We start from the raw sequence: 70,242 nt of genomic DNA, 5'->3' as shown, positions 1-70,242 counted from the left end.
CAATTTGCAGTAACTGGACAGTATTGGCTCAACACCTTCCAGAAAACACCTCTGCCAAACATGGACCCTCCTCACATGTGGAGTCTCTCTGCATCCCAGAAGCATCCGTGCGCTGAATTTGGCTTCCCATGTGGAGGCCAAGTTCTGAGGTCCTAGATTCAAGAGCCAGTGGAATAGCGTGTCAGTTAAAGTAGGGGTCAGAGCCTCCTCTTGGGAACAAGGCACTTTTGACACTGCATGGTCCTCTGGAATTCTACCTCACAGTCATCTCCTCCAGGTCACCTTCCTCCAGGCACCTCAGCTCTGGGAGAGGAGAAAGGCCAGGTGCAAAGCTCATGGCTCAGACACTTCTTTGGTACAGCTTTGTTGGAAAGGATTCCTGTTGATATTTGATCCCTTACTGATCTTCATTGTTAATAAATGTAGTTATAGTCAGGACACTGAGATTTTATGACATACACATTTGTACCTAGTGGGTAGATTTCCCAGAGCTCTCTGGGCCCATCTAAGAAGTGTCAACCAAGCCTGGTTGTCAAGACCAGCGCCCACTGCTGAGAAGTGTTTTCTCGCAATGGTTAGAAGATGCTTTGCACATTTTCCCCCTCGCATTGATGCCATTCTGTCTGACCGATAAGATCAAACAGGCTTCATCGTGGGCATGCTTTATACTGAGGTTTCTGTGCCCCATCTCTTAGGACAATGTCAGTCACAGGTTGGATACTCCTCTTGATGTAAATAAAGCACTTGTGGGGACTGGAACCCTTGTCACTTAGTCTCCTCTAATCCGATCCCTACACACCCTACACACCCCTGCTTCTAGCTCAGCAGACTGCCGCAGCTATTTGTGCATCTCCTTATTTGAGTGCAGCCCTAACAGCAGAATGGTCATTACCCTTTGGCCCTGCCCACCTTCTGGTCTAGAGTTAAAGAAGTGGGTGTGTCATTTGAATGTATTTGACTTCCATAGCTTCATAAGGAATGGCACTATTAGGAAGTATGACTTTGTTGGAGTAGGTATGACCTTGTTGGAGGAAAAGTGTCACTTTTGTGGACAGGCTTTGAGGTTTCCTATGCTTAGGATACTGCCCAGTGTCTCAGTCAACTTCCTGTTGCCTGCAAGATGTAGAACTGTCAGCTCCTATTCCAGTACCATTTTTACCTGCAAGCTTCCATGCTCCCTGTTATGATGATAATGAACTGAACCTCTGAAACTATAAGCGAGCCACCCCAATTGGATGTTTTCTTTATAAGAGTTGCCAGAATAAAAAAACTCTAACTAAGACTGTGTGTGTTGGAGTCACGTAGAATGAGCTTGACACCCTTGTTCTTTGTACGTCTTCCCTGCCGGTCACTCTGCATCAGGGTTCCTCTTTCCAGGGCAGAATAACACTATGACCATTAAATGAAATGGCAAAAGTAAAGTGGATGCTTTAGAATAGGGGGACACACCCCTTCCTGGGAGCCTCACACTAACCAAAGGTACCATCTGCCCAGACACTTCTAAATTCTCCTAATTCAAGTCCTCTGAGAGCTTCCCACTTTGTATTTCTTTAAATGAAAGGGTGTTTTTTGGGTATGGATACGAGCCAGCTGTTCGAGGAAAGAGCATTTAGACCTATGGGTCATCTGAGCTAACTAGACTCAATGTGACTACAGTTATCATGGTTCTCAGGGGTTTTCCCCTAGTCCCTCAATTCCAAGTCCAGTGTCACCAACTCATCGGCCACTCTGTCTCCCCACTGGAATGCCTAAGTGGTATCTAACTTCGCATGCCCAAAGTGTAACTTGGGTTTTCCATCCAATTCTGCTCTTCCCGCATTGGGCAGTGGTGCTTCTGTCTACTCAAGAGCTGAATGAAAATGCTGGCAGTCATGCTAGACTTTCCTCAGCTTTGGGAATCTGATCCGTCTATAAGACATCTCAGTTCTGTATAAAGTATCCCTGTCCCCTTCTACACTAGTCCAATCTGACATCGTCCCTCCTCCTAGCTGGGCAGAAGTCCCCTTTCTCCATAAACAGGCCTCCTATGAACTAAAAGAAAATAAATATCAACAAAGGTGTTGGAAAGATGTCCCAGCAGTTAAGAGCCCTGGTTGCTCTTCCATAAGACACAGGTTCAATTCTCAGCACCTACATGGCAGTTTATAATCCTCTCTTACTCCAGTTCCAGAGAGTCTGATGCCTTCTTCTGGCTTTCATGGGCATTGCATTGATGTGGTACACAATACACACTCAGGCCAAACTCTCTTCATATGCATAAAATAAAATAAAATATTTTTAAAAAGTGTAAGTCAGATCATAGTGTGTCTCCTTCACAAAGCATGTTTTTAAACATTTAGGCTAAAATCTTTCCGTGATCTAAATGCCTCCTCGCTGTCTAGAGCCCGCCTATCTCTCCAGCTTCATCTTCCCCTGGCGTTGGTGCTCCATATCTGTAAAGGGCAGAATAACAATGTAAGAATCTCTAACTTTCCGTTAGTTCCAGGGGCATAAAGTGGTCACCATCAGCAGGAGGCAGAGCAAGTCATCCAGGCAGCCTGCTCTCTTGTGCACTAGTCCAATACCCAACTCCAGATGGTGTTTGAGCCAAGAAAGACAAGCACAGCCTCCCCGAGGGGACCAGCGTTGCTGAAAGAGTTAAAAGACTTTTTCTCCAAACACTGGCCCTCCCTCTCCTGTGTCTGCCTTATGAGCTTAATGAGAAATCCAGGCACTTCACAAGGGACTGTACAAATAACTTCTGGGGCATCGCTAACTCCTTCGGCAGCAAGAGACCTGAGGCTGCCAGCGCTTCAGCGGAGATAAGTACGTGGAAAGAAGGTGGTTTTTTACAGCACTGGGCAGACAGAATTTTGTGGGGCTCGGTGTGAGCTCCTCCCGTACAGCAGAACTGAAAAAGCCCGCTTAGGCTCCTCAGCCCCTCTTCAAGATATTTGATTAGGAATTTGGGGGCGGGCCCTGGCGGGGCACAGACTCGCACACTCTCTGTAGGCACTCACTCCTCTCTCTCTCTCCTCCTCCTCCTCTCTCTCACATTCTCCAACCCAAGGAGGCCAGACGGAAGGACGGGGTCACTCTGAACAGTTCAACCCAAGGTAAGTGTAGTCATATTACTTTAGATTTTTGTCCCTTGTAATTCTACAAGAAGAGACAAAGGAAAGGGGTACACTGGAGAGACGTGTAGGCAAAGATGGGTTATTCCTCCCACCTGGTCCGTGACACTCAGGAATGCTGAAGAGAGGTTACGGCAGGGAGCATGAGCTCCAGCATGTTACTGGATTCCTAACAGCTCCCTGTGGGTGTTGGGAGCCTCCATTTCACAAGCATGATAGAAACTGCAAGAGCCTCTCTGCTGCTACCCATGAATCCCAGCATGCTTGGGGCTTGGGACACTTTGGAAGGTGGTCTTTGAATGTCCCAGAAATCTCATAGAGAGGGGCATGATACCCAAATGTTAGGGGGTAAGTTTTGTGTAATATGTGCATTGTTGGGATGAAAGGGGGAGAAAAAAGAATTGACACATGTCCAGAGAGTCATGGATGGAATGAGGTCCCACTCCGCCCAGGAGATGGCTTTTAGTTTGACCTCAGCTCAGATAGGAGAGAATTTCCCTAGAGTGAAGAAATGACAGAGTACAGTAGCTCTTGAGTCAGAATCTCCAAGTCCGAGAGAACCGCTCCAGGGATCCCCACACTGCTCAGAAGGTCACTAGCACAAGAAACAATTTAAGGGAATGCAACCCTGAAGCAACAAGCTAGATCGGTGGGGTAAGGACAGGCCTGCGCTGCTACCAAGCAGCTATGCCTCTGAGGAAAGGCCACCGTGGCTGGGCATGGAGCCCCCTGGGAAGTTGAATCTTGAAGAGGAAGGTAGCTCCCTTCTGCCAAAGTGCCCAGTCTGGAAGAGGGTGAAATGGAGACAGAGGCTTAGTGTGCCAGCCTTCTCTAAACAGCCACCTTGGTCGGTCCTGCAGCAGCCCAGGGCTGTGCATGGAAAAAATGCTCTCTTGGCAGTGGGCCGCTCCATCCGTCTTCTCTCCTGGCCTGAGTCAGGGACCAGCCAGCATCCTAGGCAGTGGGCAGTTGAGTCTGTTCCTCAGATACACTGTGGCTCTTTGTTCAAGGACTGTGGCTGCCCAAGGATGAGCCAGGGTGCCCATTCTGAGCCATCCAGCAGATGGTGGGATGAAAAGACCTCTGATGAAACTGTTTCCAGGGAGCAGAGGGGCCTGACAGGGATGGTGCCCAAACATTGAGTAGTTAGAGCATCATAGTCAGGGCACCTCTCATCAGTTCATACAGAATCTAATGTTGTCTTTTAGCTCTTCTCGTGCCCTGTCCACATTGCTAGTCCTAGCATGGCCCAACAGTGAGAGCGCACCAGGAGACTCTCTTAGGCCAGGAAAGGTTCCAAGCATTCTCTGTCTTAACAACTGTGTTCTGGGAGGTCCCCCTGCTCACAGGGACCGTGTGGTGCCCTTGCCACAGGAACCGGGGCTAGGGTCCCCAGGCCAGATATGACACCCCAGTCTCCATATTCCACACCTCCAGCCTCTCTCCTGGAGACCCCAGTGTGTCTTGTTCTTGTCTTGTTGGCATAGCAAGCTCCAAGGCAACAGGCTCCTCAGCAATGTGGGTGATAGATGAGCCTAGAAAGACAGGTGACGTCAACTAGAGGAGGTAGCTTCGAAGAGGAGACGGAATGCAGCAGGCATAGTGACACATGCCTCTTACCCTGGCACTGGGGAGGCAGAGGTAGGCAGATTTCTGGGAGTTCCAGGCCAGCCTGGTTTACAGAGTGAGTTTCAAGACAGCCAAGGTTGTGTAGAGAGACTCTATCTCAAAAAAAAGAAAGAAAGAAAGAAAGAAAGAAAGAAAGAAAGAAAGGAAAAGAAAAAAGAATGAATGAAAGAAAAGAAAGAAAAAGAAGAGGGATACTAAATTCCACTCCCGGCTATGCACCCATTTCTGTCCAGTTCTCAGTGCCCCTGATCCATTTCAGTTGCCTCTCATGTAGCAATTGCAATCCCCACGGCGGGTGAGGGGAGTATTAAGTCTTCAGTCTTCAGGACCACAGGAAACAGAAGCAGACACAGTACAGTCAGCCCAGAAAACAATTACTAAAGCCGTGCTGGGTTCCCAGCCTGGAACGACTGGCAGTCTGGGTACACACGCAGCCGCAAAGCTGCTAACCAGTGCATTTTCTCACCCAGAAGACTCACAGACGATGGCGCTCTGGAGAAGAGCCCAGGCCTTGTGGTGACCACAGGGGAACCACACCCTCCCCCACACTCAGGACCAGAAACCCCCAGGCTGCCCCAGAGATCAAAAGATCTTCCAGAAGTAGCTCAGCTATTCCCTTTCCACGTCTCAGTCAATTCTGGAGGCATCCTGGATACGGAAAGTACCAGAAGATGCTTGTCCTTGAACTTTCAGAAAAGATTTCCCTGGGAGTCCAAACTAGATGGGAATTCAGAAAGTATCGCGCCATCACTGGCACAGGAAGGTTTACAACTGGGAGGAAAGGATGTTGTGTGCTTCTCAGCTTCAACATAGAACCTTAGGGTGCTAAAGGATGTGAAGGACCTGCCCCCTTCTCCAAACTGTGTTTCCTCCCTTCCCCAAACTGTGGCCCCCACACCTCTGTCCCTCAGATTCCTTTCTAACCTCAGACTCCTTTTGTTGCTGCATGAGCAGAAGTGAGAGAGCCCTGATCTCCCCAGATACCCGGCCCGGTTCCCTGGCTGTGCAGAGCCGGTAGGAGGAGGCACTTGGAAGGAAACGCACACCTTCCGCCCTTGCCCTCCAGTGCTTGACTGCATTGTGTCATCTGTCTAGCACAGAGCCTGTGGCCATCCTGAGCCGCCCGTCTCCCCTCCGGCACCTTCGCTTATGCCCCCACTTGCTCTGCTCTCTCCCTCTCTACAGAGACAAGATGCAGTGGGCCTCCATCCTACTGCTGGCAGGGCTCTGCTCCCTCACCCAGGGCCAGTATGATGAAGACTCGCACTGGTGGATCCAATACCTCCGAAACCAGCAGTCCACCTACTACGACCCCTATGACCCTTACCCCTACGAGCCCTCGGAGCCTTACCCCTACGGCGTGGAAGAAGGCCCAGCCTATGCCTATGGTGCACCTCCTCTACCAGAGCCCCGGGACTGTCCCCAAGAATGCGACTGCCCGCCCAACTTCCCCACAGCCATGTACTGTGACAACCGCAACCTCAAGTACCTGCCCTTTGTGCCCTCCCGCATGAAGTATGTCTACTTCCAGAACAACCAGATCTCCGCCATCCAGGAAGGTGTCTTTGACAATGCCACTGGGCTGCTCTGGATTGCTCTCCATGGCAACCAGATTACCAGTGACAAGATAGGCAGGAAAATCTTCTCCAAGCTGAGGCACCTGGAGAGGCTGTACCTCGACCACAACAACCTGACCCGGATGCCCGGTCCACTGCCCCGATCCCTGCGAGAGCTCCACCTGGACCACAACCAGATCTCGCGGGTGCCCAGCAACGCCCTGGAGGGCCTGGAGAACCTCACAGCCTTGTACCTCCACCACAACGAGATCCAGGAAGTGGGGAGTTCCATGCGAGGCCTCCGGTCCCTGATCCTGCTAGATCTGAGTTATAACCACCTCCGCAGGGTGCCCGATGGTCTGCCCTCAGCCCTGGAGCAGCTGTACCTAGAACACAACAATGTCTACACCGTCCCTGACAACTACTTCCGGGGCTCACCCAAGCTGTTGTATGTGCGGCTGTCTCACAACAGCCTCACCAACAACGGCCTTGCTACCAACACCTTCAATTCCAGCAGCCTTCTCGAGCTCGACTTGTCTTACAACCAGCTGCAGAAGATCCCTCCTGTCAACACCAACCTGGAGAACCTCTACCTCCAGGGCAACAGGATCAACGGTGAGATCTGGGGGAGGGATGGGGCCCCTCCAGAGCTAATGGGGATACAAAAGAAATGAGCACAGGGAACAAAAGAATCAGTCAAAACTCTCACCACCAAAGCCCTGTAGTGCAGACAGGCTCGCACCGGACCTCCAGCAGAAGTAAGAGAGCCACTATAGGGCTGGTTGGCTCCAAAGGCCACTTCCTAGAGGAAGAAAGTTTCAAGGTGGGCACAGCAGCTGCAGGGAGGCAGGATGAAAACAATTAGCGGGGGGGAGGGGCAGTGTTGCCAGGAAGAACTTGTCACTTAACAAGTCACCTTTGGGGAACAGCCAGGGAGCATGCTTGAAAGGAAAGAATCACGTGTCACGTGTTAGGAGCAGTGAGAGATGAGTCTAGAGAGGCTCTAGAGTAGTGGTTCTCAACTGGGGGTCGAACAACCCTTTCACAGGGGTCATATATCAGATATACTGAATATCAGATGTTTACACTACATTTCATGCATACATAACAGTAGCAAAATTACAGTTATGAAGTAGTAACAAAAATAATTTTGTCATTGGGGGTCACCACAACATGAGGAACTGCAGCATTAGGAAGGTTGAGAACCACTGCTCCAGAGGGATATTCAAGAGATTTTGTTATCTTCTGGGGTCTGCTTCAGGAGGAGGTCGGGCTAAAGAGCTGAGGTCTCTGAACATCCTTACGATCACCAGCAGATGTAGCCTCTCTGTTGGCCCCATGACTCCTGCCTGTGCAGCTTAGATTTCTGGTCTGGGTGTTTATTTTTCAAACTTACCAGTTGATGGACTAGAGTGGGCAGCCTCTCAGAGCTGAGCATGGGACTCTTTCTTGCCAGTTCTCCCTGGAGTTCAAGGAGGCTGTGGTGGCAAAGGTCCTCCCTGAGGCCAAGTGAGCCTGGCCGTGCAGGCTTCAAGTGGGAGCATGGATTGGGAGTTTTGTAAGAATTTCTTCACATAGACGGGACCACCTCTCTGAGGCTGAGAGCTAAAAGATGAATGTCTGACTGGCAGTGGCCTTTCAGCCTCTTTCTGTTAGGAGGATCTCACGCTCAGAACATGCTTGCCATGCTTGTGTTAGCCCAGTGGCTTCTGATCTCAGCTGGGAGGCACTGAGCCAGCATTTAGCCTCCCTCCCACTGTGGCCCAGTGTCCTCTGGAGAGGTGTCCTCTGTGAGTGACCATGCAGAGGGCTTTGAAGTTCCTTTGACCTGCGGAGAAGGAATGAGCCATCAAAGCACAGGAGAGCCCCAGTCCTGTCCTCTCCCCCTTCCCCTGTCCTCTCAAGGGGACAGATCAGTCATCTGGCAAGATGTTAACAGCCAGACAGCCTTTCTCAGAGGGAACAGGGGAGGTTGCAGTGGGGCTGTGGAGGGAAAAGGTGTCTGTCTGGTCCTTTCTTTTGAACTGCAAGGCACCCTAGGTTGGTTTTTACTTAAAGTCTCTCTTTTCGGGGAGGAGTCATTTATTCTATCTTAAAGATATCACACACACACACACACACACACCCGCAGAGTTTGGCGTTTTCTCACAATTTATGTCCCACCCTGCAGTCACCTCCCACCCTGAATCCAGAAGAGCTGTCATATGAGAAATGTCACATGACATGCTGTACCTCGTCCAAGTGCAGCCCTGAGCATGTGGCAGGAAGGCACTCTGGGAAAGAGCACAGAAGCTAATGCCTAGCCATTCAATCAGAGCCATGAGACAAGGAAAGGTTGTGCTACGGTGTCTTGTCCTCTTTCTGTCTTTATGCAGAAATATCCAGTCAGACACAGGGCGATCCCTCTCCCGAAGGCAGCTCTGAAAGTAAGTCATTCAATGAGCTGCTCCAAGGCCCTGCAAGGAAGCTCTCTGTTCAAATCACTAGAAAATGGCCGCATCTGCCCCAGATCCCTGCGTGACCAGTTTGGGCCTAATTCCCTTCCTTCCCTCTCCTGGTTATCATTTATTCTCTCTCCTGGCTTCTTTTTAATAAGCAGAGAAACCCCATGCCATATCATTCTTTCGTTAGTAAGCAACGCGTGCAAAGTGCATGATCCAGAGGACCTGCCACACGGTTCCACAGCCAACCCATGGTAACACACCGTCAGCTTGCCTTCTTGTTGCCGTTTCAGAGTGCACACGTCCAGTTTGGGTGCTTGTTTTCTGAATTTCCAGGCTGGGGAAGTAAGGTATAAAGAAAGAAAGACCATCTCTCCAGGTCACCCAGCCTAGGGAAGAAAGAACCCTCAACCCCTGCCCTTTGTCAGAGCACGTAAAGACAGGCATCTCTGACTGAGAACAAGGGGGAGAAGCCCACCCGGCTCCCTGGCCTGCCCACCACATACACTGAGGAAACCAGGAAGAAGACCTTCCTGCGCTGGCAGCCTGGGACCATGTTGGGGTGAAGGTACAATAAGAGAACTTATGGGGTGGGGACAACAGAATAGGAGCTCCAGGGCTGTGCAACTCGGCAGCCCCCCTCCTCCCTCCAAAGCCTTCCTCACTTTTTCCAACCTGGCGGAGAAAGTGCGGAGGCAGAGCCATGGAATGTTATTCAGAAGCTGTGGGATCCAGTGGCGCGGGGCAGGATTGGAATTTGGAAAGACTTATGTCAGTATTTAATCTGGGCTGGAAAACGTCTGCCCACAACCGAGAACTTAGATTTTTAGCACAATCTGCAGGCTCCAGGCTGGGACTTCTACCTCAGTCCCAAATCGACTAGGAAGTGACAAAGAAGTTGGCCACCTCATGTCACCCCAAGGCCCCTGTACACAGATAACAGACCCAGCCTCCATCTTGACTATAACCACTAAGTCTGTTCCCAAAGATCCGAGGGAAAACGCAAAACAAAACAAAACAAAACAAAACAACAAACAAACAAAAACAAAAAATAAAACAAAAAAAACCATTTCAGATATTCTGCCCCCCCAAGAGTATTTCCCAGCACCCCACTCTTCCAGGGACCTGATTATTCTACAGGTCTGAATTCTGTGCCTGTTTGCAGTGCAAAGTGGTTTGCTGCAGCACCCCAGCCCATCTTGGTCAGTTCTTAATGGAGACTAAAAACTGACAGTGTTAATTCAAAACCACATTCCTCCTCAGCCTCAGCCTTCTGCGCCATCTTCCTTGGCAACCCTCATTTTCACACTCACTGCCTCCCTGGGGGAACCCCCTCCCCATTGTCTCTGAAAAGTGGGTTAGCTCCTACCAGCCCCGTTCTGATAGTTCCAGGCACCTCTGCAAGAAGAGGGGAATCTCTGGTGTGACAAAGGCAGCCAGCCCTGCTCTACGGCCGGGCTGCAGCTGCCAGTGTTGTGTGGATCATAGCTCCAGACCCCACCGGCACCTCTGACAAGAGTGGCCTTCTGGGGCCCCAAGTGGAAGGCAGCCCTGACAGGCCTCACGGCGTTCAGTGACGATGTTGCCGTCTCTCTTGGAGTTTTCACTGGGATCTTGATTTTTCCTTTCAAATGACTGACAGTAGACCAGAGACCAGTAGTTGACTCTGGTTGACACACCCAAGAGGACAGCAGAGATAACTGTGGGAGCCTTTATGTTGCGAGAAAGTAGAACTATGATATCTGTTCCATGGCTTAGGGGAACTCCTCTCCGAAAGAGTCCTTGGAGAGAGACTTCTGAGAGTAAAATGAAGCAAGGTCCTGAGGGGATGGCTCTGCCTCCACCTCCAGTCACAAGGTCTGGTGGAAAGGACACCCAAGGACATTCAGGGCCTGCAGAACAAAGCACAGGTAGGAGTGGGAGTTTGGAGCCTGTGCTTCAGAAGCTGGAACCAAACCCCAGTGGTGGTGACAGCCCGCCCATAATTCTAGCCTCAAAAGACAGAGGATCCCTAAGGCAAGATAACTGGCTAGCTACCAAGAGTAGATGTACCAACAAGCTCTGGGTGTGACTGAATGACCTTACCTCAGGGAAAGAAGGCAATTGATGAGGATTCCTGACAGTTGCCCTTGGCCTCCATAAGCATGCACACAGATGTGCACACATATACAAGTGTTTCACATACATGTAAACATGATACACACACATACACATGAAGATGGAAAGGGGGAAATAATAAATAAAAGAGGCAGACTTTTTACAAGGTGTGGTGGTACACACCTGCAATCCCCACACTCAGCCTGTGGAGGCAAGAGCGTCTGGAGTTCAAGGCTATGCTTAGCTACATAGTCAGTTTAGGGCCGGTCTGGACTATATGAGATCCCATCCCCCAAAGTAAAAGAGGCCTATGTAATCATATGCAGGAAACAGGGGAATCACTTATTTGATTTTGTTTTGCTTAGTATGTTTTTTGAGACGGGGTCTCTCTCTCTCTCTCTCTCTCTCTCTCTCTCTCTCTCTCTCTCTGTCTTGGAACTCACTGTGGAATTCAGTTTGACCTTGAACTCACAGAGATCTGCTTACCTCTGCCTCCCTGGCCCTAGACTAAAAGGCCTGCAACACCACTTTTGCGTGGCCATTTATTTGACTTTGGAGCACTATGGCAATGCTCCATTTCCAGCCTGCCTTCCCCTTCCAGGCTCCTGAAGGCTCGACACACAGACACTCGTCTCTAAAGCCAGGATTTCTCTCCTTCACTTCCTACTACTTTCTATACCTGCGAGAGGACAGGAAATATTCAGAACGGTGTCCCTGCATTTCCGGAGCGTCCTCTTGGTAGTGTGCCATTAGCAAAACCCTCCTCCCAGAGGCAGCCAAGCTTTCGCAGCCGCTGTGGTCTATACCTACACTCTGCTTCCCCCTGCTGCCCACAGACAGGAAAAACACAAGGCTTAGTGGGAGGAACGACCAAGGATTTGGGGGACGGGCATAGAAGTGAAGTACAGGTTGGGGTAGGGGTACCGGAGGCTGAGCTGTAGAAGCTGAAACAGGGCAGGATCTGTTCCCAGCACTGTCCCAAACAATGCCAATCCGTCTGATTCCAGCTCTCGCCGACGCTCCACTCTTTCGCCCCACCCCTGCCCCAGTCTTTATTTTAGGGATTCAAAAGGGCCCTCCGTCCAAGCCCGTTTTTTATCTGACTTCTAAGCTGGACTTCTTCCACCCGCCCATCCTTCTTGTCCCACCAGAGTTCTCCATCAGCAGCTTCTGCACGGTGGTGGACGTCATGAACTTCTCCAAGCTGCAGGTGCTCCGCCTGGATGGGAACGAGATCAAGCGCAGTGCCGTGCCTGCGGATGCGCCCCTCTGCCTGCGCCTCGCCAGCGTCATCGAGATCTGAGGGGCCTCGCTCCGGGCTCGGGGCGGGTCACACGGCTCACCGTCACCCTGCTGCATTCGGCTTGGATGGTCTGGTTTGGTTTTTGCTGGATGGTCTGGGGCAAGCAGGTGACACAAGTCTCCTTTCAATAGGCAAGGTTAGGTGGGATCAGAGACCCTGTCAGATTCTGCAGAGGGCAAAAGTAGCGGAGGAATAGCCTTAGAGTCCAGTCTCCAAAATCTTCCTGTCACTCCACCTTTCCCGTGACCTGATCTGGCGGAGTGCAACCTTGCGTAAACAGTAGCATATAACCATTTTCAGACAATCTGACTTTTGGGGCTGTGCTCAACAGCATGGTCCAGCTGCTGCTTCTGCAGTTACTCTGGGCTCCTATTCATTGCTTCCCAAAACTTACCTCTTGCGCAGCCACCTCCTCCTAGGCCCAACCCAGCCACTCAGCCCTCTCTCACTGAGGCCTCTTCTATGCCCTAGGCAGTCAGGAGACACACACACCCCCCAAGGCCCCCATGGTAGCTGTTCAGCAACCTGTGGAGAGAGGCCACACTGTTGTCTGAGGCTAAAAGGATGCCTAAGTTCACCACTATGCCTCCCTAACCTTCCCTGTTTAAAGCCACCAAATCGAAGGTCATCAGCATAATGATGATGCATAATGATGATGTCATGGTTTGATACCAGAGGAGACAACCAGTTCTGTAATGGAGGATCAGATTCAAAGGAGGGAAGGGTTCCATGGTACCATCACATCCATAATGTGGGTAGGGAAGGGTCACACCTCAAACTAGCAGAACTGAAGGGGCAGGCCTTGTCCCCGGTTTCATCTGACCCAACACGTTCTGTGCCCCTTCATGGGCTTTCCGTCTTGAGGGGCCAGCAGTGTGGTTTTCAAAACATGAGAAAGACCCGTCCTTCAATCCAAGTAGGAAAGTTTGGTGCCCAGATGGCGGAAGCAGACTTCACCAGCCTTGGGCCCACCTGCTAGCCCAGCCTAGGGAGTGATCTCAACAACTGTTTTGTCCCTAAGGCCAGAGATTAAGGTACCAGCTTTGCCAGAGATGCTCGCTTGGGTGCAAGAAGCCCAAGCCAGGCCAAGTCTTGCTATACTAGGTATGGATTCCTGCTTTACTAGGTCAAGCCACTCCTCATGCCCAAAGGTGCCTGGGATTTGTAGCGTGGCTGACAACAATCCTGTCTTCTCCTTCCTAAAGGTGATGTTGCCTGGGCACAACCCACAGGCTCTTCTAGATCCCACTGGGATGGAGCCATCTGGGCAGCCAGCAGCAAGGACTAGTTGAAGGATGTTAGCCTGAGTCAGGTCTCTGTCCAGACACCTTACAGTCCTGATTCTGCGTGCACTTGGGAGCAAGTGTCTCTGAAAAGGGGAGGGGTGGAGGAGGGTGCTTAGACTGTGTCCTGGACTCCAGAATCTCCAGTCCACCAAAGCCAAACCAGCTTGTTTCAACAAGGGAGCGCCGCGTGTGGAGCAAAGCTGCCCTGCCCAGGGCTCGTGGGAAGCACCTGCCTGTGAACACTGGCATGCCTCTATAAAGGGTCCTCAGCATGGGGCAAACATGAGGGGTGGCTAACCTGACTAATAAAGTTATTTTATCCGTGCATCTGCAAGGATAGAGTCATTGGTAGCAGCCCTCCGCCTTGCCTCAGGACACCTAGTCACACAGGCCTCAAGCTGTATTCGTTGGTATTCTTCTTGGGTAAGTGTAGCTAAGAGCTTTTAAAAAGTAGCCTATACAAAAAACTCAAGTTAGCAAGTGTGTTGTAAACTTTAATCTCACTATTTACACACCCACTTATCTCCCAGGAGAAAGAAAAACTATTTTTGAGGGTTGTTTTTTGTTGGTTTTGTTTCTGTTGTTGTTGCCCTTACACACACACACACACACACACACACTCTCTAAATGCCTTTCTCCCTCCTCCCTTGCCTACTCTGTAGTTCTGGACCCGGCGGAGCTGCGGTATAATTACATTAATGGCTTCTGCCCTCTAGTGGCTCCTGCCCAAAACTGAGAGCTGCCTGACCTCTCAAAGCTCACTCCGTCCTGGAAGAACTAAGTCTGCTCCACCTACCTACTTTCCTCTCCCCTCTGTGAATGTTTCTTGAAACCCTTCAGGTACCAGATGCCAGGCTAAGAACTTAACATTGTCTTGAAGTACGAAGGGTGGCTGCGCCTGCGCCTTTGATGGAGAGGAAAGCGGAAGTGACTGAGGATAAACACACGCCAAATTCTGACGGCCCCAACTCCATGTTTTGTGAAAGTGAACTGGAGCAGGTTTTAGGAAGGAATGTGCGAGATGTGAGTGCCTAGGAATCCGGCACAGACCGGTGCCAGGGGAAGGGTGAGGAGATGGGACACTTATGAAGGGGTCTAGCCAAACAGCTGCCTTTCAGTTTTGATTCTTAGCAGCTCAGCTACTTGCACTGTATTAACTCTTTCGGATTACTATGGCAGACCCTCGACATAAGCAACTTAAGGGGGGGCAGGGTTTATTGTGACTCTTAGTTCCCCAGGGTCTTGCTTGTTCTATCACAGGAGTGAAAACTCAGTTCACGGCAGCGAGTCTGTGGCAAAGGGCCGTTCATGTCACAGCAGAGCAGAAAGCAGAGAACAAGACCTTCTGCTCTCTAGAGTCTACCTCCTAAAGGCTCCGTTGTAACTGGAGGCTTCTCTCCCACCCACCAGTTCACTCTGGGACTTAATATTAATTACAAACTGTTGGGCCCATTAGCTCAGGCTTATTATTAACTAGCTCTTACAACTCAAATGAGCCCATTTCTATTATTCTATATTTCACCAGGAGGCTCATTGCTCATTAATTCACATCTTGCTTCTTCAGTGACTGTGGAGGTCTCTCTGACTCCGCCTTCTTTCCCCTTGTCTCTTTGCTTGGATTTCCTAACTAGCTATATTCTACCTGGCTATTGACCAAATTAGCTTCTTTATTAGCCAATGGTAATAAGATATATTTACAGCCTACAGAAGGGCATTCCACATCATTCCATAACTCCCAAAGTAGATTCAACAGCTGCAGAACAAACATGAAAACAGGAGCCCACAGGGGACGTTCTAGCTCCAAGCCAAGGGGTAAAATAGTCTTTAGCTCACTTCAAAAGTCTTGAGGTTTTTTGTTTTGTTTTGGGTTTTTTGTTTGTTTGTTTTGTTTTTTGAGACAGCATTTCTCTTTGTGTAGCCCTGGTTGCTCTGGCACTTGCTTTGTAGACCAAACTGACCTTGAACTCAGAGATCTGCCTGCTTCTGCCTCCTCGGTAGATTAATCCTCCTGGGATTAAAGGCCTGTACCACCACCATCATCCGACTCCAACTTCAACAGTCTTAACAATCCCAACACCTTCCAGAAGACGGAAGTTCAAATACTCTGCTGAGACTCAAGGTGACCTTTTAATCATGAGGCTCGATAACTCAAAAGAATGCTACCTGTTCATAGTCTATAGCAGAAGGGCGAGCTTTCCTATTCCTACAGGAAGAACAGGGAGAGAGAAGAGTTGGAACTAAAGCAAACTCAAAACCCAGCAGGGCAAAGGTCAACTCCTGCAGCTCCATGTCCAGCATTTAAGATGGCAGGATGTGATTCCAGTGGACATTGGAGGCCCTGGCCATGATAACATTTGCGATACACGTGGTCTGTTCGTTTGGGCCACGCTCTTTAGACATTCTGTGTTCCTGGCACCGACTATGTCATAGGGTATCTATCGCAGCTTGGGCGTTACCTTCATTGCTTCATGAATAGCCCTCCCACAGCTCCTCGACAGGTAATCCAAACTATCACCTGCCCTCACAGACTTTTCTCTAGAATCTTACAGGAAAGCTCCATGACCCCATAACCCTTGCCTTCTCCATACCTGCAAAAGTAGCCCTGTGTAAACAATGCCAAGTTCTGCTGCGGCTTGAGCGGCAGGTGGGCTTCCTTAGACTGTGCTACAGAGGCCTTTCGGCAGCTGACCCCAGGAAAACCTGACCTTAGACATCCCCTTGGGAGTACAGCACCCCACTGGCGTGCTCTTTAGAGAAGAGCTTGCAGCTTTACATGCTGAAACCTACATGAATAAGATCTCAGTAATTTCTGCAGCGCCCCGAGGAACCTTCCACTTGTCTTAATAAGAAGCACTCAGCTTTTTCTATTGTCATTTCTTTATCTGTAACTTTAAACAGCTCCCTCTCCTGGCTAAACTGTGTACTTTTTGCATCCTTCTGATCATTTTTTCCAATCCTGATCCTCACCGTAAACCTGCCCCAAAGCACCCAGCAATGGCCATGCCCCAGCCCAGATGCTATCTTGATATTTCTTCCACCAAATTATCTGTCTATTACATTTCCATTTAACCTCACTTACAATTTCAGAACACGGGAAATATGTTCAAGAATTCTTTTCTGTAATCCCACACAAATAGCTCTTTGAGTCCTTGTTCACATTTAAAACCTCACGAGAGCTGAGCATGGTGGTGCAGGCCTTTGATCCTGGCACTCAGGAAGAAGACAGGTAGATCTCTTTGAGTCTACAGAGTGAGTTCTAGGACAGTCAGAGCTTTGTAAAGAGACCCTGTCTCAAAAGAACAAAACAAACAAACAAGCATGGAGAAACCCTCACAAGCCAAGCCTTTGTTGTTTGCGATTCTATTGGATTCGGGTCTTCTGAACATCCATCAGAACCACCCACAAGCTGTTCTCACAGCAGTCTAGGGCTTCTGTGGTCTGCATCCCCCAAACTTCCAAACTCCTCTTGCAAACCACTTTGAAAGGCCTAAGAACCATGTGGGCCGAGTTAATCCTAACAGTGTCTCTACTTCCCGGACACTGATTTCCAGGATTAGTTACTTCCCCTTGTACATCAGCACCTGACCGAGACAAGCCAAGAAATAAAGGATGAATTTGGGCTCGTGGACTCAGTCCATCCATTCATGGCAGCGGGAGTGGATGGCAGGAGCTGTGCACAGTCCAGCAGACCAAGAGCAGAGCGTAGGGTAGGAACCTTCAAGGTCGGTCCTGAATGGCCTGCTTTCACCAGCAAGACGGTGCCTCCTAAAGGTTCCACATGCCTCCCAGAATAGCACCACCAGGTGGGGAACCAAGTATTTAAAGTCCATGGGGGTCATTTCAGATTTAAACCATAACACGGAGCGAGACAAGCAAGGAGAAAAATGAAACCCACACAGCCCTGCAGCCAGACTCCCCTCATTTCTAAATTTGTTGCTTCACAGGGAGACACAAGAAGGGGCTGCCCTCAGGCTCAGCCATTTTCTTTCATGCTACTAGGTGGCCAGGGCTTACTCTGTACTAGAGATCGGTCTCAGTTCCTTTTCTATTGCTGTGACAAGACACCATGACCAGAGCAGCTTATAAACGGGGGCACCTGATTGGGGTCAAAGCTCCAGAGGGTAGAGTCCATGCTGATGGAGCAAGGAACAATGGAAACAACACATCCTGGTTCACAAACAGGTGGCAGAGAGAGAGCTAACAAGAATGGCACAAGTTTTTTGAGATCCCAGAATCCACCTCCAGTGACACACCTCCTCTAACAAAGCCACACCCCCCAAATCCTTCCCAAACAGTTCCACCAACTGGGAACCAAGTATTTAAATATATGAGCCTATGGGAGGCATTCTCATTCAAACCGCCACCACTTAATGTATTACCTCGCCTGTTCCTTCTTGTCAACTATGCCACAGCTGCTATTGTTCTCGCTGTATACTATATATTGTTTTTACATATAAGGAAACTGAGACACATGGACCTCGGGCCACCCAGCAGGGAAGCATGTCAGCCAGATCACGATGTCAACCACGCTCTCTTCAGCCTGACAGTGATATGTCATTAATTCTGTAGAGCTGGGTACTTTTGCAGAGCATCCTGGGGGCTAAATCAGAGAAGGGCTGATGCAAGTGGAGAGACTTACTTACTCTTCAGAGGGTGGATCTGAAGCCATTCTGCTAGCCTTTGTGGGCTTTCAGTTAAGACTCCCTCTTCATCAGTGGGGGGTGGGGTTCCTACATTGGCATTCATTGGTAAACAACATAAACCACAGCCTGAGGATCAGACATTACGGACTGAGAAAGAGCTGGGACGACCGTCACAGGCCAAGAGCCTGCCTGAGATGCCAAGAGGTAGGAAGTGGGACACCGAAACCTAGATGAGAGGGAGGAGTGACTGGATAACCCCGAAACATGGAAGGAAGCTTCAGAAATGCTAGGCAACAAGAGATGGCTGGACCACAGAAAGCAAAGGGGAGCATTTAAAGCAATGAGGCAGGGTGCTAGGTAGGGGTCAAATCACCCACTACCTTACTTCTCTTTTTCAGACTCAAGTACCCACTTTACCCCTATACCAAGGGCCTCTGTGTAGAGTCCCGCTGTTTTGCCTTTGGCCACTAGAGAGCAGTATCTCCTCTCACATGGTCAGAGAGTCCAGCGCCTCTCCAAGCTGGACGACTGCAGATTTCCCACACCTTTGTTCTATCAGTGCCCAGAAGGTCCATTGTCAACCAGGGCCTTTCTGTGCTGCTGGGGCAAATGAGGCCTGTGGGCCTCTTCTCAGAACTTGTTCTCTTTGTGTTTTTCTTTGGTTTGAAACAATCTTGCTATGTTACCCAGACCAACTTTGAACTCCTTGGCTTAAATGATCCTCTGTCTCGCAGCCCCGAGTAGATGGGTAGAGAGGGGTCACTATTCCCAGCATTGTAAAGTGTTTTCTTGACTGCCTGGCTCCTTTTTAACAACATCATGCTATAGTCCAGGTTAGTTCACTATTTAAACAGTTTACTGTGATGGCCAGCTACCAACTGCAAAATATAAAATTTAGATAGAACGTGTTTCTTTATTAATACAATTAACAAAATTCATCCAGAGGTCTATTGGCTACAGTTACTGTAGTAAAGGTATTGCTGAGTGCAAAAGGCATGTCGAAGTATTTCCAATAACTGCAATGTAGTATAAAATATATCTGTGATTTCGAGCCAGGTATGGTGACACATGCCCGTAATCCAAGCACTCAAGAAATAGAGGCACAATGATCAGGAGCTCCGGGCTAGCTTCAGGTCCAGCCTGGGCTACAGGAGGCCCTGTCTCAAATTAAACCTAGGATTTCAGTGTGAATTGAAAGGAGCCTCGGGCGCTGCTGCCTTTGTTACCTTCACAAATGAAGGCAGCGCTAAAGTTCGATTAGCTGGATGCCAAATAGAGATCTGCTTCCGATTCAAGTGCACAGACCTTAGCAAAGGAAGACAGGCAAAGGCAGGCAGAGTATCGGATCACAGAAGGAATGCAGGGCGACAGCATCAAACATGGACTTCTCCTCCCTATGGGCACAGCTCGACTCCTTGACAAACGGGTGCTGTGTTCAGCCCCTGAGTCAGATAAGTCTATGAAGGCGTCATCCTAGAGTTCTTGGGGTACTTACTATGGAGCTTGGAGGGGGACTAAGAGTCATCTTGTCTTAACAATTTAAAAGATATGGTTCATTCAGAAACTCACAAGGAAGTTTGATAAAAGTACCTAACGAAGTATACGGATGAGATATTCTTTCTTATTCCTCCCCCTCCTCATCTTCTTCCTCTGTATGATGAGAACTGGGGTGACCACGGAAGCCATAGAATGACCTGAGCACTCTCCTTTATCTGCTGACTCTGCTGAGCTGACCCTAAACTAAACTGTCCTCCGGAGGCTAACAATCCTGGGTGGGCCTCACACCTTTTCAGAAGGTTCCATTGTACAGATAGATGTGACTTCAGCTAGCAGCTGAGCCCTTGGGTCGCGCATGGCGTACTCACATGGAGCAAACACGTTGCTCAATCCTGTAGCTGCATAGGTTTTCACTCCTGAAAACTAGTCCATGCCCCGAGGACAAAGCCCACATGTGGAACAAGAAGGATTACACGACAGACTGAGCCAAGCCACTGCTGCGGCCCCAGCTCTCGGAGCAGAGGAAGGGAGAAATCTACAACAAAATGGCTAGTCAGGACAAAGGGCCCGGCAACCACACCCAGCCACACTGGGCCCCAACAGGAATTGCAAAGACTGAAGACAAATGAGCTGTTTCCACCTTTGTCTGGGCTGCCGGGACAAAGAGCACAATTACACCGGACCTAGGAAATGGGTCAGAGTCTCTGGCAGAGCTAGCAAGAAAATTGAATGGCAAGTCTTGACATCTTCATAAATCCACGAGGATCAGCAATAGCGTTTGGACTTGCAGTCCACCCCCAACAAACCCCACCACTCCTTCCTGGGTGTCATACTGAGCTTCGGGTCTCAAGATTGGGCTCTGGAGACAGTCTGAGACAACAGAAGGGTGCCATTGGCTTTAGGCTTAGCCAGCAGTTTTAGGGGAAGATGGGAGTCAGATAAGAGCAAACAATTGCAGGGTTACTCTAGGTGTGGCTAAAGTTGTTGCATAGAAAGAGCCAGAAAGCCCAAGTGCCCAAACAGAACCGTACACACCAAGGCTTCAGGATCATGGCTCAATGCCTTGCAGTAAAGGTAAGTCAGGGGCAGAGGGGGCTGTCTTTTCCACAACATGGAAGTGGGCCCTGTGCAACCCAGAAGCAGCCCCATGAAGACCGTGGTAACCCCCAGAACTGTCTGGGCACAGACACTGAATTGGCAACTCTGAGACCTGTGCCCTGCTTCTGAGTGGAGTCTGGCCTTTGCTGCCTTTACTTCTTCACCTCATCAGCATGGGTTCCACGGGGTCCTTGCTTTCCCACGCCACTAACTCTAGATCAGCCTGGCAAGGTCAAGTCCCATACCAGTGCTCTAGAAGCAACTGAGATTGCACAGTGAGCAGCTGGAAGCCTCAAGTCTACAGTAGGAACTGGCTCTGTAGGGTGTAGTGGGGAATCACCATAATAGATAGATAGATAGATAGATAGATAGATAGATAGATAGATAGATAGATAGATAGATAGATAGATAGATAGATAGATAGATAAAATTAAATAAAACCTCAGATGTTGAGCAGCCAGAAAAGTGGCAGTTTTTTTTTTCCAGCAAGTCTGTGGTGTGGAGACTGTGAGATGCCACCCCAATGGCTGTGGAGCTGAGGAGGAGACACCACCAGGGTATAGAGAATTCTTGCGAGAATGGGGACTGCCCCTACACGTGCCTCCCTCCGAGAGGGCACAGGCACTTCCTTCTGTTGAGAGATGGCACTGCTTGAGGCTAATGTCAAACCCACACTCATCACTGTCCCAGGGCTGACAAAGTCCCAACAAATAAGGTAGCCTCACAGTTTTCAAAATCAACGCATTCTCTCATTTATTCTGGAGGCCAGAAGTGCACCATGTGCTTTCAGAGCTGTGTTTTTTCTGGAGGTCTTGGGATCTCTCTTGCTTGCCTCTTTATGTTCCTCGTGGGCTCTGGCATCCTTTGGTTGGCAGCAGCATGACTTCCATTTCTACTGTCCCCATCTTCTTCTGGTATCTTCTATTTGTCCCTCTTCTAAGACACAAGGCACAGATTTAAGGACCTCCCTAACCCAGTATGCACGCATCCTTGACTTATAATAATCGCATTTGCAAGGGTACTGTCTCCAGATGAGCTCACAGCCTAATGCTCTGGGTGGCCATGGGCGACAAGTCTGGTACCGTTCAACCCAGACACCATCCAACAGGAACTTTCCGAGGCAGACTGAAAGATCTCTGCGGGGGATTCTACACAGATGTCCCTTCAGTCCAAACACCACACACTCAGGTGATCGTCTGCTGGATGATGAGCAAAAACGAATGGGCATTATACGACAGGAAGATCGCCTTCTGCGCTGGTGTGCACAGAGGATGACGCACAGATGTCCCTGACCCTACATGTTTCTCTTCTCACCAATCGTGAACTATCACAAACACACGGTGAGACACGGAGACCAATGCAATGAGTCCCACGGATTCACCATTCAGGTTCAATCCATGCCAACGTACTTTCAAATCCGCGTCCTTTAAATGGACCTGCACCCGAAGCCCCCCACTACCTGTTCCTAGTCTCCCCTCACCCTCTCCAGAAGTGAGTTCCCTCTCGTCCACCGTTGCCCTCCAGTGTGGCTCCAGGATCCCGAGAACATGGTGGAGAGCATCCTTCAGCTGTGACCTTTTGATCTTTCCCAGGCCGTCGACGTGTGGTACGCTACACTCTCAAGCTCCTGGGCAGTCAGGCAATCATGGAGGTCAGCAACCACAGCTCTCCAGGGTGCTGTACTGCTGAGCTAGGAGGCCTTTGGTCTGCTGAACGCGCTTTTCTGGGGTTGATTTCTTCTGCGGGCTTGCCGTCATCGGCCGAGGAGCACCTGGACTTTTATTACATATTTATAGATTCACAGACTAGCTAGAGTTGTTTGTTCCAATTGGCACCATAGTCTAACCGGCTGATCTAACCAGCTACCCGGGTCGTGACTTCACACAATGTCTGTCACTAGCCTTTCCCCACATGTTCAAGGTTTATTCATATCGATTCTTGCAGCTTAATGCTTTCTCTGCTTTCTCCTCGAAAGGCAGGTGTTTTCACTGTTACTGCTAGTTCAGCTGGAGCAGTGACATCTCTTTATCCCTGCATTTGGGTCTCACCAGGGTTTTTGAAAGAAGCCTTATCTACTAGGTATCAGCAGTGCCCACCCACTCTACCCTCCCTCTTATCCCCTCTCCCGCAACCCTCATCCCCACCCCGACCCCAGTGAACACCATCAAAGTGTCTTGAGTTGCCAAATGTTCTCTGGAGGGCAAAAGCACCAGCGGTTAAGATTCTCTGGCATCTACAGCGGGGGTAGGAGGGGTAGGGGGACGGGAGGGTGGGGGAAGGGGAGGAGACTGCTTTCACTAGCTGCCTTCAGTGACTCTTCACAGTCACTACAAATATGCAACTCACACCAGTTGGACCTGGGAGCCCCATGTCCGGACTCCTTTCCAGTGCCAAATACTGCTTCAGACATTGCCACTGTGAGGGGTGTGACTTGGTATTGATGCTTCTTTTAGTTGGAATGTTTCCTCTTCTGTTTTAAAAAGCAAACAAGCACAAAGCAACTACCCTGGTCTATTCCTTCTCGTCGCTGATGCTAAGTCTTTGTCAGTTTCTCCCCTCTCTGGGGTTGCCAAGGCGGGTGCCCAGCAGAGCACTGAGCAACAAAGCAGCTCCTCTGCCCCAGCCCAGACTAGATCCCTCCACCATGAAGACCCATTCCCCTTCTCGGTGCTGTGGGGAAGGTTGAATGGCTTGCACCTTTTCTAGTGCCTGCCCTTGGGGGATGCACGGATTAGAAGGGCAATGTGGCACCCTTCCTCTTGTAGAAGTGTGTGTGTGTGTGTGTGTGTGTGTGTGTGTGTGTGTGATGACATATATATATATATATATATATATATATATATATATATCCAAAATGTGTTTATTGGGATGGTTCCCACTCATCTCAAATCAAGTGCTTTTCAGTGCTGCTTCCTCCTGAAGGAGCATCCTTCTGTCAGTCTTGCTTTCCCGCCTGTAGGCTGACAGAGAACAGTGGAGCAGCCGACACTCAAGGCTACTACTGTCTGTGCATGGCTAAAGACCGTGGTGATTTTATAGTATCCTGGGCATTTCACATCCATAAAGTAGGAATTGGGCCTCTGCACCAGGCACTTTTTCTTGTGTTTCTTCTTTTCCTCCTCTGGAGAGGGATGAAGGAGATCCTTTGCGAGAGGCAAATTCTCATAGGGAGGTTGTCACAGCCGGAAAGGCTGACCCTTCTTTCCCGGGGATGGAGGGACAGTAGCACCCTAGTGTTCAGCCCAGGGCCCTCCCGAGAGCAGCTGCTGCAGCTGCAATGACTGCAGTGGCATTCATGAACACCGGTGGCAGGCAGGTGCAGGTGAGCAAACACGGGAAAGGGGTATCAACATTATCCCAGAAGGAAGGCAGCCCCGCAGGTGAGGCAGAGACAAAAGTCAGTACATCGAAACTACTCAAGTCCAAACCCTGAGACGCTACGTGAAAGTTCACGCTCAACCAACAACAGAAAAGGAGACAAAGGGACAGGACAGCGATGGTTAGAGTGGGGACAGCCACCTGAGGGCTCCACTGTCCCATCACTGGATGACCCTTTCATGGGAGGACAGAACCGGCTATGTTGGAGAGCCATTGTTTAAAGCCACAGCCAATACCACACATCAATGTTTCATATGTTAGTTGAGCAACTGGGACTGTAAATTCTTTAAAGGCAGGAATCGTGTCATATGAGAGTCCTCCAAATGCTCCCCCAGCAGTTAGCACAGAGCTGTGCTCATGAGTTTTTAATAACACCCATGGGATCATATTCTTTTGGGTCTCACAAAAAGAATGATGAATAGTAAGTGGATTTACTGGCCCATGATCCTTTCTCACACATACTTCTCTTTGAAAAAAATATATTTTATATACTTGGATATATATACATTTTTTCCAAGTATATAAAAAGTGCTTTTAATTTTGTGGCCCATGTCTTTTCTAAAATGTCAATGCAGTAAGGAAACAGATACATTTACTCTACTTTACAGAAATGGTAATTGACACCTAGTATGTTTAATTGACTTGCTCCTAAAGACAGACTGAACCCTGAAACACAGATCCACTGACTCCGCGGGAACTCTGTCCCACAGCTGTGTGCTCCTTGTTCTCCTTCTGGTCCCCAGTCACCAAGCCTTAACAGGTACCCCAGACACATTCTGGCTTTTGTTCTGGTAATACAAACCAGCAACAGAGGTCCACTTCTGACTTCAGCAGAGCCGACAGGTAACAGAATTGGATAACGGCCAGGAGTTTGTGAGCTGTGACTAGCCCATCTCCGTGTGCACGGAGGAAAGTTTGTGTACTGTTTCAGAACAGACAAAAGAACGCAGTGGGTAAGTCTCCAGGTGAGAAGGGACTCTAAACAGGTGCTCGGCATATGCTGGTGCCAGTGTAAACACACACATACACACACACACACACACACACACTGAGAGCTCACTTCAGGGGTCCGTGATTAAAAAGGCAATGTTAAGTTCTATTAAAATAATGTAAATAATACAAATACTAGTAAATAAATAAGGCATGTGATACACTGATAATGTCAGACTTGGGGAGGCTGAGGCAGAGAATCTCAAGTTCAAGGACAGCCCACGCAGCATACTGGACTGACCAGCAGGAGGAGGAGACCCATCAAGTTGTCAGACACTTGCCGCTCTAAAAGTTTTGAGAGGGAAGAATTTGAGGGGGGATAAAGGCTTTGAGGAAAAGGAGCTCTTTCTTGCCGGGAGATATCAAAGCAGGATCTATGCTAGAATGTCGACGTGTAAAGATTTTTACTATATTTTGTCCTGGATCTTCTATTACTTTATTAATAGAAAATTTTAATGTCCCTAGAATCTAGTCTCCTTCCTAGCACCTAAACCTCAAAGGAAAGCTGACCACACGTGAGAAAGGAAAACGGCCTCCTTTATTATTACAGCTAAGGTAAGATCTTTATTCACGTGGCCATTGCGTAATGGGCCTTTTGCAACAATACTATTAGAAGGTAGGTGCCATTATTAGTATTTTACGCAGGGGGCACCACAGCTCAGAAAGGTTACATGTTGCTTAGGGTAATAACATAGGCAGCAAGTGGCAGAGGACTGGAAGCAAATCCTGGTCACCTGTCTCTCAAATCTTTATCTGGTGCTAAATCCTGAGTCGTGTGGTTGTTATGTATTTATGTATGATGGGGTTAGGGAACACACACGCTATTTTTGTTGTCATTAACCCAGGTTTACTGAAAATACTACAGCACACCTGAAAAGATTCAAATGACTCCATGTAGTGTTTTGACATTCATCCCAGCTGAGTGACCAGCAGAGAGAACAATGTGCCCAAACCCAAAAGCTCCGGGTGTCCTTTTGGTGTCAGGATCTACCTCAGTGACGGCCTGACTCAAGACTTGGATCTCAGAAGCATCACCACCTTCCATTCCTCCCCCCACCCCCGCCCCGCCCCACAGTCTGATGGATCCGTGGTTCGCAAGTCTCAGAGCCAGCTTCATCAGAGGCGGCACAGAGGCAGCACACTCTGCTACAAACGCTGGGAGTGAGGGTGATGTCCTGGTGCCGAAGTCCAGGCTCCCTGGTGTTCCCCGGGTGGCCTGGGCCACCTTCCTCCTGCTTTCCCAGCAAAGGCAGCACGTGGTGGTAGGTCGCAGTGAAAGAGGGAAGAGGGAGAGATACTTTGTTTTACAAAGTTACCCACCGATGTTCTCAGAAACCAATTCACTATTACAGGATCCCAGTTGCAGAGTTTGTTATGTGGATTTAGAGGGTGACTAACAGTAACGAGAGGGGTGCTCGGGTGACCACCAACACCACCGACGTTCAAGACAACGAAAAGGGCCCAGGAAGGGAACCTGGGAAAGCAATGCCAAGTCCAGGCGCGCTCTGGACTGGGGATTGGAAATGTTAGAGGTTCTAGAGCCCAGAGCTTCCGGGTTGCTCACAAAGGGCGGGTCCGGCCGTCTATGAACTTCGAGGAGAGTCAGAAAGTGTGGAAATGTTCAAGCTTCAGGGATTTAGCGACTCGGGCAGCAGGTGGCAGGGGAGGGGAGAGTGGGAGCGCACCGGAGGCACCGCCGTCGCCGCCCTTCCTGGAAGGTCGTTTTTTGCGCTGCCCAGTGAAGAGCGACCCACGCTCTCAAACCTAGGGTCCCCACCCACCTCCCCCGCAAGCTTTGATTGGCCCGCTTCGTCACTAGACGAGCCAGTCAGAAGCTTGTTACCAAGGCGGAGCTTCCCCAGACCGGGCGGAGGCTGCAGCCCCAGTGTTGTTGCTGAGCAAGGAAAGCAGCTTTGCAAGCCTGTTCAGTACTTTAAATCCTAGCCAGATGCTACCGTAGGGACTGACGGAGGAGGGTGGGAGGCCGCGGGCTCCACCCTAGTTACAGAGCCTGGAGGCAGGGAACAGACACCTGCCTGCTCTGCTGCCCCAGCCTGCGCTTGCCCTCCTCCCCTCTGCTCTCCCTCGCTGGGCAGATCTGATTCAAAGCAACCGGTGGAGGCACTGCCAGGTGCCCAGCTGTCCCAGCTGAAAAACATCGTCATCGCCGCCTCACCTCTGAGCAAGACAGAACTGTCTCCGTGGGGAGGTGCGGACTCCACCAACTCACAAGTTTAGGTCCCCCACCATCCGACTATAAAATGAAGACCAAGTGACCCCTATGGGCAGGACTGGACAGGCTAAAGGCCTCGGAAAATAGGAGGCTTAAATGGCAAGACGCCTAACCAGTTAAGCTGACTATCCCATCTCAAAATCCAACTAGCAATGCTGGGGATGCTACAAAGCAAGAGTCTGGCCCAAAGTGCCGCAAGTCCCAGGACAGACTGCTGGTTGAGCTAGTGAGGTGAAGAAGAGTGCGCGTGACAAGAGGGCTAAGGGACAAGAATAGTCTAAGAGCGAGTTTCCAGCCAGAGCGCCATCCCTAACAGGCGGGATGACTGAGACAAACCTACACCGCTGCAAAATACTCCTTTGGCCTCACACCCAATTCCTAAATCCCTGTTTCAGTCTCTACTGCCTCACCTTATGTACAAGTTCGGTGACCGGGTGATGGTAACAATATCAATATTTAATAGCAGTTATTGAGTTTAGTGTGAGCGAGCACTATTCTGGGTGCTTCGTAGCTATCAGCCTATCCCAGTAGAGAAACTTTTTATCTTTGCGTCAAAACCATTAAGAAGCTGTATATCTTGTCTCCTGTCACAGCTGTAAGTGGCACAGTAGGAGGTGAATGTATGTCTTTTCTGGGGGACCCCTTTCAATCTTGATCTTAATCATCACTGTCACTTTGTAACCTTCCTGTCAGGTCAGGTGTGGCAGTGCGATTCTTGTAATACCAGCTCCTGGTTGGCTGAGGCAGGAGGGCCATGAATTTGAGGTCAGCTTGGGCTAACTTAGTGAGACTTTGTCTCCCTTCCTCAGCAAAGTAGCCTTTCCTCCAGTATTGCCAAGAAAGGTGTGACTCGGCCAGATACAATGGCTCAAGCCTTTAATCCTAGCACTCTGGAGGCAGAGGCAGGCAGAGCTCGGTGAGTTTAAAGCCAGTCTGGTGTACATAGGAAGACCCAGGCCAGGACTGCACAGAGAAACACTGTCTCAGAAAGTGGGCGAGGGGGCTCATTCCCTATCTCTGTAGAAGTCCCTAGGAGCAAGGTCCAGCCCCACTCAGAGCAGTGGGAAGGAAGATGGGGAGAGGACTGGAGGAAAAGCGATTTTTTGTGTTAGTGAATTTTACCACTATTTTAAAAAAGAAGAAGAAGCCTAGAGCAATCTTCTCACCTATATGCCCTGTCCTGGTCAACTGAGCCAGTTTAGAACATCCCCCAAGGGTCAGAAATGCTCCCCTAAACTGCGCAGTTTTGTTGTCTCTTTCCAAAATAGGGCAGGCACCAACCTGGAAGCCCAGGCATGGTAGGCAAAGGTAGCAGGAGTGCCTGAGAACTTGGCAGGCAGTCCCATTTTACAAGCCTTCTCTTTCTCCCCTTTCCCTTCTCTAGCATGCCCCTCCCTACTCCCTCCAGCCTGCACCCTTTCCCAGCTCACGGGGCACACCATCTGTCTGTTGCCCCCCTTCCTCGGGACTTAGATCCTTTATTGAGACCTTTAAATAATTAAATGCCCCAAAGCTTCCCCTGCATTGATCCCAGCCCCAGGCCCGGGGTGTTATTCAAAGGCCAGAAGCTGGACTGGAGAGCTGCCAACCCCACCACCGCTATTCAGCTCCCCCCACCCCCAGCTCAGCTGCCAGCCTATGGCTAATAGGGCCTTTCTCCTGCTTCTGCCCCGTCTGCCAAGCACAGTCCGGGGGTGGGGGGTGAGGGGTAGGGAGGGAGAAGGTCCACTACACGCTCATTTGGTAAAGGATGGGACCGAAGACCCAGGGAGGGTTAGACCAGCATTACCAGCCTCTGTGGAGGAACTAGGACCACTGCCTTCCTCTCGGTTTTAGCCAAAGTGAGACTAGGAGTTGTCAATCACCTGAGCAACGTGGGGCTTGGTCAGCCTCCTCATTCATGCAAATAACCCTGGCGAGTCGCTTAAAGTTTAGTCTAGACACAAAAGAACTGTGCGCCTCCCTCCGGCTGCCCTCCCTCCCGCAGCCACCCGGCCCAACGACAAAAGGCCGGGGCCCAGCGGTGCGTGAAGAGTGAATGGGCAAGACCCTCCCTGGTGACGTCCCACTAGACAGATGGTAACAGTTACCCCGCACCAGTTGCAGGCCGTCTTTCATCCTCCTCCCCACCCCACGTAAAGGAGGAAGGCCGGGTGGCTCAGGAACTCTCCGCTTTCTCCACCCTGGTGGGGGGCGGGGGGATGGGGGTAAGGCCCAGAAGGTGAGAGGCAGGCTAGCTGACGCTGGCTGTTTGGCTGCCAAACAAAAAGGTTGCTGAATGGCCGATGATGGGCCCAGCTTGCCCATCTGTGCGCCTCTGGGGAGCTCTGCCCCCACGCTTCTCCTCGGCTTCTGGCCAGCCTTAAGGAGAGCCAGGGCCTCTGGGAAGAGGGGCCGCGGTCTGGGGCAGCTCACTAAGCCTCAAGTCGTTGGGCTTTGTGTTCTCAGGCTGTCGCTGCGAGAAAATCCCTTGACCTGCATTGTTTTGCCGCTTCAGAAATAGGTTAAATGGAAAACCCAAGCCCTGAGGGGCAGATGGAGAGCTAACTAACAGTGTGGTGGTGGGAATGGTCTAGAAGGCCAAGAGTGGAAGGCTTCCTTCTCAGCTCACCCTCTGCTTGCGGCATAATTCTAGACCAGTCATCACGAGGCTGTCAGAGTTGCAGTTTCCTCTGAACCCCGGGGTATCAGCACCCACTCTGATACCTCCCAGCGTGGCAAAGCAGCTGCAGTGCGATCCAATACTCTAAACAGCAGACAGGCTATGGGAAAACGGGGCTTTGCTCTCATTGTCCACACACTCACACTATCTGGGGACAGGTATGGCACTTTAAATAGTCTTCAGAATCCTTCCCTGGTCATTTTGCAAAGTGACCAAAATGAAAGAAAGGTGATGGAAACACCTTGGAGAGAGCACAGGCAGAGCCAGCGCCTCACACCAGGCTCCTGAATCCCAGATTCTTAGCTCCGCCTTTGTCTGCCTTCAGTGGTGTCAGAGAGCTTGCCTAACACCGGCAAGACCCCAGGTTCCATCCCCCCAAACCAAAAATCAGTAACGACGACAATGAGACGAAACTGTTCCAAATCAAAGGGGTGTGAGTTATCATCTCGATGCCCACGAGCTCCGGCCTGAATACCCGGCTGCTCCCGCAGACTGACTGAACTGTGGGGGGGGGGGGGGGGGGTGTGCAAGCTGCCACGGTGGCTCTCCTCTGAGCTAGCATCTGTCCCTCGCTTCTGCCCACACTGACCACCCATCGTTTGCTTCGACCACAGTGGAGGTGTCTAAGCTGGTTTGGGTTTTTAGTCTCGGCATTAAGACACTGAAGATGTGTTTCCTGCGAAGGGACTTCTCAAGACATCTGTTTCCCAACCCTGCACAAGCTAACCTCACCCGACCCTGGTCATCCCCTGGTCCAGCAATGACGGCAGCACTTAGAGCCATCATCCTGTGCTGAAGCCCGAAGAGTCAGTGTCTCGGGTCCGGTACTTTTGTGTGTAATTATCCTGCCACCTCCTTCCGACTGGCAACATCCTGAGGACCAATTCTTGGGTTCTCTCCCCCTGCCAACCCCAAATTGCGCAAAGATCCATCTCTGCCCTTAAGAGGCTCTGTCCTTAAGACACTCTTTGCCAGCTAAAGGACTGAAACTCGAAACCATATATATATGGTCTTTCAAGTTGTCATGTGCACCCAGCCCTGTGTGGACCCTGGGCTCTGACATAATCCTCCTCAACCTTCAAATTCACAGAACACCATGATTTAATAAGTACATTGACATCCTGCTGAACCCTGCTAGCTATCTCTGAATCTTGTCTTAGCACATAAGCAGTGCTCTCTTTCCCCCCCTGGGTGGTACCAACAGGAAAGCCTATTAGCCAATCAGTGGCTATGACAGGGAGGTTATTTGCCTTTTGTAAAAACAAGAGAAGCCACGGGCCCTAAGCCTCCACCCTGAGCAGACTGGTAAGAAAGGAAGTGGGTCACAATGAACACAGGAGCTTCTGTGTTTTGCATTAGGACCGGGAAGTCAGGAGCTGAAATTCCTGATTGCGGTGAAGCAATCAATCTGTCCAGTTGGCTGGTCTGTGTTAGACAAGGATTTTTCCAACTGGAATGAGTCAAAGGGCAAAAGAGAAACTCTATGACAAGCCTAGAACAGACACCCTGCTCGCCATAGTCCTTGCTTCAGCACCATGCTCTGCCCTGTGTTTGACACAGACACTGTGGAAGGTATTGAGCAATGTCAGGGCTGATCTCATGAACCTTCTGTTCAGGCTGAATTAGGACAGATAAACAAAGACAACTTTATAGAGAACATGCGTACATCTGCACACCACACACACAAGCACACTCACTCACTCATACACAAGCACACACTACCACTTCCAAAGATGTGGCCAAGGGAGGACGCAATGGCTTCTGACTGTAAGAACCTGACAAGACCAGGCATAGTGGCACATGCCTGTAATCCCAGCACTCGGGAGGCAAAGACAAGTGGATCTCTGTGAGTTCGAGGCCAGCCTGGTCTACAGAGTGAGTCCCAGGACAGCCAGGGCTACACAGGGAAACCCTGTCTCAAATGATTCCCCCTCCAAGCAAACAACAAATAAACTAACAAAATGTCTAAAGAGTCCAGGATATAGGAAGGTGGTAGAGCTTGTTAGCATTCAGGAGGCCCCGGGTTCAATCCCCAGCAGCAAGATAAAAATCACTAAAGAAATGGTAGCAATTTTACAATAAGTAGCAGTCTGAGCCTGGGCATAATTGATATGTGTGATTTAGATTCCAGACTGCTTCCCTTCTGTGTACTACCTGCAGGGAGTACACTACGCTGTGGGATAAAGGTCCCTGCCATTCAGACCTGAAGGCTAGGAGCGGCAGGGAGAAACGGGAGAAAGCCTGGATTCAGTGTGGCTTCGCTAATGATGATTAGAAGCTTCATTTTAATCTCCTTTCCTCCTGCTTTCTGCCTCTTGTCTTTCCTCCCCCTCCTCTTCCTTGTTTGCTGCTTCTGTTTATCTAGGTAGTCCTGTATTTCCTAGCGCTGCGCCTGTGGATACTTTGCTCGAGCTGAGCCTCTGTCTTCTGGTTGTCAGATACAGTGCCAGCCCCACAGGGTCGCTCTGAGGATTTAATGAGATGTGCGTCTCACTTCTGTCATGTGCTGCTCTGGTTTCTGTGGTTATGTTTTCAACCACGGTACTATTGCCGAGGACCTACTAAGTGCCAGGCCCTTTGCAAGCACTACAGACACAAGGGGGTATCCAAACCCACAGCCCTGGTCCCTCGGATTTAACAGCCCAGCTGGATCACAGGCAGAAGTGAAACTATCATGAGGTTTTATGTATCGTTTCAGCTCATATGGCTTCCCTGCCTGCCTGAGTGAGTGGCTGGGGAGAAACCCAGCGGTGGCTGGGATATGAGGTTTGGAATTGAGGTAGGCAAGCGTTTAGGTATTTCAAGGCATGAATTATGAATATTGAGACTTTGCCAGGATCTCCTGCAGGCGACTCCATCCATTTCATGGCAGAAGGACGAGGAGGGTGACCTGGTATTTATTAAGTCAAATCCCTGGGTTTCTTACACCAGGATTTGACTCAATAAATGTTACGGTCCTTGGGGGTAACCCCCACTTTAGGCCCTGACCCCTCCTTTCCCTCTAGAGAGGGAAATTGGGGATCAGAGCTGTGAACAGGAGTGTTACAAAATGCTCCCTCCCTCCCGAGTGACTCACCAGCAGCCCTGCCCTGGTCTTCCTTCTTACCCATCATTGTTTACATGCTCTCTGAAAGTCAGGTGCCAAGAGGCAGCTGCTGTTTGTGGTCTGTTCTCCCCAGATACAGCAACACGGCCTCCTACGCTGGGCTGCCATTGGCTAACAAGAAACCAGACCAGACTCCCTCCCCACTCCAGCCAGCAAATAGAGAGGGCACAGGAAACACCTGGAGGAGAGGGCAGCTGGCAAGGGAGTGCCGCCCAAGAGAAAAAAGGGTTTGGGGATATACGGTTGGGGGAGGGGGCCGAGTGCTTCATTGTACTGCTCTTGGCATCCACCAGCTGCTGAGAACTGACAGCTGAACACCACCCCAGACCCCCACCCTTACACACACACACACACACACACACACACACACACACACACACACACACACAAAGAGAACGTCCCTCTCGGGCACCAGCTTTCATAGTACCAGGACAAGAACAACCATACAGAAAGACTCCTTGGAGGGCTTTTCATAGCTCTGATTTTACCCCAGCCTCTGATTTTGAGCCTCTTTAAGTCCAAGCATGAAAACAGCTTCCCTGAGGAAGGAATGAGCCCACGTTCTATGAAAGCTCCTCCAGGAGTGCAAGTCCATGTATTCGTCAGCTCATTCGTCCGGATTCCCACCCCTATTTGCTCATTCGCTGCTTGTTATCTCTAGCTGGGGTTCAGGACTGAGCAATCTGAACCGAAACAATCAAAGGAGGCTCTGCCACCACCGTCCTCCCAGAAGATGTTGGCTCTGGTGAGACCGTGCACCCTGCGTGCACAGGTAGGCAGACTCAGCTTATGGCACCCCTTCGCCTTTCTTAGAAAAATTTCCCAGAGGGAAAAAAGTCTCTTTTAGCCCCAGTATGGGAGGACAGGAGAACAAGAGCAGGCCCTGGAACTGCCTGTGGGCATACGTGGTTATTTTTACCTTTTCACTCCGCTGCCAGTGTGCTGAGGCCTGCTCTGCACAAAGTGGTAGGCCAGACACAAGGTAGAATAGAAAATAAAAGACCATGGCTCCTGTCGTGGAGATGCCCATGGTGACAGTTGGAGAAAGGCCCCCAACCTGTAGATCCGCCGTACATCGGCACAAAACAATGTAAGAAGTGTTACCAGAAGCTGGGGGTGTAGCTCAGGTGGTAGAGGACTCAACTGGTAGACACTCATCTGGTTGGCAACATGAACGAAGCCCTTGGCTTAATCCCCAGCACATAAGCTAGGAATGGTGGTGCACAAATGTAATCTCGTCCTCAGAAAGTAGAGGCTAGAAAAGAAGTTCCAAGTCATCACTAGCTACATATTGAGTTCAAGGCTAGGCAGGGCAACATGAGACTGTCTCAAAACACAAGTACGGACTAACTGCATTTGTTGTAAGTTCAAACAATAATCAAATGTATACGTATCGTAAAGGACTGGAGCAAGGCTGTGTTCTGAGAGTATGGGCATTTTTCCTGAGCCCTGAGCTAAGAACACATATACAGCAGACGGTGGAGTTATTCAGAGCAGGTAGCAGAAGAGGCAGTAGAGGAAGGAACAAGCGATACACTCTGCTTTAAGACCATGCCCACCCTCCCCTTCTGGTCACAAGGGCTTTGCTTTCTTCCTCTGTGGTCAAGGTCATTGTATCTCAGAGAGCTTGGGACCATGGCATTGCAAGGCATCAGACTGAGTGCCTGGGTATACAGGGGAGGTGCTCAGACTCCAAAAGAAAGAACCCCTGTGCCACACAAACACTGACAAAGGAAGAAAGGACTTACACACAGGGCTTTAGTGCAGGGGTTCTCAACCTATGGGCTGCGACCCATTTGGCAAACCTCTATCTCCAGAAATATTTACAATTCAAAACAGTGGCAAAATTAGTTATGAAGTAGCAACAAAAATAATTTTATGGTTGGGGGTCGGCACAACACGAGGGACTGAATTAAAGGGTCACAGCGTTAGGAAGGTTGAGAACCCCTACTCTGGAGAAACAGAGACAGGAAAAGATGTAACAAGGAGAAGGGTTCTGGCCTTGGATTTACTGCCATCTCACAGGTTTAGAATGGCAAAGAAAGGTAACAGGGGGAAAATGACACAGTGAGATAGAATCTGGGCTTGTCCCAAGATGCTGGCCTGGCAGGAAGTGGGGCACAGGAGCCCCAGCAGAGGCTGCCAGGGTGCTTGGGAGCAACAGGGGCAAGATCTGGACTCTGTGCTGTCAGGGAATGCGACAGGTTTCAGAGATTCCCCATTCCATCTGGAAACAGAACCGGAACTGTGAGAGTGGCTCACACAGTGAGTTGCCTTAAAACTGAGAAAGCCGAGACCCACAGCAGGGAAGGCACGAGACAGGGGTGCCAAAGACCTCACCATCACTGCCATTTCCTACCAGCCCAGCAGAAAGGCCTCCCATTTCTCAGGGGCTAGTCCAGATCAGCTGTGGAGAGGAAACTGTTGGGGACCGAACAGGGTGCTGCAGCTATTCAGCCTTCAACAGCCAAAGTCAGAGACCTTCCCCGGAGCTGCCTAGCCTTCTCTCCTGGTGATTACTGTGTGAATGTACTTAGGGAGTTAATGGATAACTAAGGCTTATTATGATGTGTCAATAATAGGCTCTTAAGTTCTGAGAGACAGCGAGATTCAAAGCCCTAAATTTTCTTAATAAGATGTGGTCACAGGCTCCCAGTGAGTCCCGGATATTTTGAGCTGAAATGTACTAATAATGACCAATCCCAAATGGGCTTCATTTTCTTTTTTAAAGATCATTTCTGATCTAAATTATTTTCATCTGCCTTTCTCTACTCTGGTCACCTACAACTTTCACTCCCCAATCAGTATTCACCGGCACCTGCGAAGGACCAGACAGCGGTCAGGCAAGGACCAGGTTGTGTTCTAGCTTCCTGCAGATTCCAAGTTACAAGGGCCAGTGGTGAGAAGTGAGCCTACTGAGAACCCAGAGGAAAGCCGTGTATCCTACCAAGGAGATGTCACAGAGAAATTGTCTGAGGTGTGAGTTCACAGGAATCAGTGGGTGAACAGAAGAAGTTGGCACATTCCTTGGGCAAAGATTCAGAGCCCACAGTCTCTTACAGAGGTGAATGGGCACCAGGTAAACATGGAGGAAGCTGCTTCCCATGTCCTAGGGGAAGCAGAGGTAGGCCCCTGTGTATCTTTAGCTCCATTAGGAAGGAGTCAGAGGCACCTCTCTGGAGATCAGTACCTGTCAGTCTACTGGTAATGTCCTCACCACAGAACCTTCCTCCTCCTGTGAGGGCTGGAGAAGGAACCCCCCCACCTCTTCATTTCTGGATGCATCAGAGGTCATACCCCAGGGTCCTACGCATATATATTGTCAAAAAAGCAAAACAAACAAACAAACACCCATGGACTGGATGGGACGTAACTTAGATGGGAGAGTGCTTGGCTAGCATGAACAAAGCCCTGGGTTTAATCCCCAGCCTATGTTTATAATCCCCGTACTTAAGAGACACAGATGGGAGCAACTGGAGTTCACGTTCACCCTTGGGTACATAGTCAACTCCAGGCCAGCCAGGGATACCTGAGACTCTGTTTCAAACAAACAAACAAACAAATAAAGCCACAGAATCTTGTATCATGGTCTCTTTTGCATGATGACAGTGGACTAGAGCCAAGGACTGGAGGCCCTGTTATAACAAGGCTGGGGCTCACTCTCCAGGCTCGCTCCAGTCTCTACCCAGCTGTCTTCACTCATTTACTGCCTGATGTCCATCAGAGTTTAAACGCCCTCTCCCCGAGTGCTGGTAAATAAAGCAGCACTTATTCAACCCACCCGGCTGTTACAGCCTCTTATCTGATGTACTCCAGACAGCCTGTCCGGCTTAGTGGACAAGGGTTGAGCTAAGGCCCGCCCTTGTTTGTGGGAATGAGGGTGGTAAGTGGTAGGGCCGGGTTTCTGCTGGGAAAAAAAATAACTTGGAACTTTTGATAGCCAGGCTATCAAAGCAGGGGAAAGGTCACGCATCCAGGGCACAGTCCTGCGGGAGATCAGTATCCCAAGGCTTGGCAGCCTGTTAGACTGAACAGAGATGGTTTCTTTGCCAACTCTGCAAAGACATAGTGAGGAAACAAAGCCAGAGAGCTCAGGCTTGCCCGACTCACCTTCTCCATTTATTTCCTTTCCGGGAAGGGAGAGCATGTGGGTGTGAGTCCACAGACAGGGGAAGCTGCTATTGGAGAACCCCTTCCCCACCCACTCTGTGTGTGAATTAGCACGTAGCTGGTTTGATATTAATCCACAAGCAGGCCCATAGAGTCAGCCAACCTGGTCAGGGGCCCAGTGAGTAGCAAGAGCACCGTGCTTTTTCCAGGAAAATGGCAGAGGTCATCCAATCAGTGTGCCTACTTTCGAGTTACCCTTGCCAGGGTTCTAGAAGTAAGTGGACTTTCAAACAAAGGCTGAAGGAGAGGCCGCAGGATTGTATTAACTGCAATCACACCTGAAGATACTAGCAGATTCAATTACTTTATTTGACACTGACCTCAAGATCAATTCAGGGCCCTTGAGAGATGAGGTTAACTTCCATTAGCAATGGGAATTCTTATTCACTGAGTAGTAGAACTGGTCTAAGCAACAGGTAGGGTGAATGTCATCTTTGTGACTTATTGAAATGGGCTGCATTCGAAATCCCACTCCAAACCTGGGGAGACTAAGCTATGCTGGCCACTTGCCCAGTCAGTGGCCAGGGAGTAGACCTGAAATAGACTCCCCTGGCTCTTATGTCTCCATTCTCAACTTCCATGCATGTCCCCCTCATTGTCTTTGGGGATGGGAACCTTAGAAAGCAGCAGTGTGATGTAAGCTAGAGATGGACCCCTGACTCCATTCCCACCTTAGTGAACTTTCGGTTTACCTAGTTGAAAAGAATGATGGTAATGGTTCTCATTTGGCCTCCAGTGTCTGCCAAGGTGGCAGGCAAGGATGGTTTAGACTAAGGAAAAGAACAGGGACATTTAATCTAATATATATATATATATTATATAATCTAATATATATATATTATATAATCTAATATATATATATATATATATAATCTCTCCTTCTCCCCCATCTCTCTCCCCTCCTCCCTCTCCTCTCCCCTCTCCATCTTTCTCTTTCTGAGACAGAATCTTACTCTGTAGTCCAGTCTAGCCTCATGGTTATCCTTCCGCCTCAGCCTTCCAAGAGCTAGGATTATAACATAATTCACCATGCTCAGCTCACTCTGCTAGTTTCTAAGACAAGAAAAACTGAATAACTTTTCCAAACTTACCAAGTTACTTGCAGAAAAGAATTACAAACCATATATTTCCCCTCTCAACCACAAACCCTATTGCAAAAATGTCATGAGGTCAGGAATGCTAGTGCGGACCTGGGAACCAGGGCTCTTGAGTCCTTGGTATCCCTTCTTACCAAAAGCTACAGGAACCAGTGCCAGACCCACAGAAGTGGTTCTTCCTCCTGGGGCTTGCTTTTGGCAGCACCAAGGCCTCCTCCACCCAAACCTTATCAGAGGCCAGGATGGACGCTTAATCTACAGCTGCCAGCACCTTGCCCAGACTCTCTTGGGAGGGACATTATCATCCCCAAACAGCTGACCACGCACAGGACTCTAGGCTGCCTTGGTTTCCCGAGTTGCAGGGAAGCTGAAAACCTAGTTTTAGATCCCAGGAAAAGCAACTACCTGTTACTCCATTCAGAGCCCCGAGACACCCAGCAGCTAGTGTGTGTTCTTGTTCCTACTGATACTGGTCAGATCCAAAAGAAGTACCACCTTCCTGGATCACAGAGCCCTCTTATATAAATGGACGGGCCATTATTAGCCTACCACGAACCAAAAGCAGCCCCAAGATCAATCTGCCATCCTGTGGTTTCCCTGACAAAGATGGGGTTGACCTGTCCTTTTGGACTCCAGACAACCTTCCCTAAATGTCATTAAGTCTTCCACTAAATGAGGAAATGTCCCTTAGGATTGGGGCCTTTTAGGAAACAAGAAGCTAGACGCAGACTTTGAATTGAATAGTGCAAAAGACTAGAACGCCACAGATGAGCAGACATTCCTGGATCCTAACCCTGTCCTTGCATCCGAACAGAGAGGAACAAACGGAAGGACCTCCCTGTGGCACTCCTGACATTAGCGGGTTCCAATATTCCATTCATGACACAGACACACTGACTGTCCCTGCCCAGGCCCTGACTCTCTTTCTCTCCTCACATGTAGGATAGAAGCACCCAGTTTCGCTGCCTATCTCTGACCAAGAACACTCAGGACAAGCTGCATGACTGTGTACAAAATTGTGGAGTAGGAAATGAGATGAGCATGCTTAAAAATTTAGAACAGCTCACTTTGGGCCAAGAAAAACACCCAATGTGGGTCAAAAATGTGCTTGTAGTCTTAGTGGGGAGCTGAGTCTTTATCAGAATTCTAGGAAAGACCCCCTCAAACCAAGCATGACGACTTACTATTCTTGCATAGATCCTCTCCATGAGGTCAAAAGTAGTTTGCAAGAGTAACACGCCATGGGTTCTCTCACTGTGGGCTCTCAGAATAACTGCTTCCCAGCTAACTTATACCAGTGGTGTTAAGCTGTGTGTGGTTCCCAGTACACAGATCCTGGGATCCAACTGTTCTTGTCTAACAAGGCAAGAATGGTAGTTCATAAATAACAGTCAAGGTGACAAGGGCATTACTAGGAATGGCAGACAGTCTTGCCTTAACCTGTGACAAGGGTTGTCCTCTGCTCATCACTGGAGTTCTGTGAGAAACAGTGTGTTTTATTTTTTAATAGTCATTCATGATATAGTCAGATCACCAGGCATCTGCAAGGGGATTGGTTCCAAGACCACTGCAGATACTCAAGACTCCTCTATAAAATAACTTAGCAGTTTTATCTGAGCATCCTCCCACATAGTTTAAATTAGAAAATTGTTTACAACGCCTAATACATTGGAAATAGTTACACTATACTGTTTCTGGGATGGCAAAGGAAATTCTGTACCTGTCAGGTAAAGATGCTGCCGCTGTGGGCCTAAGGCCACAGCATATGACTGGATGTGCTCAAATGGGGACCCTGCAGGCGACCTGTGGGGTGCCAGGAGGAACATCAGTGTTCTCACGTATGACTGCAGTCACATCACATGGACTGGTGTGTTTAGTGTGAGACAAATCAACATTTTGTTTTGGGGAACTTCCTGAATTGTTTTCCTGTATAATTTCCAGCCACGGTTGGCTGCTTCCACAGCCGTGGACACAGAAGGCCGGCTCCACAGACGAGCTGAATGACCACGGACAGAAGTATGGACGAGGCTGTCGAATGTTCAGACAGCATATTTTGAAGACTCGTGAGAATAGTCAGAAAAGTAGGGAGCTCCCTCCTGGAGTAGGGGGAGTGCACAGGAAGGCCATCACCACACACCTAGGTCATCTCCTGTAACATCTGCACGCTACAGATGCACCCAGGGCAACTGATGAATACCACAAAACACAAAGAGAGGGTTTGGATTTGAGAGGGAAATGCCCGTCGGCAGTATGGAAAGTTACCTTCTCTACACCACACGTAATCTGCTACATTTTATTAAAAACAAAAGTGTACATATGTCCATAAAGCTGTACAGTCTTCCATATAAAAACACTATCATACAATTAAGTAACCTTTGTCTTCTCTGTCAGAATAGCTTACAAACCTGCCACTATTACTTATTTTTACTTAATAAGAGAGACAGGCCTGCTCAACAGTCCAGCTCTGGGGTTTTTGTCATTTTTAAAGTGAACATCGACAAGAAAGAACAGATCTCAGCATGAGACCAGGTGGCTGCTTCTAAGAAGGCAGGGACCTGTTTGTGGACAAGACACGAGAACCATCTGCAGGAATTCACAGCTTTGTCACAACCCACAGCTTTCGGGTCTGTGGGCCCAGAGTTAACTTTAAAGCAAGAGATGAAGCCGCCTGGGAAGGCTGTGCAAAGCTGGGAGTGCCAGAGCAGGCTGGGCAGAGTGTTTGGTAAATAGCACCTTTGAGTAGAAACTGAGGAGTTAAGAAACCCAGGAAACGGGATGCCATGGCAATGGAGAGAAATGGGGCGGGGGGGGGGGGGGCCTCATTAAGGAGAAGGTGACCAGTGGGCTCTAACTCTGTCCTTCAGTTTGAGAGACTGGAGGCCTCCTGAGGCCCCTCAGCACTGTCACCGAACCTGAAGGAAAGCCATTTCTTCCCAGTGTTTTCCAAAATTTCCCCCGACCCAGAACAGTCAATATTGCACACATCTACAGACAAATTTGGATTTTACTGAGAGAGACAACCTCCCCCACAGGTGCTCTGAGCACCAAGGAGATAAAGCAGTGCCCAAACTGTGGCTTAGTGGCAGCCCTCCAAGAATACCAGGTAGTCCTGTAGGGCACAGGCACTCTCCGCAGCCCAGGAAGATGGCTCTCAGCAAGGCCCACCACCAGCGAGAACCCCTAGGAGAAGGGGAAAGGCAGGCCCCTAACACCCACCAGGGCACCAGGAGGGGCTGGGAGGCCCAGTCTCAGAGTTTCCTGGGACTATTGCACAGTGATTGCGAACTCCTGCCCTAGGAAATAGTGCCCTCCAGGACCCAACCACAAGAAAGAGGGGAAAGGAGGACGCAAGCGAGTCTTGAAGGAAAGGCCGTGAGAAAGGACCTGCAGCTCCCTGGAGCTTTGAACCACCTCTCAAAGGAATAATGGTAGCAGCATTCAGACTTTCACGTGGTTCCCAAAAGGAAGGTTTAGGAAAAAATCAGGGGGGAGGGAGCACTCTTTGGGTCCCAAAATTCCATTGCAAATCACCCCTAAATTATTCGCCATGCATGCATACGAAGCAGCGCAGTGCAGAGCGAAGGTTTTGTGCCCCCCTCTGTCTATACCCAAAGTCTTTGCGCACCTGCCTGGCATCCCACCCTCCAAAAATGGTCACAGATTCCTGGCTGGGAAACAACCTTTCCAGGCCCCTGAGGACAGAATCAGAAACAAGACAAGACTTCAAGAAAACCTGCTTAGAACAGAAGGAACAAGGAGAGGTCTTTCACTCTACCCAGGGTCTCAGCAGAAAAACAAAAGAAGATTAGGCAATGTAGTATTATTTAAGACCAGGCTTGAATGCCCCTGAGTAAGAGAGGAACCAGGTAGACAGGCATCCCAGCTGGGACGGTAACCCAGGGCAGAGCCTGACCCCTCTCATTCACAGTTGCTAACCTTGCTTGCTCCCTTTTACCACCTCCTGGGGGATCAGCCAAGAATCCCCTTTTACCTTGGCTATGCCAATCCCCAAACCACTCCCCTAGGCAAACACTGGCTCACAGATTCAATAACAGTTCTTTCCAAAGGCACCTGGGGAGGCCACTTCCAAGCAGCTCCCTTTAAGGATTTTTTTCTTTTAAAAAAAATCTTTTGGTTTTTTTTTTCTCCGCTTTTCTTAAAAAAAAAAATAACGTGTATAAATAGCTCTTCATTTAAAAATACAGTTCCCCAGGTTGAGGTATACGGTGGCCTGTTGTCACGGCAGCACTGAGTACAGTAGAGTGCCCGGGTAGGGTGGCTCCTCCTTAGCTCGACACAGCCATCACATAGTTCTTCGAGGGGCTGCTCCGGCCCAGCATCATTTGGTTCTTGCAAGTGAGGAGCCCATAGGAGGCAGCCACCGGGGCCTCCTCATACAGGACACAGATGGAACCATCCTCCCCGATGCGGTAGGACACTTCATAGGGATCAACCCACAGGGTCAGCTCACTGGGCAGCAGCCGGTGTAGCTGGGGCTGGCTGAGTCCAATCTGGCTGGCCACCTTGCTAATGATGGGGTCCATCTTGTGGTTGATGCGGATGCAGCGGTAGCCAGAGCCTTTGGATGGTTTCTCTGGAAACCAGTGGTGTTTGTAATGATCTGTAGAGGAAGAATGAGAGGAAGATGCCTGGTTAGAAAGCATTGTCTCTGATCTTTACCACAAGCAGAGGATGAGGGTAGAGGGCCCAGAGAAGGGGAAGGGCTCAGCGACAGTATTTCGGAGCCTCTCCTTAAACTCCCCCTGTCACTTAGAAAGACCCCTGGGCCCTTTCCAAGTGTGTGCACATCGAAAGGCAGCCAGAGCTTTCAGATAGGTGCTCTCCTGGTGGTCAGGGATATTTTTGGCACAATCCAGCTTAAGGAAGGAAGGGCTAGTATGAACAGGCAGGGCCTCTTAAGACCTAGATACTGAAATTTCAAAGTCCAGTAAGCGGCCAACATTTTTGGGTGTCCAGCAAGCCACCAGGTCTTCCATCCCTCCCCCAGCAGAAGAGTTATGAGACCTTTCACAAAGGTAAGGGAAGAAAAACGGTTTTGTTTTGATGAAACAGCTGTTGGTTCTCAGATCTGTGCCAACATGTTGAGAGACGGCTATCGCTGCCCAAGGCAACCAACCAGCTGTAACAGCTGGGGACAGAGGCGAAAGGGCTGCTTATCACTCCTCCACCGCCTTGCCTCACACCCTGCCTTCATAACACCCCCCCACACACACACACACCCAGCAGGCTAGGCTACTGGGCTCTTTTCTGTACTACAATAGGTGGCAGATGGCAAAGAGGGACCAAAAGAAAAAAATACAAAGGGGGCCCAGATTACAACTTCCAACGGGTAAACAAGCGGCAGAACGGTCCCGCACAATAGTAGGCACAGGGCTACAACAACAGTGACTCGGAATCGAGTTGTTGAAAGTTCAGTTGCGCATAAAGTCGTACAGCTTGGCCGGATTCGTGACCCTCGAGGGTCTGGGGGTCTCCAAGATCCAGAGAAAGAGGTGAGTTCGGACTCTGAGCGCAGACACTGACTGGCTTTTCCCATGGTGTTCTTAAGGCCTCGGAATGTACTCAAGGAAGAGGGTCAGTACCCCGGGAGCGAGGCGGGGACTGGAGGGCGGGGAGGCGGAGACCTAAACCAAGGGACGGAGGGACCACAGGCGTCCTCGGAGATTAAGGTTTCTGAGGCCCGGAGCTGCTCGCGTAGGGGGTCTCCGTCCCAGAAACAGCGGGGAAAGACATCCCAGGCAAGGAGGTGGCTTTGGGACCCCGACGAGTGCTCACCGGTCAATGCATCCTGGAGCGCCCTGCTGAACACCTTGAGTCTCTGCTCGCTCACGCAGCCCCGCGTCCTCAGGAGACTGGAGAGGAAGCCGACGGCGGCGGCGATCTCGGGGAGCATATCGGTCCTCTTCCCGTGGCTCATGTCGGGCGGCTGAGGAAGTAGCTGTATTATTAAGACAAGGGTGGTCCGGCTGCCGCTCGGGCTCTGCCCGGACTTTCCCCGGGCTGCGCCTTTCATACCGCTCGCGGAGGCGGGGAGCCGCAGGAGGCGCCCATTGGCCGAGGCTGGCTGATGGGGGCGCGTTCTCCCGCTGCCCCGCCTCCCTCTCCTCCGCCCTCGCTCGCCCCCGCCCTCCCGCTGGCCTGCCCGCCCGAGCCTCCCGGGCGCTGAGGTCATCGCTCACTGACGTCAGTATTGGGAACCAGCGCAGGACTCCGGAGCGGTGGGAGGCGGGCGGGAGAGGACCTAGGACTGGGAAAAGGAAGCGCACTACATCGGGCATGCCCGGACGTCGCCTCTGCATAGTGCCAAGGCAGCGGTTGCCTGCCACCTCCTCCAGGGTGCCCTCGCCGATGCTACTTCTCCCACGCTTCCAGATACAGACACCCTGGCGCCTGGTCATCTCGGCCACTCTTCTCCCAACTGGTCGAAACCGTCTCCTCATGTTTTCGGCAATGGGGATTTGTATTCTATTTGCTTCCATAATAATTTCACCTCTCCCCAAGAATTCTTCTCTTCCTCTTCAGCAATTGCCTAAAAGCAATCAACTCTCACTGTTCAATGTCGTGGTGGGAAGAATGTTGAGGAGAGACTTTTCTATCCCAAGTTCTCACTTTCCTTTAAATGCCTTTTTCAAGAGAGAGAGAGAGAGAGAGAGAGAGAGAGAGTCTGGTGTGAACTATTTTCCAACTCCCTGCTCCTCCCTCTTCACTGGTTATCTTCCTTCCTCTTTGTGGACTGAGACTTGTAAACACTGGCTCCCCAGGAGAAAGGCTTCGGAGCTGGCTTGTCTACACTCAGGGCCTGAAGGACTGGTTCCAGGAAGCTAGGCAGACTACTGAATGGACACCTCTGAGCCCAGCGCAGGGTCTGGCCTGCAACAAGCCCGTGTTTGTTAAATGAACCTTGGCTTGTGTAAAATCTGGGTTTGTTTTTCATTTCTGAGTTCTAAGCCACCTTCAGAAGCAGTGTCCTGCCAGAGACACCAGCCTCCCTGCCTGGGCCCTCTGTGCCGGTTCCCTCCGGAGTCCCACTTCCCTTTTATGTCCACTCTCTATCCGCAGCTGTCCCTTTTGCTGTTTATTTTTCTTTAGTGATTTCCACATCAGTACTTCGGTCCTCTTCATGCTCCGTACTTCCCTGTGGATGTCTAGAGCCTCCTCTAAAGTCACCTCCCTCCTTGGTCCCCTCTGTCCCTGAAAGCTACTCATGGCTGCCCCTAAAACACAGAGACCCTCCTTTAGCTTCCCCCCGACCTAGTCCCAAGACTGATGACTTCTTACCTAGATAATCGTGGTGGGTTTTTTTCCAGTTCCACCCAAATGACCTTCCTGGTCCTTTTCCTAAGGTATCTGAGCTGCTTGCTCTTCCCTGGCTCAGAACATGAGACCACTCCTCCACTTGCTAGACTGGACTCTGACAGCTAAGGCATCCCATCATTTTGGACGACCTACCTTTGCAGGTTTCTACCACTTTGTGCTATAGGGTCCCTTTTCTCACTGTCCCCTAAATAACATGACAGCTCTGCCATCATAGTCCTACAACAGTTTTCTCATTATTCATAGCTGCGTCCCATGGTCCTCCCCTCACACATCCCTAGCCCTTTTGCACCATGGTTTGTATCTTTAACCTCACTACTGCTTGGCCACCAGGCCATACTCCCCAGATTCCTGAAACGTCATCTTGAAAATACAGGCTGACCATCCTCCCAATGCTAAACTGATGTTGCTCAGACAGTCCCTTAGCTCATCTCAAACTGGGAAGCCTCCTGCCTCAGCCTCACAAGCAAGATCCCCCCCTCGCTGGCCCAACGCCAGTGTCCTAGTTCCTTGGAAGCAGGCTACTGTGTTTGTACGCTTCCCATTTACGGGATAGCTCACACTTCGTATGTCCTTCCCTTCTGTTTCATCGGGTGAATCAAGTGCCTGGGACTCTAGTGCTTTGGCATTAAACATATCCCGTGGAGAGTTTCTTCAGTGCTCCTCAGGGTCTGGGTATGCATGGAGGAGATAATTACTTCTACTTAATGAGGGGAATTATTAGTTTTTTAACTAGGAACCGGGATGACCTTGGGAAAAGATAACCTAGATGCACTGAACCAAAGAGGCCAGGTGTCACTGACCAAGGCTAGCCAGCAAGGAAGTCAGCAGAATAGGTCAAAAGCACACAGGCCGGTCCTGTCTTGCCCAGTGCCTGCATCTGACATTCTTACCAGCGCCTGTCAGTGCCTTTGGCTTGGGTCTGGTGTTCTGACATCCTATGAGCAAATTGGTGAACAAAGCTCTCTGCAAACCGAAGCACCAACTTTGTGTTTTTTTTTTTTGTTTTGTTTTTGTTTTTTAGGAAACCAAACTGGCCCTTCTGTAAATGTTCACATCTCCCTGCAGGCTATGCAGTAGAGCCAGGACAGGGCATAACTTGCAGGCTACAAACGGGGCGCTCTCTTCATTAGATCCCCCAGTTCCTGGGCTGCTGCTCTGGCCACAGGCCCACAGAGCAATCAATCAGTCTTGACAGTGATGCTATGATTGTAGATTAAGAGCCCAGATATGAGGATAGGAGGTGGGAAGGAAAGGCAGCCCCAATCCTAAAATCAGTTCTAAGGCTAGGTATGGTAGCAAACACCTTTAATCACAGTACTCAGAGAGGCAGAAGCCAGCCTGGTCTACCTATGGAGTTCCAAGTCAGTCAGAGATACACAGTGAAACCCTGTTGCAAAGTAAACAAACAATTCTAGAAACTAAATCCCGACTTGGGGACAATGGTGCTGCATACTGCTCTCTAGGTGTTTCTGTGGAGATGCCACAGCATTTTGGAGTCTATCCTGGCTGTAGTGGATAGTGCTCTGCAAGAACCAACAGGCAGAGCCAGGCTGTGGTGGCGCACGCCTTTAATCCCAGCACTCAGGAAGCAGAGGCAGGGGGATCTCTGTGAGTTCAAGGCCAGTCTGGTCTACAGGCTCCAAAGCTACAGAGAAACCCTGTTTTGAAAAAAAAAAAAAAAAGAACTAACAGGCAGACCCCTCCTTTCCTGTCTTCTCTTTGTACTCCTAGGTCTATAAAGGAGCTAATTTATCTCACAGTCAATGTTCCTAGGTCACTTTACAGAAGCATAGTCCCCAAATAAGGATTTAGGTTCTAGAATTATTTGTTGCTTGTTTTGAAACAGTGTAGCTCTGGCTGGCCTCTGCCTCTCTGAGTACTGGAATTAAAGGTGTTTGCTATCATAGCCAGCCTTAGGATTGATTTCTGATAACACTGAACATGTTACATCAGTCCTGATTTTGTTTTAAATTCATTTAAAAGCTGAGCGGTGGTGGCGCACGCCTTTAATCCCAGCACTCATGAGACAGAGACAGGAGGATTTTTGTGAGTTTGAGGCCAGCCTGGTCTACAAGAGCTAGTTCCAAGACAGGTTTCAAAGCTACAGAGAAACCCTGTCTTGAAAAAACAAAAAGAAAAAAAAATCATTTAAACTGCCCTTAAGTTGTTGATAGCACCCGGCGTGATGATGTGCACCTTCAGTTGGAGCACTGGGGAAGCAGAGGTAGATCTCTGTGAGTTCAAAGTCAGCCTGTTATACATAGAAAGTTCTAGACCACCTAGGGCTACATAGTGAGATCTGATCTCAAATAACATCAATGAAAACAAAACAAAGGAGAAAAGTCACCTAAGCTGATGGGAGCTTTTAGAAGCTTCCTTTTCCCACCACCCACTGCCTCCTCTCCGTGGAATGTTTGGGACATCAGGAAAAGGAGAATGACCCCCCCTCTCCCTTCGGCCATTCTTGCTCCTCTTCTTCCTCATTCTTTCATTTCTTCTTCTACCTCCATCCCTGGGTTGGATAGTGAACGTAAGTGCTGACACACCGTGTGAACCGTGACTCCACAGACACACTCACCGGTGCCGTGGTGATAGCAGAGGTGGGGATGGCTTTAGTCTATGCTTTATCTGCCCCAGAAACTGCAGTGCCCTGTGACCCCAGACCTGCTTTTCCTCTGGTCTTGGTTGGCCATTCCATCCATTAGTCTGGCCTACCTCTGTGGCCCCTTGGGGAATGACGTGGCTTTCCAAACTGCCCTGCTTAGAACAACCCAAGGACTGGGTCCTTCTGTCCTGACCTTGTCTACGGGGATATCACACAGGCCTTGTTCTCTCTCTCTCCAGTTAGGAGTCACTAGATAGTGGTATGTACTTCTGTGGGGACCTTGGGGACTTGGCTTGGTTGCCAAGGTTACCTCTCAGTTCTGACCACATGTGGAAACCTGAGGCAAGCTTGGTGGCTCTGCTGGCAGAGGCCGGCCTGAACTATTCTGGGAGAATGACTTCAGCTCCCTCCCACACGGTACTGAGTGTGATTCTGTTAGTCTCTATGTGTATCAGTGTGGGTAGGAGGGTGGTGTATATTTTTGAGTGAGTGTACGTACTGAAGTGTGTGCGTGAGGGAGTACGGAGTTACTGTGTCCTGGTGTCCTGTGAAGCCTGCTTTCTGAGAGGGACAGGCCTTGGGGTCGGGATGCTGTTTGTCTGTGTGTAGCTGCTGCAGATGCTCATGTGATCTTTGCTCTTTTCCTGACACTGACATCGCTAGCACCTTACTGTGCTGCCCAGAGCTGATAAGACCCATCCTCAGGCTGGGCCAGCCTCTCTTCACCCCTCCCTAAGCAGACCAGAAACACTGCTGAATCCTTCCACACCTCTCTGCCAGGGCGCTCCTCTAAGACTTCCCTCCGGCTTCTCTTCTCACAAAGCTGTGCCCAAGGTCACCAGGCTGGGAGTTATTCTTGACATTCAGAAACAGAAATTAGGAACAGAAGAAAATATCCTTGTCACCAAAGTCTGCTCACGAGGATACAGAACTGAGGAGGGGAGCTGTACTTGAAACTTCAACCTTTCAACCTCTCCCCCGACCCAAAAGCGAACTGAGAGTGGGGACAGACAGATAGTTCATGGAGAGTGAGGGGTGAGAGCGAGAAGAACATGGAAGGACTAAAGGAAGGCGAGGGGAAGTGCAAACAAAGAAAGGGCCTTCTCTCTCGGGGGCTATAGCACATTTAAACCCCGGAGAAGCGGTTTTGGCAAGCTGTTGGGGTCTAGAGGAGAGCCTGGAAGCTAGGAAGTAACCCGTTCCCTCATTTGTTCTGAAGACAGGCCGAGAAGGACCCGCCTATACAAGAATGCTTAAGCCTGGCATCTTCAAAAAAGGAAAGCCAGTGTCCGGGGTGTGTGGAAGAAGATGCCTGCTCCTGCCAGGACTCAGACTTTCCCAGAACAGGGCACCTGTACAAAAGGGATGAAACTCAGCCACAGGAAACGGCCAGGTGAAGGTTACAGGTTCGTCTTCAAAGTGACCAAAAGGCTGGGAAGTGTCAGTCTGAGCTGCTGCCCAGAGGGTTTTCAAGCCCTGAGTGAAAAAAAGGAATGGCAGGTGCAGACTCTGTTACTGTCCCAGCCCGGAACCTTGCTGAGATGTGGGCAAAAATGTGTGTCCACAGAGGCCATGACTCTTTACAGTGTGGTCCCAAGCGGCCCAGCCTGTCTACTGAAGCCATCCATGAGTTCACATGCATAGACAAGAAGCCAACCCGAGTGCCAACCCTCAGCCAGGGCCCACTGTTTCTGTGACAAGGAGTATCCTCAGTCTCCCTTTCAGTCTATCTGTCACCTTTAAAACGGGGGTACTGGGTTACTAGTTAGATCCGAGCTGGTATACAGAGAGCACCTAGCACAGGACTTCAGTATTATGGGTGCTCAATAAACCGAAGTTCTCGTTAGTATGGACTTTCATAAAATACTTCTAGAAATTACACAACTATTTTTCCTTTCTCGGGTGAAAGGGAGGTCTTAAAATGTGGGGGAAATGGTCAGTGTCATACAACTGGTCGTTGTCAGGGTTGGTACTCGGGCTTCATTCTCCAATCCTAGTCAGGACTCTTCATTAGGCCCGATGCCCTCCTTGTGGCACTGGCCCCATTCATTCATTCATTCATTGACTTGAGGTATATTTATTGGGGATCCTTGGGTTTCAGACTCTGGAAATCCAGTGTGGGGTCTGAGAGGTCACTCTCAGCATTCGGGGTATCCCCCTGAGGTGGGTGCTGGAAGCTGAGTGCAAGAGATGATCTCTTGATAGTGTGGGGTCAGGGGAACTGGGAAGCCAGGAGCAGAATGCATTCAGTGTCTTTGGGGAATGTCTGTGGGTTTCCTTGGGCTCTTCCAGGAGTTTGATGGTGAAAAGACTGTGAGCCTCATGGGGGCTAGATCTTCATTCCAGAACAAGGAGAGGACGCGAGGCCAGCCCTGTGAGACAACAAGCCAAAGTGAACCCCAGAGAACAACGGGCAGTTCCACCTACAGTGACAAAAACAGTTCTGCCAGCAGAACCTGTGGTGACAGAAACCCAGTCTCCCGTAGAGACGACGCTCAGATGGCAGCCAGTCTGCCTAATGCCAGGAGGAGAGTGTATTTGGAGGGACTGAGGGTTTAGGAAAAGTTTCTCCTTCAAGAAAACAGAGGGGCGGGGGAGGGTGGAAATCTGACTGGAGTGCATGTGCACAGTGGCCCAGGACAAGAGCCCCTGCCCTTTAGACAGCATCCAGCAAACCACAAGGACAGACGGGTTGAGTCTCAACCAGACCCCAAAGGTAGAAAAACCAGGATTGCGAGGTAAAAACCCAGAGTGTTAGGGCAGCAAATAGACAACTTTAGAGTCCTGGGGTGGAGCACAGCTGTAGAGTGCTTGCCTGGCAGGCAGGAAGCCCCAGGTTCATCCCCAGCGCTGCAGGGCTGTGGTAATAACCAGGTGCGGTAATGTGTATCTATAATCTTGGAAGGCAGAGACATAAGAGGATCAGACATTTGGGGTCATGTTCCGCTTACAAAGCAGGTTCAAGGCCAACCTGGGATACAAGAAAGTCAGTATCAAAGCAAAAATAAAAACAAAGCTCTCCAGGAATAGCCACTTTTACTGTGGGGGTGGGGCAGCCACAGTCTTGATGACTGCCGGGTGACCTCTGCGTATTAAAACTCCTCCAACAGCCTATCTGTGACCTTCCAACTTGTTCCCACCCCCAGTACTGCATGGTATTGACTCTTACGACCCCTAGCTCCACTACTGGAAGAGACTAGAAAGAGTCTCTGAAAGCCAGGCAGTGGTGGCACACGCCTTTAATCTCAGCAGAGGCAGGCGGATCTCTGTGAGTTCAAGGCCAGCCTGGTCTACAAGAGCTAATTCCAGGACAGACTCCAAAGCTACAGAGAAACCCTGTCTTGGGGTGTCACGAACTCATCCATATTGTCACTAAGTGCTAGGCCCTACAAACTGACTGTATCACCCCACCCCCACCCCAGAAGCATCTGTTGCCCTGGGGACTACTCCTCAACTGTTATGTCCTACTGACTCACTAGTGTCTAGGGAGAAGGAACATTCTGGTCCTGTAGTAGGCAGGGGAAAGGAAGACAGGCTTGGAGTGGGGGTGGTGAACAAGACATGAGCAGGAACTGGGGAGAGACAGGGACAGATGGCCAGACCAGTACCAGCTGGGAAAGTCCTAGGGGTATGTTTTTCCTCCTGTGGCTTCCTAGGTGTATCTAGGAACAAAAGGGGGAAACTGTCTGCTAAACGCCTGTTATCCTAGGAAGCTCAAGAATGTGATCTCCCACACCTCCTCCTCATGGGCCTTCTGCAGTGGTCTTAAGAAGGTGTGACTGCAGGCACTGGAAACTCAGTAGGGAACACATGGACTTGGGACGGCAGCAGATCTGAAGCTGAATTTATTGCCCCTTTGCAAACTTAGAGGACAGACCCCTTATAAAGCCCTCTCCTCCTTCCTGGGGGCCCAGGACAGACCCACTTTAACTCTAGAGAGAAAACAAGAGGAGAGGCCCTAAGGCTGGGGAAGTGACCCCAGATGTTGCTTGGCTCGGCCTCCTGGGGCCTGAGTGTCTAGGACAGGCAGCTGTTGTGGTAGGGGCAAAGGGTGCAGGAACCGGTTCCTGAAAGGACTACACCAGGAGGAACTGAAGACGGGATCTGTTATGGCAGCTTCTCCCCTTCAGCCTCCTGGCTCTGGGCCGAGGTGTTTCTTTACTGCACCCCAGGCTCAGGGCCAGGGAAGGCCAAGCACCTGATCCATGTGGGTCAGAGGAAGGAGCCCAGACACAGGGAGAGATAGCTGGACTGCCAGTCTCCGCCCCGCACCTCAGTCTGCTTATCTGTAAGGAGAGAGTATTGGGCCAGGAGATCTGCCCTGGCTCAGCTTTAATCTGCCATCTGTGGTCCACACTGACCATGCCTGGGCCCCAGGAGAATATGAGATCCCCTGTTATAGAGACAGAAATCTCCCCATTAGGACAGATACTTCGCAGGCCACTTCCTGGGCCGATCTCTCATATCCAGTTAAAGGTTCGGTCTCTGCAGACATCCACTGAGGGATTCCTGTGGGAAGCACTCCCCTGTCTACACTTCTCTGGCAGCATTCATAAACCACCAGTCTAGCCTGTCTCTTTTCTGTTCGAATCCTTTCACGGTCTCCTCTAAGAGTATAATGTTTAGTTCTTAGTTTTGCCTTTAAGGCCTTTCTAGGCTGGCCCAGGGTATGTTTTCAAATATACCCTTTGCACCTTGATAGCGCTGTTCTCTCATTCACGCCCTTCATCCTGTCTGGAAGAGCGATCAAAGGCAGAGAGAATTCATCTACCACCTTCCCAGCCCCTCCACTGAGAATCAGGCTACCGGTGTGTCTCTAGATTAAAATAGGCTGTTGGAGCCGGGTGGTGGTGGCGCACGCCTTTAATCCCAGCACTTGGGAGGCAGAGGTAGGGGCTCTCTATGAGTTCAAGGCCAGCCTGGTCTGCAAGGGGTAGTTCCAGGACAGACTCCAAAGTTACGGAGAAACACTGTCTCCCAAAACCAAAATAAATAGATGATAGATAGATAGATAGATAGATAGATAGATAGATAGATAGATAGGCAGGCAGGCAGGCAGCCGGTGTTGTTTGCTCTGTCCATCTTGTTTTGATGATTGTTGTCCCTGATGGGCCAGAAAGTGGTTTGTGAAAGGACTTGTGATTCATTGGCTCCATCGTGGAGAGTAGTGCACATGCCGAGGAGCCACACTGCTGGGTCCAAGTCCTAGCTCCATACTCTCAAGCAAGTTATCAAGGCTTCCAGTGTGCTTATCGGCTAAATGGGGCTAGTAACAGCTGCTCTTCCTTCAGCCTTGTCAGAGGACGAGTGAGCCTACAGCGCCTAGAATACTGCCTTCCCCATAATAATCAGGGCATGCCACTGGCACTTTTTAAATAGCTTAAGGAATTTTATTTATTATTTATTTATCTGTAAGGGGGCTGTGTGTCTATGCCACTGTTAGCACTTTTTGTAATTTGGTTGTTGAGGAAGGGTCAGGACATGCTAGCCATTAATACTTTTATTATTTACTTATCTACTTATTTATTTCATTTAGACAAGGCTCATGTCGTCTAAGCTGGCTTCAAACTTTCCACGCGACTGAGGATGAGCTCCTCCCACCTTGCCTCTTAAGTGCTGCAATTACGGGCATTCATCACCATGACCAGCTTGTGCAGTACTGGGGATCAAACCCACGGCTCCTGAAGACGAGGCAAGCGCTCTTCCACATGCTGACCTTCAGCCCTTTGCTTATGGAGAAAGGGTCCCACCTTGTGTCCTAGTCTGATTTTGAACTCCAAACGAAGAAACTCTCCTCCTAAACCTGGCTGCCAGGCTAGGGGATGGCGAGGGATGGGATGTTGATCTTCCTGCATAGTGCTGCTTACTGACACCCCACCGGCAATGCATCTCTTTCTAGAAACTTCTGTTCCCAGGTGCTGAGGTAGACGTGGGAGCCAACACTCCAGCTGTGGTTTGTCCTTTGCTGCCTCTAAGACCCTGGAACAGCTTAAAGTACTGAATCACGTGGAAACAAGGAATAATGTCAGTGTGTGTTTATATTATGTTAAATATTAGAAATTAATAATGACAAAGAGAGAGAGAGGATAATATGTGTTAAATCCCTAAATCTATCTCTCGCAGCATCCCGGAAACCAAGACAAAGGAGAAATCAATGCATTCTATAGCCTTATTGCAAAGCATAAGAAAACACTCAAATTAGTCTGCTAAAATACCCAGAACAAGGCTGAAGCTCAAAAATGCTGGTTGTTTTTCCAGAGGACCCGAGTTCACTTCCCAGTCCCCTTGTTGGGTGGTTTATAGTCTATAACTTCAGCTCTAGGGGATGCCTCACTGAGCATCTGCACACACACACCCTAAAATTAAAAACAAATTTTTTAAAATACTCAGGTCAGGGCTATGGTTCAGTGAAGTAAAGGTGTTTGCCACCACACATGATACACTGAGCTCTGTACCTGGGACCCACATGGGAGAAGGCAATACCTCACTCTTGCAGGTTTTTCTCAGACCGGCACACATGTGCCACGACTTGCACGTACCCCCCACTGCACACACAATAAATTAAAAATAAATGTAATTTTAAAAAAGAAAATAAAGAAATTGTGTGCAACCCTCCGCCTCGTTGCAACATCAGAGCCAAGGAATCTAAAGTTAGCCTCAGTTGGCTTTTAACATCATCCTCAATTCGGCTCTCACCACTAATGAGGGTCCATGATGATGTCAGGAGGAACTGGAATCAGGTAATGGCTGGGATAATAAACAAACATCATCTCTGAGGGTTTTTTTCTAGCACAGAGTTTCCTTCCCTCATTCTTGCCTCAGGAACTTTTCTGAGTCAGGGATGGGCCCTGTTGAGGCAGAAACAGCCTGGTGCCCCAGTTGTTCACCGCTTTCTTCTTGCAAGAGAATGGGGCAGAGCAAGAGGAAACCCATAGCCAAGTTGAATGGACAGAGGGGGCACTTGATTGGCATGTAGCATGTTTCCACTGAGCCTCCAGATCAGAAGTGGTGTGATGATCCTGATGGGAGCGAGGAAGCTCCTAGAAAGAGAATCACTTCCTGCCCAGCTTCTGACTCCAGAGGGAAGTCGACCGTCAGCAAGTGCACTGCCTAGTTCTGTGTCAACCTGACACAAGCTAGTCATCCAAAAGGAGGGGACCTCAATTGAGAAAATGTCTCCATAAGATCTGACTGTAGGGCATTTCCTTAATTAGTGGTTGATGTGGAAGAGCCCAGCCCACTGTGGATGGTGCAATCCCTGGGCTGGTGGTCCTGGGTTGTATAGAAAAGTAAACTGAGCCAGACGGTGGTGGTGCACACCTTTAATCCCAGCACTAGGGAGGCAGAGGCGGGTGGATCTCTGTGAGTCCGAGGCCAGCCTGGTCTACAGAGCAAGTTCCAGGACAGTAAGACCTACACAAAGAAACCGTCTTGAAAAAAAAAGAAGAAGAAGAAAGAAAAGAAGTAAGGAAGGAAGAAAGGAAGAATGAAAGGAAGAAAGCAGGCTGAAGGAGCCATGATAAACAAGCCGGTAAGCAGCACCTCTCCATGGCCTGCTTGAGTTTTTGTCCTGACCTCCTTCAGTGATGGACTAGGATCTGGAAGTATAAGTCCAAACCCATTTCCTCCCCAAACTGCTTTGGTTATTATGGGTTTTTTTTTCATTACAGCAATAGAAACCCTAACTAAGACAGCAAGCACCTGCAGGCTAAAGACCACATCCATTCCTAGCACACACTGCAGCCTGGCAGCTTGTGTAGGAGAGCTCTTTGCCTAGGACCTGACCCCTTGCAACATTGGACCATCGCAATGAATGAGACTTGGAGCCATGTATCCGGGTCGTACACTGAATTACTGAGCAGATGAAAGCGAGAGGCATCTGGACTTTACCCAGCTTGTGCATCAAGGGGGGAGAAGGAAGTTTGGGGAATGCAAGCGACCAGCAGCACGCCATTTCCTAGCTGTTTTTCTGAATCAGCCCCTGTGCGCATCCATGCCTTCAGCAAAGTAGCTGTGTTCTGATGTGGGATAGCCAGGTATCCAGGTGTCCAGATACAGGGATGCGCTCCTGGGAGCACGGCAGGCGAGAAGCTGAGGTAGAAAGATCAAGAATTTGAGGGGAGGTTGGTGAGACCCGGTCTCAAAAGGGGGCAAGTGTTTATATGCTCATATGTAGAAACAAGGAACGGGACTGAGTTCTGCGCCTCACCACAGCCTGGAGTCTCCCAGAACAGCAGCAGGCATCCTATCCTGAGCTGACGAGGTAAACAGGTCTTGCCCCCTGCCCCACTCTCAGAGGGATCTTGGACTATCCTGAGGTGTATTGAACTCTCCTGTCCAGTTCAGAGAGCTACTAAGCCAACCTCACCCAGTACTTAGAGAACAGCTGACCTGACACATAGTTCACCCTCTGAGCACATGTGATTAAGTGTCATCCTCAAGGGCCTTGCTTTAAACGAGGACAGCCACCTCCGAAGGGAGGTGCCTGTCTGTCCAGTGTACCATCTTTGTATTGGCCACCCAACAGGTCCTCTGTGCCAGGGGACTGTGGGGGGGGGGGGGAAGAGCGAGATTTGCCTGGTCTCTCTGGCCCTGTGACTCACTGCCACTGCACTTGGGTCATAAATCAATCATTTGTCCATGTGATCTGAGGACTTTTGTCCTCCTTGTTCTAGAGAGATGAAAGGAAGGGGCTATAATCCCCCTCAAAACACATACAGAGGTGGAGAGTTCTAATTTTGGAACTGTCTCCTGCCCTCTGGACACTCCAAACCCTCAAGAAGGAAGATTCACACAGAGAGCACAGCCACTGGGCTACGGGCAGAGAATGCGGGCAGTGTATCCCAGAGCAGATACAGCTCACAACTAGCAAGGGTGTTGGAATGAGGGCGCCAGCAACAGCTGGTGTCCTGCAGGAAAAGGCTTGTTGGGGCTTAGGTTACGAGTTTGGGTTGCATTTGAAAGTAGGGAGGGGTCTTGCTAGCAGTGAAACACAGGTGTGTGGTGCACGGTGCCTATTGCTCACCATGACTGCCTGCAGACTTTGGCAACTCCGTCTACTTCCTGCCTAAACTGGAAGAGTAGTCACAAGCTTGCTCCCTAGCATGGGCCCCAAACAAACAACCCTGAGAAGAAAGGAGGCCAACACCAGATGACATTGTTGACAAAGCATACGCTTTCAGTGAGGTCAAAGGGCATTCTCGGAGCAGCTGGATGAGGCCCCAGACACAGAGGTTGGTGTCTGTGTCCTCTTCCTTAGAAGGGGCACCAGGCCAGGTTCCTCCCCAGCGCCCAGTGACCACTGGGAGACTAGACAACGTGGCGCAGCTTAGGAAACTGTTTTTGCACCGAGCGGGTGGGGCATCCATATTCTCACAAGCGCAGACACTGATATCCGCTCTGATTTTCAGAGGAAACTGAAGGCTGCTGGCATTAGATGAGACTATGTGCAATGCAAGCCTGCCCTTTGCCCTAGCTCACAATGGCCCTGGCGTTCCAGCCTTCCGGCCTCAGGGACTAAGGCATCTACGACTGGCCATCTGTGTTTCCACCTAGCTCTGACATTTCATGAGAAATCCTGGAGATGGGAGATAACGCCTGGGAAGGCTTGTCTGCCCTCCTCCCGGCTCTCGTGAAGTGACCCAGAGCCAGCGTTTCTTCTCAGGATGTGACTGGCTGCGCGCCCGTCCTAGTCAGGCTGGGACAGCAGGGCGGGGATGCACAGGGCAGCCTTGCAACGTAGCGTCCCCGCCCGCCGCCGCACCAGGTCTGCGCCCAAATAAGGACAGCGCTTCCCGGAGGCCTGCGTGACGCGCGCGCGCGCGGTGGCCACGTCAGCGGCGCGGGGGAGGCGCGGGGACCTTGGTGACGCGGCTAGAGGAGGAAGGGAGCCCCCCCTCCCGGGATCCCCCCCCCTCCGGGAGCCCGACACCCTCCCCAGCAGGTCACCTTCCCTAGCGGGACACTCTCCCGGGACAGCTTGGCACCCATCTGGGGCCCGTGGGAGAGAGTCTTGGGGCTGGCTGTGTTACCTCCAGATGGCAAGGCAGTTAACCGCAGCCTGGAGAACCGAGGGAGTTTGCCCCAGAGTGTTGGGGTGTTTAAAACCACGGGCCAGTGGAAGCCGGGTCTTTAACAAAAACAACTAGCATGGGGCCACCTCCTTTGGATAAAGAGACAGGCTTCCCTCCCCACCCACTCCGACCTAGTCGGGTGAAAAGACCTGACCTGGGGGCAAATGGAGAAGCCAGAGACTCGGGTATCTGGCAGCTGCCTTCAAGGAGGGGTGGAACAAAATGAGAGAAACACTTGGGAGGGCAGCTGGGGTGTCGGGGCCTTCCTAGGGCATGGGTAACTTGCTGCCCAGTCTCAGTATCAGAGAAAGCTCTGGAAGCACCGGTCTCAAACTCTGTCCGATTTTGCTATGCACCCACTCGTGTCGAGCGTGTAGTGGATGGGAAGGCAAGGCGGGTGGAGGGGGACCGTGATTAGTAATAGGATTTCAAGAGGCAGAGTGAAAGAATGCATTGCTGATAGGATGAGAGATACATAGAAGGCAAGTGGGGAGAATGAGGCCTGGACAGAATGTCCAGCCTGTGATGGCTTGGGGAACTTGGTTGTCCTTGTCTAGGGGAGGGCCATGGGGCAGGGAAAGTCCCAGGGCCGTCCAAACCATCTTTACACCCACAGCGCTGCTTACCCACATACACCCTCCGCCTCTAAGACCCACTTCCTCTGTCCACTTCCTCGAGCTTGGGTTCTGCTCCGTGGAGCATCAGCTGTGCGGAAACTTCACCTCACCCCACCCTCTGGGCACAGTGACAGAGGGGAAATAGGTTTGTAGGAAGAAAGCGGCTGCTTTTGCCAGGACATGGATGCAAGGACGTGGCGGGTTTGTTTTGGTTATGAACACAGTCTCAGCCTGGCTGATCTAAGCACCGTTATACCGGAGATTTAAGAGACAGGGGAACGGTGCCTTTCTCCAGAGCTGTGTGCTGGGACTAGGTGATACCAAACGTGTCAGAGAATAAAGACCAACAGGACAGAGTTAGCGCTCCTGCGTGTGGCTATGTGTACACTTTGGAGGCGTTAGCTCTGTCACTTAGTTGGCCAGCTCCTCGCTTCTCTAAACCTCAGTTTCCTCTTTTGAGAAATAGCTGTGGAAGGGCTCGTCTTGTTCCTTTGAGAGCTGAAGGGGACATGCTTATTAAACATGTATCCTCATCCTTTCTACAGGACAGTTTAGCTCCTGGCATGGAGGGAACACTTCATAGTAACTGTTGCCGCTATTAGTGGCAATGGCGGCAATGGAGGCACTCTGGGAACGGCTCATGGAGTAGGGTAAATAATAGTCAGGTGCTCCCCTGTTTGCCATTGGGAGTCCTTTCTCTTAGCTGTCTTCCAGGACCCTCGGGACCCCCGCCCCCCATCACCCTGTCATCCCCTTCATCCCGACACTAGTCTGGCTTCAAGGGAAGAGCGACCACGTACAAAGACAAGACAAATTTACACCCCAACTCTGCCATGCCCAGTGACATGGAACCATTTTGAGCCTCGGGATCCCCTCTCCCTGGAACGGGAAGGACACTTCAGGTTGTCCTGTGGGAAGAGATTACAGCTGCTGAAGTTTCCGTGCAGACATCTCTGACCTCCTAGTCTCAAACTCCCGTCTTGTCCACAGCTCCCAGCCGCTCCTGGGGCTTTCTCAGCTTTTTAGATTTTGTTCACCTCTCTGATGATTGCCTTCCCTTCTCCCCACACCCTGGAAGGTAACACTGACTCCACCGTGAGCAATTCCCCACGCAGAATGCTTTGGACAGGGCAGCTAGTCAAGCCCAGGGCAGGGCACCTAATAGGAGCCCCTATCAAAGTAGATTTCCTTCTGTCTATCAGCAAACCTGACTGGCAAAGGCAGAAGGAAGTGACCCCAAAGAATTTGGGGAAGTAAGCTCTGTCATTCATTGGGGGGAACAGAAGGTAAAGGGGGTGCTTCCTGCCTGGCTTCACAGTGCTCTGAGAAATCACTGTAGAGAGCCCCACCTGTTTTCTTCCTGAGAGGAAGGTGATCTTTCTGTGTAGAAGGGAAGTTCTTGGGCAAGAAGCCTACTTCCTCCCAGTTAGGGCACTCACCAAAGCTTGCTAGCTCACTCCAAACCTCCCACAATTCAGCAGAGCTCTCACAGAGATGACAGCCTATGCTCACTTACCCATGAGTCTTCCTACCTCGCTCTTACCTCTGGTAGCTAAGGACTTTAGCAATCAGGTAGCCCTAGGCCTACACCCTGGTCTCCTGGCACACAGGGGCAAGCCTGGAACCCACACCTTTCTCTTGGGGTGGGCTGACCTGCCTCCATTCACCCCTGAGTGGCCTCAGCTCCTCCTGTACCACATGTCTTCTGGCCTGTAGCTGTCACTGGCCAAGCCCTTAGCATTCGTTCTTACCTCCAAAACTTAACTCTTAGGGGACTTGAAAAGCAGATGTCCATGAGGAGGGCTGATTCTCCCAAGGGGTTGTACATGACTTCTTCAGGCAAATAGCCAACTGGGAAAGGACATGTGGAGGGTACCCTGGAAGCCCTGAATTTCTGACCCCTCGGAAATGCCAGGAGCTCCATATTCTTCACCTAGAAAGTGGTGGGGGGAAACGGCTTTCTGAATGACTGTGGGGAAGCCATGGGACCACATGTGAGGTGGTTAGGAGGCACACAGTCTAAGCAGTGCCACCATGGGCACACTTGCTCCTCTGTCACCTCTCTAGCCCAGCTGACCTCGCTGCAAGTGTCCCCACCTCTCTGAATACCCAGCAAAGGCCAGACTCCTTAGCAGCTGAGCCCACCCCACCCTGATTCCTTGGGGCTGACTTATTCAATTTGCACCTGTTGCTGGGGGGCAGGGGACTAGGGAAGCATCCTCAAGTGTCTCATTCTCAGCGCCCCCTCCCCCCAGGCTCTGCCAGGTCTGTGCACTTCTCTCGTGCCCTGGGCCTCCTGCCAGGCATGGTAAGGGTGTATAAGCCTGCTGCTCCAGGACAGGGGGAGGGCAGGCAGCACCTCTTTGTTCTCCCACAGCTCAGAAAAGCCTACTGCACTGAATGGGTGTGTGTTTGGAAAAGGGCACACAGCCAAGTGGCTTCTTGGGGGAAAAAAAAAATCTTGTTTCTACTACGCAGAACCACAAAGACAAATTGCTCTCCAGCCATAGAGGGTGTGTGTTTTGCCTCTTGTGACGGAGTCAGGGTAATTTCGGATTTACCAGGAGCCAGTGACAAGCACGAGAAGGTAGCTGCCCACAGGAGTCCAGAAGACTCTGGAGCACCAAGCCCCATGGGGCTTTTCAGAGAACTATTGGGAGTGGGGAGGAAGGGAGCCGGCCATAATGATCCCAGCTGTCCATTCTCACCAGGCAGTGAACCCAGTCCAGGCTCCCCACTTAGGGTGTGGTGGGGGCAAGTGTGCCCGGCACCCCTTCTGCTCTAAAAGCAGCTGGCACATTGCTTATCAGTGTCCACGCCCCTGTGCTTTTAAGGGCCCAGAAACTGCTGAACTCGGTTCAGCAAGAGGAGAATGCTCTTTCCTTCCTGTGTATGGGGAAGGCACACGAGCACCATAGCACAACAGCAGTGAGGGATAAGAACCTCTGAGGGGACTGGGAGATGGACAATCTAAGAAACGGTTCTGTTTATCTTTCACGAGAGCCCTTTAATGTAAGAAATCTGGCTGACCATAGTGTCCCTTATTGTTACATTGGCCCTGCTACCCATTAGATCCTGTTGATTAGCTTCTGCATTCATCCTGTCCCCCAGTCTTCACGGTGACCTCATAGATGGGCTGTGTGATTAGAGAGACCAACGGGGCCTGGCTTCTCACAGTTCCCATTTCTCTCGATCCAGGGCCATTCCTCTGGGGAAGCCACAAGGAGTTGCCAGGTGGAGTTTCAGATCCCTCATGAAAGGGACACTTAGTAACAGGGGCTATCATGGGGGTTTGGAGACAGACATGGTTTAGAGAGAGGGCTGGTCATGTCCCAGTCGGCTCACTTTTTCCTTCTCCAAAGACACCTTAGTCTTGCTTGCCTGGGATCAAGGAAGTACACGAAAAGATTGCTAGAACGAAAACTGGTAGAGCCCAGTACACTCCCAGCCTGCTACAAAAGAAAAGAAAAAAATTCAGGTGTTCAAGGGCCTGGAATTCATAAAATACCTGGATCCAAGTGCATTCTGTGTGAAGTTTAACACTTCCTGGATGATACTGTCCTATCCCGCTATAGAAAACAGACCTGGTCTGTCCTACCCACCCCAGCTCCCCAACATGAAGCCAGAAGTCAGGAGCCTCAGGAACTCCCTGGCTGTGCCATCACCTTGCTGGGCCACAGTCTCCTTCACTGTAATAAGAGACTGTGGCTGACCATGAGCTAAGGTTCCTATGAAGCCAGATTGCTTGGTAATTTTCTCTGTACAAAGGGACCCTAACTCTGTCCATCTATCTTTTGTCACTTGCATTTATTTTGTGACCATCCTTTTAAGGTCATTTCCCCCATTGTCCAAGCGACTAGTACACACGGAATAATAGGCAGGTGCTGGAAGAGTCTGCAGCGCACAAGCCACCTGCATACAAGGCGGGGGAGTGATAGACAGGATGGGCAGGCGAACAGGGCATAACAAGATCAAGATCTCTGGAGGTTGGGGTGGAGGCAGGGTTTGGACCTTGTGTTTGTTTGTTGTGACTCATTCAGTCTAGCCTAGGCTGGTCAGGAACACCTAACCCATCATGCTTCTGAGCCTTCTGCAGTTCTCCTGCCTCAGCGTCCTAAATGCTGAGGCTGCAGGCTCCAAACACCAAGAACTACTTCTATTGTTCTCTGTTTCTCCAGGCGGGCAGATGGTGTGATCCAGACTGACACTGACCTCTCAATCCTCCTGCCTCAGCTCTTAAATACTGCTACCATGCCAGGTTACAAGAAACTTTTGAGTCAGGAAGAAGCCCATTTTAGAGATGAATAAACCAGGGCTCAGAGTGCTTAAAGCCATGGGACAGGGTTGAGCTCAAAGTCAAGAATTAGTTTCTGACTTGAGAGTCTGTGTACTTTCCACCCAGAGTAAAGGGCAGAGAGAACTGAGACCTCGTGTTCCTTGGGATCTGCTGGCTCCTTCTGAACCCTCCAGGCCCCTCCTCCCAGCCCTGGAGAACTGCCACTGTAAGAGAGGCAGCCCCTGGGAGGAGTGGAGCTCATTCATTTTTAATAGTCCAGCTGCTCTGGTCTCCCAGAAGTTCCTCTGCACCTCAGCACTCTCGGTCGACAGGCTCGGGCCTGTCAATGTTTAATGGAAGCAAGGGTCTTATCTGGACTCCCAAGCCGTTTAGATTACTCCAGCACAAGGGCCTATGGTGTGGGATGGCAGCAGATGGAAGACTCAGGGTGGCCCCTGCGCTCTGCCGAATGGAGAGGGATGATCAGAGTGGAAAGGATAACGGGTGCCCCGGGAAACACCACCACCAAGACAGAAGGCCCTGCTTCCCTTCGGCAAGGCTCTAGCCACACTTTGACAGCTCCGCCTTGGAGCCACCTCCAGATGCCCATTCACACACTGTCGGGGTCCTCGTAGGACATCCGAGACGGAAGGAAATGATTGGATGAAGGAGACAGCTGGTGTAAGCAGCACCGCCGGGCTTGTCTCTGCTAAACTGTGGCAAGCAGTGGCTATAGCACACACCATCCTGCCGGACTGTGAGCCGGGCCTCTCTGGGCTCAGGGTCCTGACTCTGGAGCAAAGAGGGGGAGGGACTCACTGGTGCTGGTCCCCCAGGGCTTGAGGAATGCCTTAAGCAGAGAGTCAGCATCTATTTAGGGAATGGAACATCATGGTACTAATGCGGCCCGGATGTTATTTACAAAGCATGAATAATGACCCAGCCTCCATGCTGGCAGCTCATTGGCTGCCCTCTCTGGTTTTTCTAGCTGGCTTTCTCCTGACTTTCCCCTGCCCTATCACCTCCTCCCCCTCCCCCATCAACATCAGTCCAGGAAAACTATGCTCACCCTGCCACTCACAGCTGAGACTAGGGCCCGGAGACCAGCAGGGGTGCTTCCTACCTGAGGGACTGAGTTGTGGAAGGGGGCGGGGAGCAAGCAAGAAAGGCAGTTCCATAGACTAAGACTGACATCACCCTGCCCCAGTGGCTCCTTTCTGATAGGGGTTAAAATGAAAGAGGGCCCCATCGTGTCCCGGGCAGACTTGTGCAGTTGGAGGCCCGCGATAGGCCAAGTGATTTTTGTCTTATTTTCCTCCCGTTCAAATGCGAAGAAGCCTGGCTAAGTGGATCAAATAGCCAATGCGCCAGACGGACACTTCTACCTCTAACACACTTCTACCTCTTGACTGTTACGGTTAGTAAGGTTAAGCTAGACCCTGGAAAATCCCAACAGACATTCTTAAATCCGGAAAGCCAGACTCTGAGGTGTCAGGACTGTGGGCACGCTCTGTTGAGTATTCCTGGGTCTGTCGGCCACTGTGTCCCCTTTCCTCATCTCTTCTGATGCTGTTCACACACCACCTGCTCCACAGCCTAGGCTCCCACACAGCCCAGGCCTGCGGGTTGCATGTAATATGTCTAATAGTCGTCCTTGCCCCAGTGAGCCATGAATATTAAGTGAGTTCAGTCATGTGGAATGCTTGGGCAAGCACCTAGCATGCAGTAAGCTCTCAATAAATATTAACTGCTACGGATGCCTGTTGCCGTGTGGTTTCTCGTCTTCCATCCAGTATGAAAGGCCAAGCTTCACATTTTTTTGAGAAGAGCCTCCTCCACTCCCCGCCAAGCCCTAGTATCTTCCAAAACCTGAACACAGTCAACTCTGTCCCTTGGGTTTTTCCTCAAGGCCTCAAAGATTCACCAAGCGATTTCTAGGCTTAGATACTGGCATAAGAAACTAAGTAAAGAAAATGTTTACTCTATCAACAAGCACACAGGCTTGTTGGAATGAAAGGACACCTGCGAAGGGCTCACCAGTTACACAGTGGTCTGGCTGGCCGGCAGGTACTCTGATGGTGGTGCTGACCACAGGACCCTTGGGGTCTAGAGCAGAGGAGGGTGGGCGGGGCCTCCTGGGGAGAGAAGGCTGCAGGATTGCAGAACAATGTCCACTTTAAAAATGGGGGGCAGGGACTGTGTGAAAGGGAAGTATCCCTTGGGCTCCACACTCAGCTTTCCAGCCCATGGCGGAGGGTGTGGAATGGCACCAGCCTCTTAAATGGAAGTGGGAGAGAGCACACTGTAATTCAGGTAGAATTCTCATGTCTCACCCTATCTTGGGGCCTCTGTGAGTCCATATGGGACAGGGACAAGATCACTGGGGGAGATTATCACCTTCCTCCTTAAATGGTACCTGCCCCACACACTAATGAGCGCTCATCGGAATGGTTTGGGGACAGAGATTCGTGACTTTTATCAAGAAGTCCCTAAGAGTGGAGAAGAGAAATAGGCCTAGGCCACAGAAGAGAGTGGTTAAGCCCTAAAGGGGAAACCAAACAGTGGGGAGAGGGGGAGGTACACTAAGCAGCAACAACAGGAGAAGCTCCCACTTTTGACCCAGGCAGCTTCCCGTCCTCTGGGCAGCTTTTCTTCAAGGAGAACCAAGAATCTCTAGACAAGAGTTAGGGGGAACAGGCCTGGCTTGGGCCCAGAAGGAGAGGATGTGGCTTATCTAGAGGGACACTGCTCTTCTTGGAACTGAATCCCAGGGTGGTGGCCCTAACTTTGCCCCTAGGAAGGCCCTTGAGAACCCCAAATAAAGCTGCACAAAATTAACAGTGGGCAATGTTGTGCGCTCCAGCTTAGGGACTGTCACCTGCTGTAGATACAGGCTGGACCTTAAGGCTCATGTAGGAAGGTCTGTGCTTCAGCTAATGGTGCTCTTAGGAGGCAGTCTCAATGCTCGGGGCCTAGTTAGAAGAAGCATATTACTGCCTTTGACTGCTCTATTTTCTCCTGTGTCCTTTGGTCTCCTCTCCTCTCTTTGCTTCTTGGCTGCCATGAGATGAGAAGCCTCCTCCCCCACTGTCCCATCATCTTGTCTTCTACTTCACCTCAGGGTCCAAGGGATGGGTTCAAGGATCCCATGCTAAAACTTCTGAAACCACGAGATCTGAAGTTGGTTTTCTCAGGCATGTTTGTCCCTGGGCTCCAAAAGCTGACTAACACCAATTCTCTCTTCCTGGGTGGAGGCCCAACACCCATCCAGCCCAGAGAAAAGGATGAGTTTAGTGTGCCCAGCCAAACCCTCCACTGGGGGTGACTGGGCTGGGCTGGGAAGAGGGGAAAGTCCAGTCTGGGGCAGAATCCGGGCTTGGTGCTGCCTTCTGAGTCAGGTCTGATGCCCAAGGCCAGTGAGGCGGGACCAGGCCAAGCCCAGACTTTGGGAGACTGCTGGGCCAGGTTTATACCTGCTATCCCCATGGTCTTGGGGTTCCCCACCCATGTTCAGAGGGGAACTGAACTCCAGGAAAAACTCCCAAGATCCAATCTCTCTCTCTAATAGGCATTCACGGAGCATTTATTGATTATATCAGCTATTGCAGAGGCTGAGGACCCACCACAAACACTAGAGACAAAACCCCCATCTTACAGTGCTCATGTTCCACGGACGGAGGCCATGAACAAGTAGATACGCAAAATAGAAGTGTCTTTAGCATCTGTCTTGGCTTTCGTCCCATTGCTGTGATAAAGATCATGACCAGAAACAATTTGGGGAGGAAAGGGTTTGTTTCACCTGAAACTTCCCAGGCCACCATCTGTCACTGAGGGAAGTCAGGGTAGGCGCTAAAGAAGCAGAAACCAGGGAGGAGAGCTGCTACCTGGCTTGTTCTCATGCCCTGCTCAGTCTGCTTTCTTGTACAGCTTCAACCATTTTCCTAGGGGTGGCACCGCCCACAGTGGGCTTGGCCTCTTATGTCAATCATTAACCAAGAAAATACCCTACAAGCTTGCCTACCAGCCATCTGATTGGAGCGTTTCCTCAGCTGAAGTGCCTCTTCCCAAAAACTCTGGTGTCAAGTCTGTGAAAGAACAAAGCAGAGAAAAGGGATAGAAGGTAACAGAAGTGAGCTTTTCTTTCTTTCTTTCTTTCTTTCTTTCTTTCTTTCTTTCTTTCTTTTTCTTTCTTTCTTTCTTCCTTTCTTTGAGATAGGGTCTCACCATGTAGCTTTGACTGTCCTAGAACTCTGTAGACCAGGCTAGCCTTGAACTCACAAAGATCCACCTGCCTCTCTCTCCCAAGTGCTGGGCTCAAAGGTGTACTCCACTGTGCCTGGCTCAGAGGTGAATTCAGACTGTGTAGTCAGGGACTCTTAAGAAGTAGGGAGGCACAGGGATTCTAATGAGAAGAGTTCAGAGGAAAGGCATTAGGCCGGGGCAGCGTGGCTGGAGATGGGAGAGCAAGCTGGGAAGAGGGGTAAGAGCCATGCAGCCAGGGGCAGCTCGTATAGGACCAGAGTGAAGACACAGGCTTTCTCTCTCAGTGAGGAAGAGGTGCACGAAGGAGTCACAACACATGACATATTTTAAGCTATCCTGTCTGACATCTGTGATGAAAACAGACGAAGCAGGGCAAGGGTAAAGGCAGACAGAGGTCAGCCAGGTAGTGTGGCTAAGGCGGTGGGAAAGACAGTGGTTCGGGTTGGACTGTCGGGAGTCAGAAAGCGAGGGCCTACTGCTATTTTGAAAGAGGACCCCGCAGGATATGCTGACAATGTGTGTCTGTGTCAGGCGCTCTGTGAGACCCTTGATAGCTTCCCCTTCATAGTGTCAGGGTCCACTTTGACGCCCCACTTTGCAGATTAGGAAATTCACATTTGGAGAGCTGAGAAACTTAGAGAATCACGTTGCTAGCAAATTCCATAATCAGAGCTGCGGAGCTGGCTTAGCCAAGTTTCCCACTGAAGGAAGTCAAGAATGCTCAGTAGCTACACCATGGAGTCCCCATCCCCTGCTCCTGCATCAACTCTGTGCCCCATTGGGCTACACCCAGGTAAGAATACAAACTAGAGTAAGGCCCAGTTATTGACCTTGAAGAGCATGGTTTAGAGAAAGAGATGCAGGTCAATAAAAATAACAGTGAGATAAATAGATGGGATCTTAGGGATGAAAAGAAACAGGTCACATATCCCATAGTGGGAAGCAAGAAAAGGCATTTTGAAGGACATACCAAGTAGGGTGCTTCTCAGGGAAGGAGGAAGGTTTCACAGAAGAACGAACCTGTACAAACTCCCTGTATGGCAGGCAAAAACAGAGGCGCAGCCATTCGGAGGAGGTGAGCCCAGCATTTGGGTTAGGAAGAACGTGGGCAGGCCTGGCAGGGCAAGGAGCCAGCAGAGCACATCCTGAGGCCAGGGGCCACCACAGATTCTCAGGGGACAAGGGGATGGAAACAGAATGGAAAGGTGTCAAGCCTGCGTTCCCCCCAAAGAACCCTGTCCACAGAGGGCACATAGTAAGGCAGCAAGGCCCCTTTCCCAGAAAGTCTGCAGCAGAGAGAGTGAGCTCGGTCCAGGAAACATGCAGCGCTCGCCCCGAGCTTGTGAGTGCTAGTCTATAAATACATCCAGACAGGCTTTGGCTGGAGTCTCCGTACCCTGAGGGCATCTGGATCCGGCTCCTGAGCTGCCTTTGTCCCAGCAGCAACAGTTTCGTCACCCAGCAGACTGGGTGTGGGGTCCAGGAATGTAGCTGTCACGTCCTGAGCCCACTTAGGACAGCGAAGCAAATGTTCAGCTTCAAGAGCCTGTGAAGGCCAAACTGAGGGCCAAGTTGACTTGACTCCACAGTGGGTTGGCAGGGGGGGCCCAGCCAGCGGGTCCAGGACCATTCTGGTTAGAGGCAGAGAAAGAGGACTAGGTGAGTTTTTCCCTCCCCACCTGATTGCCTAAGCCTAGTAGTGGAAGGAGAGAGACAGATAGAAACAAAGAAACTGAATTGTTTTTAATGTAGCGAGGAGGGAGGTGAAGTGGTGAGCCCGCTCCACAAGTAAAGTCCCATGGCACAAGCCTGATGGCCTGCGTTCAATCCCAAATCTGAAAGTTGTTCTCTGACCTCCATACATGTACTCTGACACCTGAAGACCTGTATGCGTGGACACACAACCCCCCCCCCCACATCATCATAATCATCATCATTTAATTACATTTACGTGCCTGTGCACATGTGCATACATGCTGGCTCAGTGGATATACACAGTGGCTGCCCCGATCCGGTAGGCGCCACCCTGCTACCAGAGCCACACAGCTGACTGAAATGTCTCAGGAATGTCCCCACTGCTCTGCTCAGGAAGTCTTCCCCTTCAGGAGCTCTATTTGTAAAACCCTGTCGCCAACGTGCCACAGCATGGAAATAAAAGTCTCGGAGTCTGAGGCTTAAAACGACAGCGTCACCTCAGGAGGCAAAGATGATGAGGTCTCTGTGGTGCTGTCACGGGCACAAGGGCTCTGTCTTGTTTAGGCTGCAATCTTCCCTTGCTATGGCTGTGGCAAGGGCTTACAGTCCCAGCTACGTGCTGGGCTAAGGCAGGAAAATGGCTTGAGCCCTGGGGTCTGAGGCTAGCCTGAGCAACACGGCTTGAGTCCTGGGGTCTGAGGCTAGTCTGAGCAACACAGGGAGGCTGCCATTTCAGCTGCAACCTTCTTTGTAGCCACATGGGCAGAGAGCTGCAGTCGGCAGAGTTGAAGCTCAGAACTCACAGGCTTAGAGTGCACCAAGGTTGCACGCAGTTGTGTGCCATCACAGGCCCTGGCCTCGGAGGCCCCTATCTTCCCGAGCAGCAGTCTGTCACTCCACCTTGCCCTAGACATCTTCAGGACGAGGAGCTAACGACATCGTGCCCAGTGGCTTCTCTGGGCACCTATGGTGTGGTAAGAGGAGGGCTCAGGACGATAGAAATGGTGTGAGTGGGACCCAGTGCTGTCCAGCATCTGCTTGGAGAAGGTGACTGCAAACCTGCCCTCTGCAGAGGT

At 50.5% G+C, this 70,242-nt stretch overlaps 2 protein-coding genes, 1 long non-coding RNA gene and 1 pseudogene across 3 annotated transcripts; 2 read left to right on the top strand and 2 right to left on the bottom strand.

Annotated features, from left to right (window-relative positions):
- The first annotated feature begins 2,693 nt into the window (after positions 1–2,693).
- Positions 2,694–13,752, top strand: Fmod (fibromodulin). Its single transcript, XM_048430788.3, has 4 exons — positions 2,694–2,805; positions 3,050–3,095; positions 5,928–6,913; positions 11,988–13,752. Exons 3-4 carry the CDS (start codon positions 5,935–5,937, stop codon positions 12,137–12,139), a joined length of 1,131 nt encoding a protein of 376 aa, XP_048286745.1. The 5' UTR covers positions 2,694–2,805; positions 3,050–3,095; positions 5,928–5,934; the 3' UTR covers positions 12,140–13,752.
- A 9,757-nt stretch (positions 13,753–23,509) lies between these two features.
- Positions 23,510–24,125, bottom strand: LOC125398172 (small ribosomal subunit protein eS27-like pseudogene; annotated as a pseudogene).
- A 16,453-nt stretch (positions 24,126–40,578) lies between these two features.
- On the bottom strand, positions 40,579–44,317 carry Btg2 (BTG anti-proliferation factor 2). Its single transcript, XM_048430790.3, has 2 exons — positions 44,096–44,317; positions 40,579–42,920 (listed from the first exon to the last, which is right to left on the bottom strand). The coding sequence occupies exons 1-2, from the start codon at positions 44,235–44,237 to the stop codon at positions 42,586–42,588; spliced, it is 477 nt and encodes a 158-aa protein (XP_048286747.1). The 5' UTR covers positions 44,238–44,317; the 3' UTR covers positions 40,579–42,585.
- Positions 43,468–54,791, top strand: LOC125398174 (uncharacterized). The gene is made up of 3 exons (XR_007231316.3): positions 43,468–43,812; positions 49,462–49,648; positions 53,779–54,791. It is a non-coding gene; the product is annotated as an uncharacterized LOC125398174 (long non-coding RNA).
- Positions 54,792–70,242: the final 15,451 nt, after the last annotated feature.

The sequence above is a fragment of the Myodes glareolus genome, chromosome 5 (assembly GCF_982192425.1).
Source record: "Myodes glareolus chromosome 5, mMyoGla1.1, whole genome shotgun sequence".
Classification (NCBI taxonomy): Eukaryota; Metazoa; Chordata; class Mammalia; order Rodentia; family Cricetidae; genus Myodes; species Myodes glareolus.
This window is presented reverse-complemented; position numbering and strand designations above follow the sequence as displayed.

Bases quoted from the DNA above. Each gene is read 5' to 3' on its own strand.
- Fmod (XM_048430788.3), top strand. From the start codon at position 5,935: ATGCAGTGGGCCTCCATCCTACTGCTGGCAGGGCTCTGCTCCCTCACC. The intron at 6,914-11,987 runs GTGAGATCTGGG...TTGTCCCACCAG, and splicing joins CCAGGGCAACAGGATCAACG to AGTTCTCCATCAGCAGCTTC.
- Btg2 (XM_048430790.3), bottom strand. From the start codon at position 44,237: ATGAGCCACGGGAAGAGGACCGATATGCTCCCCGAGATCGCCGCCGCC. The intron at 42,921-44,095 runs GTGAGCACTCGT...CTTCCTCTACAG, and splicing joins GCTCCAGGATGCATTGACCG to ATCATTACAAACACCACTGG.